Source organism: Choloepus didactylus, chromosome 15 (assembly GCF_015220235.1).
Source record: "Choloepus didactylus isolate mChoDid1 chromosome 15, mChoDid1.pri, whole genome shotgun sequence".
NCBI classification, from domain to species: domain Eukaryota; kingdom Metazoa; phylum Chordata; class Mammalia; order Pilosa; family Megalonychidae; genus Choloepus; species Choloepus didactylus.
The window spans coordinates 22,965,310-23,037,398 of NC_051321.1; the positions used below are offsets into that span (position 1 = coordinate 22,965,310).

The 72,089-nt window shown below is 36.9% G+C and overlaps 1 protein-coding gene across 1 annotated transcript; it reads right to left on the reverse strand.

Moving 5' to 3' along the window:
* Positions 1 to 5,393: 5,393 nt before the first annotated feature.
* On the reverse strand, positions 5,394 to 40,233 carry SMC3 (structural maintenance of chromosomes 3). Its single transcript, XM_037804921.1, has 29 exons — positions 40,096 to 40,233; positions 38,920 to 38,995; positions 33,937 to 33,975; positions 32,467 to 32,534; positions 30,986 to 31,057; positions 30,525 to 30,604; positions 30,156 to 30,234; positions 28,313 to 28,430; positions 27,279 to 27,454; positions 26,643 to 26,723; positions 26,246 to 26,410; positions 25,853 to 25,974; positions 24,832 to 25,045; positions 23,086 to 23,189; positions 22,803 to 22,902; positions 22,244 to 22,404; positions 21,749 to 21,890; positions 18,857 to 19,007; positions 16,580 to 16,732; positions 11,513 to 11,664; positions 10,633 to 10,791; positions 9,897 to 10,004; positions 9,288 to 9,396; positions 8,443 to 8,690; positions 8,125 to 8,337; positions 7,602 to 7,793; positions 7,262 to 7,439; positions 6,469 to 6,575; positions 5,394 to 5,805 (listed from the first exon to the last, which is right to left on the reverse strand). Exons 1-29 carry the CDS (start codon positions 40,108 to 40,110, stop codon positions 5,734 to 5,736), a joined length of 3,654 nt encoding a protein of 1,217 aa, XP_037660849.1. The 5' UTR covers positions 40,111 to 40,233; the 3' UTR covers positions 5,394 to 5,733.
* Positions 40,234 to 72,089: the final 31,856 nt, after the last annotated feature.

Below are 72,089 nucleotides of genomic sequence, written 5' to 3' on the forward strand. Positions count from 1 at the left end.
AAACAACTAATGCTAAATCAATTCAAAAAGTTTAGAGAAGATATTGCAAAAGAGACAGAGGCTATAAAGGAAACACTGGGCATATATAAGGCAGAAATCAAAAGTTCAAAAAAACAACTAGTAGAATCTATGGAAATGAAAGGCACAACACAAGAGATGAAAGACACAATGGGAACATAAAACAGCAGATCTCAAGAGGCAGAAGAAAACACTCAGGAACTGGAGAACAAAACACCTGAAAGCCTACACGCAAAGGAGATGGAGAAAAGAATGAAAAAATATGAGCAACGTCTCCGGGAACTCAAGGATGAAACAAAGTACAATAATATACGTATCATTGGTGTCCCAGAAGGAGAAGAGAAGGGAAAGGGGGCAGAAGCATTAATAGAGGAAATAATTAATGAAAATCTCCCATCTCTTATGAAAGACATAAAATTACAGATCCAAGAAGCGCAGCGTACTCCAAACAGAAGAGATATGAATAGGCCTATGCCAAGACACTTAACAATCAGATTATCAAATGTCAAAGACAAAGAGAGAATCCTGAAAGCAGCAAGAGAAAAGCAATCCATTACATATAAAGGAAGCTTAATAAGACTATGTGCGGATCTCTCAGCAGAAACCATGGAGGCAAGAAGGAAGAGGTGTGATATATTTAAGATACTAAAAGAGAAAAACCACCAACCAAGAATCCTATATCCAGCAAAGCTGTCCTTCAAATATGAGGGAGAGCCCAAAATATTTTCTGACAAACAGACAATGAGAGACTTTGTGAACAAGACACCTGCCCTACAGGAAATACTAAAGGGAGCACTACAGGGTGATAGAAGACAGGAGTGCGTGGTTTGGAACACAGTTTTGGGAGATGGTAGCACGACAATGTAAGTACACTGAACAAAGGTAACTATGAATACAGTTGAGAGATTATCAAATGTCAGATTATCAAATGTCAAAGACAAAGAGAGAATCCTGAAAGCAGCAAGAGAAAAGCAATCCATTACATACAAAGGAAGCTTAATAAGACTATGTGCAGATCTCTCAGCACATGGGGAGCATGTGAGACACCAAAAGAAAGGAGGAAAGATAAAGACTGGGACTGTGTAACTTGGTGAAATCTAGAGTATTCAACAATTGTGATAAAATGTACAAATACGTTCTTTTACAAGGGAGAACAAGCAAATGTCAACCTTGCAAGGTGTTAAAAATGGGGAGGCATTGGGGGAGGGATGCAATCAGCATAAACTAGAGACTGTAACTAATAGAATCATTGTATTATGCTTCTTTTAATGTAACAAAGGTGATATACCAAGGTAAATGCAGATAAGAGGCGGGGATAGGGGAGGCATGTTAGACATTTGACATTGGTGGTATTGTCTGATTCTTTATTCTACTTTGATTTAAGGTTATGTTTCCTTTTGCTGCTTCCTAGCTGTCATTTTTTTTTCCTCTTTCTTTTGCCTCTCTACCTTCTTTGACTCTCCCTCCTGCCTTGTGGAAGAAATGTAGGTGCCCTTATATAGATAGTGGTGAAGGTGGTGAACACATAAATGTATGACCATGCAGAGAACCATCGATTATTTACTTGAGATGGAATGTATGGTGAGCGAACAAAACCATATTAAAAAAAAAATGGGTTGATGACAAAACCTCGAGGGCAATATACTGAGTGAAATAAGCCAGACACATAAGGACAATTATTGCAGGGTCTCACTGATAGGAACTAATTATAATATGTAAACTCATAGACATGAAATATAAGGTACCAAGAAATAGGATGAGGCTTAAGAATGGGGAGTGGTTGCTTAGTATGAGCAGAATGTTCAATTAGGATGAACTTAAATGTTTGGAAATGAACAGGGGTGTTGGTAGCAAGATGTGAGAATAACTAACAGTGCCGAATGGTGTGTGAATGAGGTGGAAAGGGGAAGCTCAGAGTCATATATGTCACCAGAAGGAAAGTTGGAGGTCAAAAGATGGGAATGTATAAAACTGAATCCTATGGTGGGCAATGTCCATGATCAACTATACAAATACTAGAAATCACTTCATGAACCAGAACAAATGTATGACAATACAATTAGAAGTTCATAATGGAGGGGAATATAGGGAAGAACTATATACCTATTACAAACTATATACTACAGTGGTAGTATTTCAACATTTTTTCATAAACAGTAACAAATGTACTATATCAATACTAGGAGTCAACAATTGAGGGGGTTGGTTAGGGATAGGGGAGGTTTAGAGTTTCCTTTTCTTTTTTTCTTTTTTCATCTTTCACTTTATTTCTTGTCTGGAGTAATGAAAAGTTTCTAAAAATTGAACAAAAATTAAGTGTGATGGATGCACAGCTGTATGAGGGTACCCAGGGGCAAGTGATTGTACACTTTGGATCTTTGGATAATTGTATGGTATCTGAACAATCTCAATAAAAATGGAAAAAAAAAAATTAGCCTGGGACTAGCTGTCATTCTTGGGTAATTTCATATTTGAAAACTTTACATTCCAAGTTGTGTTGGCTTGTTTATTTTCACTACTAATTGATCAGGCAGTTGTAAAAAAGGATTCAAGCAAGTTTATATATTCTAGTCTAAGCACGTTACAAGGCTGGCGATGAGCTGAGTTTTGTACTGTGCTTGATATAGAATGCTACGTACATGGTTGGCCCCTGTTCTGAAAGTGCAGTGCTTCTGTGCATCACAGAGCTCTACAGAGGGTGGGTCATAAGCTAGTGGTTCAACTTAGTGCACAAAACTAAGCCTCTGGGGAGGAGTAAGGTGGATTATCTAAATTGTATGAATGGAGAACTGTAACATAATTCTCAGCTTGGAACTGCTCATGCTGTCTGTGAAGCCACGAGCTTTGCAGAATGTCTTCTGACTGGGCGAGCAGGGACTCTGTAATCAAAGCTCACTTTTGGCTCCTTAAAAACCACAAAAAGTAAATGAGGGCTCTAGGAGGCTACCAAAAAGCAACCTATAAAGAAACTTGTCATCAATATACAGCATTTACATTTTTCTCATCCTGAAGACACCAGTTCTCTGCTCTACTTATTATTTAATGTGCTTGTAAATTTCACTGAGCTTGCTGTCAGCAGTTCTTGCCTTATTATCAAGGACCAACCTTGATTTTATAGAGTAAGGAGAAGAGAGAACATCTAGGTTATTACCTCTTTCAGATTTACCAACACAGTCGTGATAAGAGAATATCCTCTCCCTTCCTCCCTCTCTTTTTAAGAACAGTGGTTTTATTCTTTTAGTTACTTATATAAAACAAAAGGATACATGCTCTTTAAGTGTTTTTAAGTAATAAACAAAAACTAAAAAATAAATGAATAAAAAAAGAAAGAATAAGAACGCAATGAATCACCCCAAATAATTACTAAGAATATTACTTTTTAACTTTGGTTAACATCATTCCAGACATCTTTGTATATATCTAAATAGAAAGATGGATAGAGGGATGATGGTTGGATGAATAAATTAATGGGGGGGGGAGTATTTGATAAGATAGGATCATAAAATTTTGAAGTTGAAGTATTAAATTTTTATTCTATTTGATTTAATGGAAGAAAAAAAAATAAGTAAAACTGCAGGAACTCCTGTTCTTGAAATATTTCTTTTCTACAAAGGATAGTAGTTACTAAACATCCTAAGAAAAGTGCTAAAAAATTAAGAAGTTGGAGGCCTGTTGTTTCTTTAGCTCTTCAGTCTCTTTTGCATTTCATTCTGTATTTTATCATCATGTGTTTGATTTCTTCTTAAATTCACACTGTGGCTTAAAAGCACCTATGGAGAATTTTTTCAGGTTTATTTTCAGAATAGATGCTTTGTCTGCTTGTTTGTCTCTCACATATTATGTTCTTTTCTCCTCCCACCCGCATCTGTTTCTTTGCAAATTAAAAGATATTTGTGAGAGTTCTAAGAAAACAAACAAAAATGAGCAAAAGATCAGAATAGGCATATTTCCAAAGATATACAAATAGATAAAGAGTATATGAGAAGATGATCATCATTAGTTGCCAGGAAAATGCAAATCAAAACCACAAGACACCATTTCACACCCACTAGGATACCTATAATTAAAAAAACAGGCAATAACAAATGTTGGTGAGGGTGTGGAGAACTGGAACCCTCGTATATTGCTGGTGGGAATGTAAAAGGTACAGTTTCTTTGGAAAACAGATTGGCAGTTCCTCAAAATGTCAAACCTACTGTTACCATAAGACCCAGCAATTCCATTCCTAGATACACACTTGAGAAATAGAAACATATGTCCATACAAAAACTTGTACACGTATGTTAAGAGCAGTATTATTAAGAACAGCCAAAAAGTAGAAAATCCCAAATGTCCATTTGCTGATGGATAATAAACAAACATGGTTTATCCATACAGTGGAATATTATTTGGCAATAAGAAAGAATGAAATGCTGCTACATGCTACAACATGGATGATCCTTGAAAACATTATGCTAAGTGAAGGAAGCCAGCCACAAAAGACAACATATTGTATGATTACACTTACATGAAATGTCCGGAGCAGGTAAAACTATAGAGACAGATTTGTGGTTGCCAGAGTAAAAGTGGAAGGGGAAATGTGGAGTGATAGCTAAAAGGTACAGGATTTCTTTTCAGGGTAATAAAAATGTTCTAAAATGAGACTGTGGAGATGTTTGCATAATTCTGGAAAAATACTAAAAACCATTGAATTGCACACTTGAAACCACTGAATTTTATGGTGTGTGAATCATATCCCAATAAAGCTGCTAAAAAAAATAAAAAAAAATAAAACAGGGAAATAAAACAAAGACCTCATCTGGGGGAAAAAAAAAAAAAACCTAAGATTTTGGTTAAAAAGTTTTCTAAAACTATTCATATATACAGAAGAACAAGGAAACTTCATGGTTCAATTTTCTGGCTCTAGGAATTTCAGTTACACTTCCTAAATACACAAATTCGATTAAATACATTGCTATCCTAACTTGAAAATAATTTTTGAAGGATTGTTATATTGAGTTAAATCACTAAATCAGTGAAATCAACTGTTAAATATTGAGTTAAATCACCCCCTCACTGATCATCAGAATCCAATGGGGAACTTCAGAAATACCAATGACTGGGTCCCCACACTTTAGAGATTTTGATTCAACTGATCTAGGAAAAGACCCCACAAATGTTACATTTTTTAAGCTCCCCAGGGGATTCAAATGTGCAGCCAGGATTGAGAACCCACTGATGTAATAAACAGAATATGAAACTATAATTTATTTTTCAATCTTCCTTACGTGAAGACAGACATTTGCTTAAGCAAAATGAGAGGTAGACATTAAGAAAAATTTGTTTCTAATCAGTACAACTATAAATGAAAAGCCACATAAAACACTATGTTAGTCATAAAACCAATTATTTAATTGAAGCTATAAAAAAAGAGGCAGTATAATTGATAAAATAATTAGGAAAGAATATTCAGCATGTTTCAAGATTTAAAATAGGAGGAGGACACTTTACAGAAAGTTGCGTGGGAAATAAAACTGTGAAACCATAAGTAGAAATGTAACATTACAGAGTATCTTATAAAATACTGAGACAGAAATATAAAAGGAGTATTTTTGCTCTATGTCTGAAAACTATTAATAATGACCAAATATTAAGGATTAAATTTACAGTTCCTGGGTATGAGACTCATATTACTATACACATCTTCCAAACCAGCAGGCAATATTTATTTTCCAATTAACCATGAGTGGTATCGTCTTCTACAAAGTCTTTGGCCATCTCTGCTGTGATCACATCAATATGACTAACCTGGAGGAACAATGAGTGTTAAAAAAAAAATCTGTTTAATCTTAAATTAAAGAAAGAAAAATATCAGTGTTTGCATTGTATAGGGTAATATGTAAAATATACACCCTATCTTCTATATCAAATCAAATCAAATCATTCTGAAGCACTGACTGACAAAATCTTTATTTACAATGTTTGTTCAATGCAACTGTAGGGAAATGCCTGGGTTTAAAAAGTATTCTGCATTTTAATGCTCGATGGCATTTAGTTAGATAAGTACTTATGTTCAAATATCAGAACCTCCTCTTTTGTTCAATTTTATATACTTCAAATCTGGCTCAAATTACTTTCATCAAAGAATCTTAAGCCTAAGAGATCAGGAGGGCTGTTTGGTGCAGCCAAACAGAAATTAATGTATTTAATTACTAAAGACTGCATTAAAGAAGAAAGGAGGTAGAATGAAAGGATGAAAATAAATAAAATCAATGCAATGAATGCCACAAAAAGATTGCTAAACGTCATAGGCATTTGAGGGAAAAAGTTTTTCTTTCCATAGATATTGTCATCAGACAAGCAATGACTTTCCAAGTTTTCTTTCAAGACTTAAATGACATAAAACCAGAATTCAACAAATATAATAGATTAAACACAATAAAGAACTAAATTTCATTAAAAAAAAATTACCTTATTTCTGAACTTTACACCATAGAATTTGTCAGCTGATTCAAGCAGTTCAGGCCTAAAAGTAGTTGTAATAAATTGAGCATGTACAGCAAGTTCCATAATCATATCTGTAAAAAGAAATAGTAATTTAATAAACCCCTTTTCTCAACAGACCTGAAAATATAAAAAGCAAGTTTCTTTACTCTTAACTAAAATTCAAAGCTGTCAAAACAGCCTGACTCATTTTACATGTGCAAAAATCAGCAAATTAATTTCTTAATTTAAAGATAAAATTTTTAACCCCAATATCTTAAAGTCACAGAATATAATGTTATAATTTAATATAAAGAAGCAACTTCTACCACAGCTTTAGAAATAATGCTAGAGCAAAATAAATTTTTCTCATACAAAAAACAAAACCAACCTTCCCTCTCTTCCTCATTCTCCCAAAGATCTTCTGAACTTTTTGAAGAATGGAATTAGACTCTTTCAACACAGAATCAACATTGTTTATGACAAGGGGTATTCATACAGTGAGAAAAACAAGTTTTAAAACAAAGGACTTGTATAAAGATTTAATTGGAGTAGGATTTTCAAGTGATTCAAACAATTATAGCTATTTCTCACACAACTAAACTTTGCAAAGTAGTTTAATACTGGATTTTTTAAAAACCTGTTAAAAGAGAAATGATTTTATTTACTGAATACATAACCCACCTAGTCCTCCAATATATAGCAACAAGAAGCCACTATACAAGAAGTAAATAAACTATCACCTTTAAGCAAGTTCTCACTTTCAACACCAAAACTATACCTGACACAGCCTTTCTATGCTGAGCATCCAGAGCCTGGTCAATCTCATCAAACAAATAGAAAGGAGCCGGGTCACATTTCTGAATTGCAAAAATCAGAGCAAGAGCTACCAAGGATTTCTGTCCACCTGAGAGCTGTTGCATTTCTCTCATTTCACCTTGTTTTCCTGTAAATGACACCTAAGAAAACATTTAATGAGTTAATATCCTAAAAGGGTAGAATCCCTTTCACTTCTTAAAATTAATCTTCATATAATGCTCAATGCAGATTTGCAAAATATTCTACAAATTCTACTCTTTAACAGTAATGCTCTGGGGAAATTGAATGTAAGGATATTTTACCCTAATTCCAACTCCAGTGAACTGGTCAACTGATGGGACACTGCTCTGTGACCCAGAACCCCTCTCACTTTCACCACTCCCTTCTCCTTCATCCTGAGACTGACTGCCCTCCACGTCTCCTTTCTTCATCACCAAAGTAGCTTTGCCACCAGGTACCAACTTCTGAAATACTTCACTGAAGTTCTTGGATACCTAAAATAGAAAAAAGACGGGTGTCAATTCAAACATAAATTTTGTTTAGGGTGAATTATACATATTACTGCTTAAGACACAGATGAATCTTTAAAAGAAATCAGAAGTAGTATTTAGTCTTAAATAAAGAATAAAGATAACAACAAATTAGATCCCTTTAATACCTGTGTAAAACATCCAAGATATTATATGTTGGCAAACTATATGCTGAATTTCTTCATTATTAGGTACACTTGTGAGTGGGAAGAATGCTTTAAAATCTGTACAAACTGAATAATAGCTGAAGCTTTCACCTGGTGTCTATGTGTTTTAATTACAGATAAGAACATACCTGTTTGAAAGTTAACTGAATAGCCTCATATTTTCGGAGTTCAAGTACATTCATCAGTTCCATGATTGATTTGTACCCCCTATCCAATTCTTCTTGTCGCTTTATTAACTTTTCTTTCTGCTCAGAGAAATTTACAAACTGATCTAAAGCTTTTTTGTTAACATGGCTGTACTTCTTCAATTCTGTGTTGCACTGCTCAAGTTTTCGAAACAACTAGAAAGAGAAAAAATTTTATCGATAAGCTCAATTCTAATGAAGTTTTGAGATAAAGAGGGAAATTTGCAACAAGTCTTCAAATTTAAAAACCAACAGATTTACCTGTTTGAGGCTCAGTGTCTGGTATTTTTCAAATGCTTCCTGAGGAAGTGATCCAAGTTCTCGAATTTTCTTCATACACTCTTCTTTCTTCTTCAGTAGCATGCCTTGTCGATTTGTCATCTTTTCCAGTTCTTTAGTATCATGATTTATAGCATCCATATGTTCTTTTTCCATATTTTTCCAGCGCTCCATACTCTTCTGAAGCTCCTTAATTCCAGCCTCTGTTTTATCTATGGAATTGTCCAGATCTAAGAAGGGAAAAAAAAAAAAAATTAGGCCACTATAGCTATCTTAAAGCCAGACTGCTATCTGAGCAAAGATTTAATTTTAGTAACAAAATCTATCAAAATAAATAAATATTTATTTTTTTTCAGTTTGTTAAAATTTTACTGTGAAAATTCATAAATCACTTTTATTAGGACAATATTAGGAGGGGTGTAGGTGAAAGAATATACTCAAGTATATAGTTTTATTTAATGTTTCTTATGTTTATTGAAAAAACTAAAAAAAAATATTTTCCTCTCAGCAACTAGGTGGTATGAGACTTGATTGATTCAGCTAATACACATTTTGGTCAAAATTTAGAGTAGACTAAATGAATAATTTATGCTCTCTAAGAAAATTGTCACAAACATTCCCATAGAACAAAGGTTACTATTTATAATCAACCCACCAAACTCCATTCATCACAAATTATTTATGATGCAAAACACAAAAAATCATTAGCACATGTATTACCTATTTGGATATTCCATTATGTAGTAAACAATTTTATTAAATGGATAACATAAATTTAACTAAATACCCCTACCCCCCCCCCAAATTTGTACTAAATAAAAATTCACCTTCTGATCGTGCCATAGTATCTTTTACTCTTTTATTGATGGCTTCAAGTTCTGATGTTGTGGCAGTAAGAACAGTACCCCCCTCTGTTTCTCTCAGCTCATTAAGTTCCTACAAGACAAAAAGAACTTAAAAGTATTAAATCACAAAACAGGAATTTCGTTAGTTTCAAAAGGTTAAGCTGCCAACCATTTCTAAAGATGTTAGGTTTGAATAGAGTAAAGAAAACCAAGAAATACACTTCATATAATTGCAAATACTTCAAGTATACATTAAAGAAAAAAAAAAGTAATGCATCTACTACTAAGAAAATATTAATAACAAATATTATTGTTTGTTAATCAATATTTAACACCTAAAATTTACCAGGATAGTAATCATACAAAACATATTACTATGCTTATTTTACACAGGAGAAAATGAGCTTAGAACTATTAAATAACCTGTTCAAGGTTGCACACTAGGTGGCAGTCCTAGAACTTCAACCAGGGACAGTGGTCAGTCTGCTAGTCTTTTTGTCACCAAAGGCTACATGCTCCATCAAAGCTTCTCATATAACCACTTTCAGTAGGTTATGGTAATCAAGAAATCCTCAAGAAAGAACAACATACCTGTTCTACTTGGTCCAAACGTTTTCTCAAGTTCTCATTGAGGTATGTCTCTACTCGAGTAATAATACCTTCTAATTTAATTCTTTCATTCAGCAACTGTCTGTTTTCCTAGAATTAAGAAGGAAATCAGTTGTCCACATAACCATGCATATCTTCTCACAGAAACTCTGTCCTATTACTGGCATTCAAATGAGTTGAAATGGGGTTTTATACTCTCCTAAAAAATTCTACATATTCTTCATTTTCTCTTATGTATTAACTCTCTTATCTATTCAAAACGCTTTCTGAGTTTTTATACCTGGTTGTTTTTATAAGGTATGCTACCAAAAGTATTTTTCTTTTCTTGCTTTTCATTTTTTGGACTCAATGTTGGATATTTACATCTTTGCATTAAAAATTAAAATGCCATTGAAATCTTTAACCAAGACAATATCATTAAATATGTAAAGGTGGTCAGATCAATAAATATGACAAAGCTAACAAGCTCAGGCTTACTATTGAAAAATGTGTATTAAATAAGATGGAAGAAAAAGATTTCTTGTATAATCCTAACATATCCAGAACGGTTTAGAAAAACTTATTAAAAACTTAATTACTCTTATGGACATTGGAAGTCCAAGTCGCATTTTAATATTTTCTCAATATTCTGTTCTTTCACATTCTTTTATTTAGCAAGAAAATCACTTTTCACAATAGCCAATATCAATGAAAGTTTTTTTCTGTCTATTTTACTTGCCTGCTGAAGTTGACGAATTTCATCATTCAGTGCATCTACTCTCTTCTGATCTTCCAGACTAAGCTGAGAAAGCAAGTCAGTTCCCAGTTCTGCTTTCAATGATTCTCTGGTGGATTCCATGGCATGCAAACTTGCCTCCAAACTTTGTAAGCTACGTTGCTATATGACAGATAATACATTAATTTAAAAAGTTATTGGTCACTGCATTATTTACAGTAGTGAAAAACTGGAAGCAATCTATATTTGAGATTAAAGTGGGCTAAATAATCATAACTCAGTTAAATATTATGTACTCCCTAAATGTGATAATTAGGACTATGCAAAAGAAAAATGTTTATGATGCAGCTCTATGGGGATGGGTTGTGGAACATATCATATGCTATGATTAAGGAATATAAAAACCTTCACACATATTCATAAGAACCAAAAGAAAAAGCTGCTGTACGTGTTAGGCTGGTAAAACTGTTGGCAATTCTTTTTTTTCTACTTTGTTGTTTTAGTACTATTTATGTATTTAATATCCATTATCACTTGTAGAAGAGGTAACAAGAGTTTGCTTTCTACCATTTTAATACAATCTGGACAAAATGCAATCAAATATTCAAATAACTTCATAAAATCACTGTCAGAAAATACTGTAGTATGCCATAGCTCAAGATGCCTATTTGGCCACTAATGTTTGTAAGTTTCAATGTGGCCTACGACAGAAGACTTTGAGAGCCCATCAAGTGTAAATGTGATTTAGATGTAGATAGACCCAAAAGTAAGGGTCTAAACAAAATTAAACATATGAAACTCAATGGTAACCCAAGTAACATATTATCTATCTCTAATTCTATACGATTAAAACAAATCTATAACAAAAGGCATACTTACGAACCTTAGGCATAAAGGTTTTCTCTGACTGCTGCCTCTTCTCTTTCAGCATTTTCATTTCTGATAATATGCTGTCTCGGGATGCTTTAAATTTCCTTTGCTGGGTCTCTATCTGTTGCATTTGGTTCATCAACTGGTCAATTTCATTATTAATCCATATACAAGGCTAAGGAAAATTCTGTCCCAGTTGTAAATACATCATATGCTATGAATTTTCTTCAGTTCTTGAAAGTACAACATTGATTAGCCCTTCCTATATACTTTTTTCACTTCAATATAAAGTTATTTCCCCAAATCGATGGACCATAACATGCTGAATTAAATAAACAGTAAACAAGTTCAATGATAAAAGCTTAAAACACTGCACCCCACCATTTTACTCCCAAAATAACATAAATACTATTTTACCATTAGCTGTATCAAAAAACAAAAACAAAAACAAAAAACAAAAAAAAAAAGAAAGAAAATTCTTGGGAAATCCTAAAAGCTAAATAAAATCTAACAATTATTATATATATTTCATATCTTTTCATTCAACAAATATTTATTGCATAATCTATTATGTTTAAGGCACCATCTCAGGGAGTTACTTATGAGAGGGCCTTGCCCAATGTGGAAAAATAATTCAATCCAGCTGGCTTATGGCAAGGCAATTGATATAGGAATGTCAATATCCTCCTTTTTCTTAATGTTTAGCCATATGTTTTTGGTGCTTACATTTTGCCAAATTTGAGCAGTTCTCAAAGTGTGCAGGTGAAAACTAAGATGCATATCTACCTTTTTTTCTGGCTGACGCTTGCATCGCTGGCACAGCTTCAAACTTATAGTAAATTTTAAAAAGGCAGTTTCACTTAAGAATATCCCTGATGAAGCAGTGAAACTTTATTTGAAAGAACGACTGAGAGACCAATGTGGTTGCTCAAACTTGGATGTTTGGGCAGCAATTTCCTTGAAAATAAACAAAGCAAGCCCATCACTTCAAGGAAAATTTAAAATAGTTATCAATGATAAATTCAAGCAAAAATTAGAAATGTAGAAAATACGTTATCCACAACCATGAACTTGACAGCTTCCCAATACTTCAAGTCTCTTCTCATAAGATTGGTTGTGGTATTAGTGGCTATGATTTTTTAATCTTATGTAATAAAGCTGGTAAACATTATCACTAATGTGAACACTGAAAAATATAAAATAAATGGTTAATAATGTAGAATGTAGGGGACCTAGTGATGGGTAGCAATTAGTGAAGGGGGAACGATAACCTAATAAGAACAGATAAGTTATCATGCGTAAATTTAACGTTCTGGGAATGCTCAGGAATGACTATGCTTTGTTAATTTCTGGTGGGTATGGTAGGAACAAGTTCACAGAAATGCAGTTATCTTAGGTTATCTGTTTTTCTTATTCCTTTGCTGGGCTGTTATATTTTTGGGGGGTAGAGTAGGAACATGTTGGAATTAATGTAGTTATTTTAGGTTATCTGTTTTTTTCTTACTCCTTTGTTTTGGTTTGTTTGAAATGCTTTTTTATTGTATTGTTTTTTTTAGGTTTTTTGATATAGTTAATAAAAAAAAAAATGAAAAAAATATGCAGGGCCCCCCTGAGGAGCTGGGGGAAAATGCAGAGGTGTTGGGCTTCCTCACCTGGAGGGATGCTGATGTTCTCACAAACACTGAGGACTGGCAGTTTGATGTGCTGAACCCTCTATCCTGGGATTTGCCCTTAAGAAGCCTGTTACTGCGAAGGAGAAGCTAGGCCTACTTATAATTGTGCCTGAGAGTCTCCCCCTGAATGCCTCTTTGTTGCTCAGATGTGGCCCTCTCCCTCTAGCTAAGGCAACTTGGCAGGTGAAATCACTGCCCTCCCCCCTAAGTGGGATCTGACACCCAGGGATGTAAATCTCCCTGGCTACATGGAATATGACTCCCGGGGAGGAATCCGGCATCGTGGGATGGAGAGCATCTTCTTGACCAAAAGGGGGATGTGAAATGAAATGAAATAAAGTTTCAGTGGCTGAGATTCCAAATGGAGCTGACAGGTCACTCTGGTGGACATTCTTACATACAATATAGATAACTCTTTTTAGGTTTTAATGAATTGCAATAGCTAGTAGTAAATACTTGCAACTATCAAACTACAACCCAGTAGCCTTGAATCTTGAAGATGATTGTATAACAATGTAGCTTACAAGGGGTGACAATGTGGTTGTGAAAGCCTTGTGGATCACACTCCCCTTTATCCAGTGTATGGATGGATGTATAGAAAAACAGGGTCAAAAAAAACTAAAGGAAAAATAGGGCGGGGGGGCGATTTGGGTGTTGTTACTCTTATTTTTTTATTCTTACGTTCACTTTTTCTGGTACAAGGAAAATGTTAAAAAAAAAATAGATCGGGGTGATGAATGAACAACTATATGATGGTAATGTGATCAACTGACTGTATATTTTGAATGATTCTATGGTATGTGAAAAAATCTTAATAAAAAAAAACAAAACAAAACTGGTAAACATTTGGAAAAGCTGCATAGCTCCATGAACCAATATTTTCCAAAGGACCAAAGCAAAATGGATTTTGTAACAGATCCATTCAAAGTGTAAGACAGAACAATGGATTTTAACAAAACAGGTATGAAAAGCTCATGGATATGATTTCAGAGTTTATATTAAAACCAACCTTTAAGAAACTATCATTCATTAAGTACTGGTGTAATATCAAAGAGGAAGATTCGCAATGATATGGAAAGGCTGTTTGTATGGGGCCAGCTTTCCTCCATATACTTCAACCAAAAATATGACAAAAGATAGAAATAGGTGAGAATTAGCTGTCTTCTCTTGAGTCAAACACTAGAAATTTGCAAAAACATAAAAAGCGGTTCTTCTTACCATGTTTTTTTGTTTTAGAAAATAATTGATTTTCATTAAGAAATGTTATGCCTGTCAACATGCAATGGCTTATTGCTATTATTTTTAATGAATTATTAAGTATTTTTAAATTTCTCAGTTTTAATATAGAATATGGTAAATATTAATAGCTATAATCCACTTAAAGAAAAGCTCTTTGTGTCCACAGTACAAAGTCAGAGACCAACGAGTTGAAAACCACTGGTCTAATTGTTACATAATCTAAATTTACATTCTATATACCTAACATTAAATCTGTGTCAAAGCTGTATCAAGCACTAATTGTGAGGAAAAGAGTGGGTTATCATATAGATCAGTCAGACAAGTTCATAATTGTTAAAACTAGATGAGAGATACATGGGGTTCATTATATTATTCTCTCTATATTTATGTTTGCACTTTCCATAATGAAAGTTTAAATAAAACTGCATTTAGAATACTAACTTTTAAAAAATATATAATGGAATTAGAGTATTAATTTTTCTTACTGTAATCTAAGACAAGTTTCCTCTTAGTTGGGAGGACAGATATTGAAGTCTACATTTATTTTGCAAAGGATATATAAAAATCAATTGCCATCTATCATCACAATATTTCACAAAAAGATGTTTTAATACCCCAAAAGAAGAAAGAGTATAATCCCCAACAAAGGATAGGCATTAAAGTAAGTATATCTACCTTTAAAAAAAAAAATACATTGTTCTTATTTTTCACATTTATCCATAGATTATTGGTTTCAGAGTGACATTCAAACATTTAAAGAGTTTTACATGTGATATCTGAATAGATGGTTCTGTTTTATCAAAATACCTTTTACTCTTAAAAAAGTCAAGCCCAAAAGAGTCACTCTCAGAAATTCCCTTTAAAATTGCCTCCTGCCTTTCTCAGGAATAGTCTTATGCGTTGTATCACAGCTTGCCTACAATTCAGACAGTTTGCTTCTACTTAAAATATTATACCTCATCTTCTAAGGACAAAATGCATTTACTTACGAGAACAGTTATTTTAACTGTTGTAATAATGAAACAAAGCATCACAGAGGGAAATTAACAAGCACCAAAGAAAGTGCTCTACACAAAATTTGGGAATAATTTTTAAAGTCTCCTCTGAGATGATCAAATATTACTACAGAGGATAAAACTACATTATGTTTCTGTCATTCTTCTCCAATCCCACCTTCTTCCCCTCCATTCACACTCAGATGACCTCACTTTCGTAAGGTTAGACAAGAGCTCCAACTTTCTTCCACCTAACATACTATCTTTCACATCCATATTTTCTTCCTTCTTGTTACAACAGAACCTCTTTTCCTGCCTTAAGCCTTACACTATTCCCCCAGGATTTTAGGCCTTCTTACCTTCTCAGGGAGCTTACGCTTTCTATTAACTCTCTTTCACCTCTCTCTGGTGGCAGGTTCCCATTAGTGTTTAAACATACTCAAGCCTCCCCAATTGTTGAAAGCAAAATAAAGCAAATAAACAAAAAACTTTGCCCTACCCCACAAAGCTCCCTCAACTACCACTATTCCATGTTCCTGCCACTGAAAAGCAAACTTCTTTAAAAAATGTTAAAAAAAAAAAAAAAAAAAAACCCACACAAAAATTTATCTGTATTCTCTACCCCCATTTTCTCATCTCTCCACTCATTTTTCTACCTCTGCAACCTAGTTACTATTCCTATTGCTCCATTAATACTAAATCTGTACCAAATGACCTCAAGATAGTGAAATTTAATTGACATTTAAAAATGTTTGTATGTCTGACTTCTACGCAGTATGTGGCATTACCGACCCCCCACCCCCCACCCCCCTTCTTCCTTGAAATACTATCCTGGTTTTCCTTCTACAAATTCTGACCAATCTTTCTTGGTTTCCTCTTTCATGGCCTGATAACCTTAAATTCTGGGTTCTCAGGTTCTTTTCTCTAAAAAGAAGACTCACAGGTATTAGTAATTTAATAGAACAGCAAAGGATCAATATTAAAAAAGTTTCCAGGTTTTCCCTTTGGTCTTCAGAAGTTAAATAAAAAGTATATCTTGTACTTAAAGTGACACACCTGAAAATTTTCCCTCACTAGATATGAGAAAACACACTTAACATGCAAAAGACTACATAAGCAAGTAAAATGCAGTTCTGCCCAGTATCTAACTTTAAGTACAAGAAAAAAAGATATTTTCAATATTTCTGCGCAGGTTTTCATTGAGCTTTGCTTCAAGCTCACCTAGTTCTTCCTCTGCTTTTCTAACATCTTTCTGTAATTCAAGTCTAGACTTCCTTGTGTCATAATAACCACCAGTTAGAGCACCCCGATGACTAACTTGGTCACCTATAAACAAAACATAAAAAAGGTACTTAATTCTGTATAACATCTTCTTTATTCATGACAAATTAACTTATCAAACATTTAACTAAATATAAGGCTATGACTAATGAAAATTAAAAAGAAAAGTTAAGAAGTTCAACAGAACAAATTTTGCTTTCCAATGTTAAAATTTGCAGCCTTCAAAAAATGTAGCCATCTAGGTGAGCCTGAAAATGTGCCAGAAAGCAAGCAAATGCTAAAGATTAATGGAGATATGTCAATAGGAAACAGGATCCAGCTTGGAGGAATTTCCACTGGTCTTACTAGGAAAACTCAAGCATCAAAAATAATAATGACAGACAAATCATTGAATAAAATAAAATCCCCCAGTCAGTGATACTTAAAAAAAAAAAAAAAAAAAGTGAAGGAGCCTCTTTTTTACAGAAGAGGGACAATTAATAAATGTAGAAGCAACGATAGAATTAAAAGAAAACTCACCATTTTGAAATTCCCAGGCATGAGTCAAGCAAAGGATGCTAAAACCACTGATAAGAAAGTACTTAGGGAACCTGATATTCACATGGTCATAAAGGATAATTCTATATATTACTTATTACTTACAGAGGGAAAAGGCATCATCACAACTGAGAGATCTATCTGCCAATGATCAAACTCAGCACCACTAATAAAATATCCGTGCCAAGAATGTCTAACCCAAATCTAATCACCTGGAAACAGCAGGACAAATCCAGAAAATGGGACACTTCACAAGAAACACATTATCATGGGGAGTAAAAAAGGAACAGGGGAACTGTGCTAAATTATAAGAATCTAAAGAGAACAATGCATGCATCCTTGATTGGATCCTGGATAGAAAATATTGGAGGACAACTGAGGAAATTTGAATACAGATACTTTTTAGATAATATTGTCAAGTTAATGTTAAACTTTGAGGCGTAACACAGTTATATAGGAGAATGTCTGTAGTTATATAGGAAAATGTCCTTATTTTTAGGACATGCATGCTTAAATTTTAGAGGCAGGGTCATGATGTTTGCAACTTATTCTCAGATGGTTCAACAAAAAATTGTATAATATATACATACATATATGTGTGTGTGTATATATATATATATATATATACACACAAAGCTGGTAGGGGCAGGATTTATCTCCTTTCTTCAACAAATTACTTACCAAAAAAAAGGAAAAAACAAAAAAACAAGGGCAGGGGAACCTATAAACCAGGGGGTTCTTATTCTTAACTTGGGTTCCACAGATAAAACTGAGGCAGTTCATGACATGGGTGGGGGAAAGAATTACATCTTTATTTTCACTAAGCTTTAACTGAAATTTAGTTTTTCCTTCCACAATAAATGAGACAAGAACCACAGTAATATTAACAGTACCTGTGACTTGATACCAGGAGAAATCACAGCTATTTTCATATCAGATTACACTGGTCACAGATCTCAAAATATTGTTTACATGCATCACTACTTCAGAATTATGGTAGTTACTACACCTACTGGCAAATCTTATTTTTGAATACATCAAAGAAGAAACATTTTCCTATATTATGTTTTGAAAAATATTGTGACAACCCTGTCAATATAATTGGTTTCCATTCTGATCCTAAATATTTTGTTTTTATGCACTTAAAAACATTATTTTGAGAAAAGGTCCATAGGCTTCACCGAACAGCCAAAGGAGTCTATGGTTCAAAAAAGGTTAAGAACTCCCTCTATAGATGAAAAGATTAGACTTAAACAACACATCAACTAAATACAAAGTGTGTTTCCTCTTTGGACTTGAATTGAACCAGCTATTTAAAAAACTGTAATGTAATTAGAAAAATGAAATACTGACTAGATATCTTATAAAGAATTACTGGTTAATATTTTTAGGCATAAAAAGAAAATCTCACCCTTTTGTTCAGGAGTTCAGAGATTTAAAAATCTGTTCTCGGTTTCTGATATGGCTTCTTAAAAGGACATGAATTTTCAGACTCTTAAAACTAATATGACTCTCAATTACTAAACGAGATACACTCTTCAGACATACAAAAATGCAATGCAGTATTCCAAAGCTTATTATATATGTTAGACGACTAGGATTTGTTCAAAGCTAAGAATTAGTATTACAAACCTTCCAAAGTAATGCAGTCCATAGTGAAAGCACGGGCCAGCTGGGTTGAAACTTCCATGCTACGACAAATAAGTGTTTTTCCAAACACATGCTTGAAAGCTTTGTCGAATCTGGGATTGTACCTCAGTTTACTGATCATAGGAATAGCATCCTAAAATGAATAAACAATAAACAATATTCAATATGTTTGTCAGAATGCAAACAAATCACAACACAGTTAAAGAATCACTGTACTGAAATATCCTGGAAATTGTGCTCATGTGATAGAGAGCTTAGCAGTTCGGGAGCCAGACTGCCCAAGTTCAAATCCTGGTTCCACCACCTGTCAGATGAGCGCTCTGGACAAGTTACTTAACTTCTCTAGGTATCAGTTACTTCAACTATAAAACTGGGATGACAGTACCTTCCTGTCGCATGCTCAATAAAGATAAACTAATAGCATTTCCTCAAAACGTTTTAATTTTACAAATTACATACATCTAAATTACATATTCAGAAAAATGTATTTTTCAGATAAAATTTATTTTCCTGTTTTCTCTTCTAAACTGTTAGAACAAGAGTTTTGGAACTTTAATTATGTAAAGTATCCTGTATACAGAAAAATGAAATAAATACCTGCTAAGCTTAATAATTATAAAGAGAACACCAATATATAATAATCATGTAGGACAAGAAACAGAAGACTGCAAATACCCCAGAAACCACAAGTGTGCCCCTTTCCTAATCATGTAGTGGTTACCTCCAATGGTAACTACTATTTTTGTGTTACTTGGCACCTCTTTCTAGTTCCACCATCTTTGTTTAGCTTTGTTTAGCTTTGTTTATGAAGTTAGTATAAATGGAATCAATCCTGTTATATGCCTTTTTTGTGTGTCTAAATTTCATTCAGGTTTGTGAAACTCATTTATTCCTCCCCCAAACTTCAAAGATAATTTGCAGATATGAATGTAGAAAAAGGCTGAATCCTTTAGTAGTTAATAAGATTCTCACTGTTCCACTTAAATTGTTGATCTAGGGGAACTAGTGATAGAGAGCAATTAATGAAGGGGGAACGATAACCCAACAAGAACAGATAAGCTATCGTGGGTAAATTTAATGTTCTGGAAATGCCCAGGAATGACTATGGTCTGTTAATTTCTGGTGGGTATGGTAGGAACAAGTTCACAGAAATGCTGCTATATCAGGTTATTTTCTGGGGTAGAGTAGGAGCATGTTGGAAGTAAAGTAATTTTAGGTTACTTGTCTTTTTCTTACTCCCTTGTTATGGTTTATTTGAAATGTTTTTTTACTGTATGTTTTTTTTTTTAATTTTTTGATATAGTTAATAGTTAATTAAAAAAAGTTAATTAAAAAAAAAACAATGAAAAAATATGCAGAGCCCCCTTGAAGAGCTGGTGGAGAATGCAGGGGTGTTGGGCTTCTCCACCTTGATGGTTGCAGCAACCATCGACATAGGGGACTGGTGGTTTGATGGGCTGAGCCCTCTACCACAGGACTTGCCCTTGGGAAGACTGTTGCTGCAAAGGAGAGGCTAGGCCTCCGTATAATTGTGCCTAAGAGTTTCCTCCTGAATGCCTCTTTGTTGCTTAGATGTGGCCCTCTCTCTAGCTAAGCCAACTTGGCAGGTGAAATCACTGCCCTCCCCGCTAAGTGGGATCTGACACCCAGGGGAGTAAATCTCTCTGGCAATGTGGAATATGGCTCCCAAGGAGGAATCTAGACCTGGCATCGTCAGATGGAGAACATTTTCTTGACCAAAAGGGGGCTGTGAAAGGAAATGAAATAAGCTTCAGTGGCAGAGATTCCAAAAGGAGCTGAGAGGTCACTCTGGTGGGCACTCTAACACACAATATAGACAACCTTTTTAGGTGCTAATGAATTGGAATAGCTAGCAGTAAATACCTGAAACTATCAAACTACAACCCAGAATCCTTGAATCTTGAAGATGATTGTATTAAAATGTAGCTTATGAGGGGTGACAATGTGATTGGGAAAGCCATATGAACCACACTCCCCTTTGTCCACTGTATGGATGGATGAGTAGAAAAATAGGGGCAAAAAAAACAAAAAAAAAACAAAAATCCCAGTGTTCTTTTTTACTTTAATTGTTCTTTTTCACTGTAATTTTTATTGTTACTGTTTTTGTGTGTGTGGTAATGAAAATGTTCAAAAATTAATTTTGGTGATGAACGCACAATTATATAATGGTACTGTGAACACCTGAATGTATGCTTTGTATGACTGCATGGTATATGAATATATCTCAATAAAATTGAACTAAAAAAAACTGTTGATCATTCTCATAGGGTTTCTTTGCTTTAACCTTAGAGATGGTAAAATAGTTACTACTATAACCAACATGCTGAAGCCAAACACCTCAAAGCAATCACAATTTTTTAAGAATTGAATCTGAAGAGTATTTTTAATCCACATAAAGTGTACCAGCTAATAACAAAAGCAGCATGCTTTCAGATTCATTACCTTGATAGATATTTTTAATATATTTTGTAAACCAAAAAATATATATGTATATTTTCAAGCATATCTAGAGAACTTAAAAATATTCACTTTACATGATAGTTCCTCCGGTAAATCTTCTCCAACTCCCTAGCTTTAATCCTGTCATCCTGGAATATGCTCTCAGAGCATCATGTACTCGTGCTTTTTAAAGTTTTTCACATTTGCAATAATTTGTTTCATGTCTTGGCTGTGACCTTTCTCCCCCTTCCCTAACCCCTCTTAGCACTGAATATGTTCCATAGGAAGAAGGGCATGTTCTTCCCACTGGCCACTGAATCCTAATGCAAGGTACCTGGCACCTGCAAGGGCTAACAGACTAAATGAAGAAAAAGTAACCGACAGAGAGAGAGATCTTAACACACACCGACTCACATTGGTTTCAGGATAGGCAGTATCCCTGACATCCAACTTGTTAAGAGGCAAAAAAGTTACTTCTCCAGGAAGATTCATTTTATTAAATTCCATTAAAATTTTTGTGCTGACTTCATCTGAATCAACAATATGATAAAATAACCTACATGTAAGCAGAACAAGAAACATCTTTATTGCTAGACTTTAAAATGTGATAAACATTTAAGCAACAAAACTTTTTTCTATGCAACCCAATTTATATTGGGACAAAAAAAAAAAAAAGCTATTTAGAAAATTCCAGTGGAGGAACGAAAAAGCCCAAGAGGGTATAAGGTCTAGCTTCTATAATTAGGAATAAGTAGCACCTACATCTTTAACTAGAAAGTTAAATAAGGAGCTGAGGATGCAAGAAGATAACGGCAGACATATTGTACTAAAACTACAAGAAGTTGTTTTAGGTTATTCTTATTCCCTCTTTCCTCCAAAAACCCTAAACATCAAGAAAAAAAAAATTACCTGTTTCCAGCAGTGACTTCCACACATGTGTAGAAAGCTGGCTCACATTCAAAGTTATTCATCACAATGCCATGATAGCCATTTTGAACATGTTGGTTTATTCCTTTTCGACGAAAGTGGTCTAGCACTTTGTTTATGCTATCTATGCCATTTAAGATGGCCTGTTAAATTGTAAGACACAAAAATATTAAAATAATATCACTAATGGCATTCCTGATGGTAAGAAATGAGCCCATTACTCTACACATTTAAAAATTTATTACAGATTAAACTGAACATTGACCCCTCCTCAAACATGTCACCCCCTCAAAATATACCAACTATACACAACACCTTGAGTTCTTTTCTATACTACCATTATAAAAAACAGAAGTGCTATCATTAATAGTATAAAGGTGGCAGTGACTGTTTAAACAATTGCTAACATTTCATATTTACAGGACAAGTGTTTGGCATGCTACTCTTACTTATTATCTGGAACTTATGACCCACAGCTTGAAAACTAAAGATTAACTCAATGACTTACTGTAAACTGAGTTCACAAAAAGAACCTGCCCACCTTTCCAGTTGCCGCTCTAAGAAGTTGCTGCTTCTTTTCAAGATCTTCTCTTTTAGCAGCAAGTGCTTGCTGTTCTGCATTTTCCTCTCTCCATAAGTAACTAAGCAGTAAAAATTAAGACTTCCTTTAATTTTAAGAGCATAAGAAGATGTATTAAAAGTAAACAGTAGAATAAAATACTGAAATAAAAACTGAACAATTGACTTATAACTTTAAAGACCATGTAGGAGCCAGTAACTAGCACTACTCAAAAAAATTAAGATACATTTTAGTTTATACTAACTTTCTTTCACTCTGTAATTCATCTTTCTTATTTTTTACTTCATAATATTTTCTGTCCAGTTCTTCTACTCGAGCTTTGACTTCATTAAGATCCTGATCCAGTTTCTATGGAAATAAAAATAATTCCAATTTAAAACAAAATTTCATGCAAAAGAATCCCTAGTAACAGAAAGTAGACCAGTTGTTGCCTGAAGATAGGGGAGGGGGTAAGGAAGGAAGAATTACAAAGGATCAGGAGAAAACTTTTGGGAGTAGTGAATATGCTCATTATTTTAATTGTGGTGATGGTTTCACAGGTGTACATATACACTGAAATTTGTCAAATTATATACTTTAAATATGTGTAATGTGTATGTCAATTATATCTCATAAAGCTGTTTAAAAATTCAATTTCAATTTTTTACTGTCTTAATGCAAAAAGCACACCATCGAAAAGCATAAACCAAAAAATGAGTTACCCCAGAAAATATGGTTAAAATGAAGTTAACTTGTTCATTAATGATTTAAACTCTTCTACTTCTATACTATGTAACACAAATTCTAGAATTTTAGAAAAGAAAATGAATTCATAAGTTCCCAAAACATTGAACTGCATACTTGCCATACTGACCTCTCTACATACATGCAACAGAACACAAAAGACATTTTGGACTATTATTACAATCAATAAAAACAATGGCCCAAGAAGTATTTCAGAAAGTAAGGCAATGTTTCCTTAGGAACAGTTAATGAACTACAGTCATTTATTTAATAAATAACATAGAATTGAAAAATTCAGTATCTTCTTTGTCTGACACACACTTATCTAGTAGTTACCAAAAATTACTATGTGCCAGGAACTGTTCTAAGAGATGAAGAATCATTGGGGATCAAAACAAACAAAAACTTTTACATTTCAGGGGAACAATGAGTAATACAAATCTGAGGACAATCATCCTTTGCAGGGGTAGCAGCGGTGGCAGCAGCAGATGGTACACAAGACAGGGACTTCACAAATTATGCTTTGTGAGATTACAACCATCTGTTCAGTAACCAATTATTACAAAGTAATTACAAATACTTCAACAGACTACAAAAAAGTATTAGTCATTAATTGTAAGATGATATATGCACAGAAACTACATAATACTCTTTTATCTCACTCTATATGTCAACTCACTGGGTAATGTTAGTGAAATATCTCATGTTTACCATCTTCTGTTCATTTAGGATCTCTGCCAAAAGATGGGTAGTAGAATAAGGAGGGAAAACAAACCAGGCAATTTAACTATTTATGGGGATAATTAAACTAAACCTTTTTTCTACAAATAAAGAATTTGAGACTCAGCGTTATTTGAAACTACAGAAGAATAAAATTTAATGTTTCAAGAGCAATGATTGAATTAGTTCCTAGAGTATTTGTTCATATGCTTGAAGAGTGTAGTCTGCTTGCTAAATGTTTCATATGGTTAGAATACAAATATGGAAAAAAATGTAATGTTAAAGGTATATTTAAGATTTGTATGCTATGTTGAAATTAAGGCTATATCAGGCACAAACTACCAATTCATAAAATATATTTTAAAACATACTCAACCTACATGAATATTTGTTGCACTACTATATGTCATATCATTAAATTCTTCCAGTCTTTTCTAAATAAGTTCTAAAACTTAAAGAAACAGATAAAACTATGCATTAAATTTAACAATTTAAGATGTTTATCTCAGATGAAAGTTTTAAACAAAGCAGCTATAAAAGTTCTTACATTATACTGCTCCAGATTTTTCTCTTTATTTGCCTCAGTGTCCTCCAAATCTTTATGTATAGCAGCAATCTGTCTTTTCTTATCATTTATAGCCTGATCTAAAGATTTGAGTTCCTTTTTAATCCACTTATCCCTTTCTTCTTTTGAGGTAAACTGGCTTCCTCGACCCTGCTTTGCATAAAGATCTGTTCTTTCCTGAGTAGCTTGGGCCAATCTGCATAAGAGAGGAAGAGAATGGGTTGAAAAAAAGAATACAAAATATAACCAAGTGAATGGCAATCAATAATTTCATCTGTACCTAGAAACAATAAAACATTTTTTAAAATAACCAAAAAAAAAAAAAAGGAATTAAGTATATAAAAAGAAGCTGCTGTATCATTGTGCCCCTTAAACTAGCTGTTTTATGTAATACTAATTAACATCTAAATTACAGAAGTCAGGTAGACAAGCCTACACCCTGAGGATTTCAGGTAGAGCCCATGTTCACCCCAGGTTTGAGTTAGTTGGCATATCCAGACTTTTAGTTCCAGTGCTCTGGAACTTTTAAAAATGGCCAACTATATTTGGCTACATAAACATTTTCAACTCCTTACAATAAAAGACAATATAGAGATTAAAAGGGAAAGAGAAAATATCTATAACATATAGAGCAAAGATTAATGCCCAAATTATATAAAGCATTCTAATAAAATAGTAAGAAAAAAAACAGAAAAAAAATGGGCAAAAGATATAAACAAGGCAGTTCACCAGAGCAAATACAGGTGGCTTATAAACATGACAATGTACTAAAGCACATGAAAATATCAAATTTTGTCAAGTTCAATCTATAGTTAGATACTAAAATATCTAGTTGTTAAAATATCAGAGTGAAAAAAGAAAGTTGCAGAATGAAACAGAGTAGCATACCATTCAAATAAAAGAACAAACATTACACAAATGTTTAATTACTGTGCCACTGCCTTATTACCCCATGACTATAGAGAACTATGAAGAAAGTTAGTATTGGTGAAAAACCCCAGACCTAGCAATTCCTCGTTCTTCTTTTTCTTTTACACTGTTGAATTTAGGTTCTGTTTCTGCCAGTTCTTTCTGCTTTTCTTCTATTTTTTCAAGAAGCTTCTGCCTCTCTTTTAATAAGCGTTTCTGTAAACAAAGCATAAGTAAAAATGAATCTGCTTAATTTATAAAACTAGCTCAAAATATTTTCCCATGAAAAAAATTCAGGAGAAAACTCACCTTGCAATTTAAGACTAACTTTTTTCTAAATAGAAGAAACAAAGAGATGGTACTGAGCTGCTACTGAGGTTATTTTAATGCGGAAAATCTTTTACAAAAAATTCAAGCATGCAATCCTCTTGCTGCAGTTCCTACCCATGTGACATTTATGTCTTGCATTTTGAGCATTTTAACTTACCCTTTGTTCACTATTGCCTGCCAATTCATCTTGCAAATCCTTGGCTTTAAGTTCCAACTTAGTCCTCTGCTTAATCTGTTCTTGTCTTTCAGCACTGAGCTGTTCCTTTTCTTCTTTCATAGCTGAAATTTTTGTTTTCAGTTCTCGAACTTGGCGCTCAATATCCTATTCAGAGTATGAAACAGAAACAATTCAGGCAATAACAAATTCAACAGAATTATGACACTATTAACTTTGTTCCTTCTTTTCCTTTCACTTATACTTTTGGTACTACTCTGTCTTGCTAATTCTCAATCCCTATTACTCCCCCTTGTGGTTAACGTTCCCTAATTATAGTTCAAAGGATTTATTGTGGTCAGATATTATAAACTAGGCTCAGGTTAATTTACAATCTTACCTCCATTTTATCTCTGGCATCCTGCTGGGCATCTCTTAATTGTCTGGATTTTTCTCCACTGGTCTCTCGCTTGGCAGAAAGCTGGAAAAGAAACAAGCTACTATTTCTAACTCATTTTGTATCTGTTCAATATTTCATAACATCTAGCCAAAAAAAAAGATATTTTATTAAAATTAATCATTTACTTAAAAAAATTTACAAAAATATTATTAAAATGGCTTTCTTAAATAGACAACTCCTTTTGTTTTAAGTCCTACCTAAAACACAATTTTTTGTACATGTCAGCAATACTAATTACATAACACATTCCTAAAAGTCAAGAAAAAATTCCATGAAGCTCTATAGGTGGCTTTCCTCTTATCATGGTCTATGTGACACCACCATCCAGTTATACTTCGGATATGACAAGGAAATAAAGGACGTAACCTCTCAAAGCATTTGGGACCACAAGTCCAGGCATTTTCCTTAAGTAAACTAAAAGAAAAAATTTGCTGACTAATGAATTCATTAAAAGGTTTTTTTTTTTTTTTTAAGTTTCTATTTAAAATCATTAAAAAGCAGAAACACAGAATTAGCTTAACGTATTTATAAAAATAAAATCAACCTGATTTTAAGTGGCAAAGGTAAATATTTTACCTCATCAAGTTTAGCACGGGTCTCGTTAAGTTCCTGATTGTAAATGGTATATTCCAGGGCTCGTCTCATTTTATCCCACTTCTGATATTGAGCTAGTTCTTCCTTTTCTTCCTCTAAGGTATGTAATCTTTCTTCAATGTATTTTAATAACTCATTGATTTTTTCCCGTTTGCCCTCTTAAAAAAAATGGGGGTGGGATGGAGGAATCAAATATAATTTTTATGTAATAGTATAACTTCTCAAATATACCACTCATTAAACTTAATCTTAAGAACTTTTGCAATATTTCTTTGATATTATGTGGTAACCAAATGTATGATATTAACATGGCAATTAAGATGCCTTATTATGAAAAGTTTCAGAGAACACATATGGTGACACTGAGTCTTTGATTCTCTATCTTTATTAATAATAGCATTATCTAGTGCTGCTATATATTGAAAACTTACTGTATCCAGTCACAGTGCTTACCCTACTCCACTACTCACCACTATAAATTATGAGATAGGATTTTACAGATGGGAAAACTTTGGACTAGAGAGATCAAAAAAGACATAGTGTCAGTTAATTATTACTCAGGTTTTGAACCCAGGACCGTATGACTCTAAGATATAACAACACAGCACTTGAAAATCAAAGTAGATTTCCAAAATAAGTGAAGACTCCAAGTTCAAAATTTTACATTTACTTGGTTCTAAGCAACTTAAAATTGAATGCCAACTGATACTCCAGTATTTTTTTTTTTTTTTAGTAATACATCCAGATTTGTTGTCCTAATAATAATGAAGAAGTTAGAAGCAAAAAGTAGCTGAGATGAATAATCTGCAAAGGGACTCTTATCTAACAGCAGTAATTCTTTATTCAAAAAAATTAAAATGTTTCAAGCTAATTCTTTCTCCACTGAGTATACAGGCAAATTATCATGCAAATACACTCTGAGAATAGATAGACCTAACTCCTTTGAACTATTATAACACAATGATAAAGTAATTCTCAACAACAAAAACAATAAAGTAGAATCACATTTATTTTACCTGTTTCTTTCATTAAGGAGATACTTTCTTCTTTCCGTTCATCATATACTCTAGTACCAGCTACTTCTCTTAATAGCTTTAGTCTCTGAGAATCTGGTGCTGTTGCCATTTGGTTGATCTAAAAATTTTAGAGAAATCATTACATACCTAGAGATGGTTAAGAACAAGAGCTCAACCATGAAAGGGCTTTTAATACATATATTCACATGCTAAGTTCCTTATGTTTTAAGTAGATTATGAGTTGGCTAGCGCATAAACACCTACACAGCTATACGTCCTTTTCTTAAATGGAATTTGCCAAACAAACAAGCATCACTGAAGGTCAAAAATACCAACATTAAATTAAAAAACTGAAGTGACAGTTACTCTAACACTTTTACATAAAAGGAGAACCAACTATGGGCTAATAAAGTATAATTTATCTAACTATATATATCAAAAAAGTATCATCCTTCAGATCCTCATCATTGAGCACCCAAATTAAACATGTTCATTCAATTTACTCACTCTAATATTATTTACTGAATGCCTACAATCTATGTGCCATTCTGCTGGATAGCAGGAAAAAAACAAAAGTTCCTGCTATCATGAAGCATACATTCTAGAGCAAAAAGACAAAATAAGCTTACTGATGTAGCATAATATAAGCACTATGAAGAAAAATAAAACAGAGTAAGAAAATAAAAGCATACAGGGTTGGGAGGAAGGCAGTGCTCACTTAGATAAGGTAGATAAGGTAGTCATAGATGACTTATATGAAATGACATGTGAAGTGAAGGAGCCTATACTGTATGTGTGTGTGGAGGAAAGACTTGGATAATTTGCTCTTTCCAATCAGCTTCCTTTTTTAAAGATTTCTCTCCAGACATAAAAGGACAAATATTTTATGATTCCACTTATACAAACTATCTAGAATAAGCAAATCCTTAGAGACAGAAAATAGCTTAGAGGTTATAGGGGCTGGAGGGAGAACGGGGAGTTATTTTTTAATGGGCACAGAGTTTCTGCTTGGGGTGAAGAAAAAGCTTTGGTAATGGATGGGATGGTGGTGATGGTAACACACTGTTAACGCAATTAATATCACTGCCTTGCATGCTTAAAAATGGCTAAAAATGACAAGTTTTATGTTCTACATGTTACGACAATAAGATTATTTTTTAGAGCCTCCATTAGGAAATAATTAGACATTCTTCAATAATTATTCTCTAGTCAAAAACAATAAAAAAACCCACTACTGAAAACTATTAGGGCATTGCAGGGTAAATGCTGAACAAAATAAGCAATCTTAGATATAGTTTAAAGTGTAAGAGGGGAGGGAAAACGATCAAAGTTGATAGTTTAGCTACTAAAACCCATAAAGAATATAATCACTATCAGGGAAAATAATATGTATACTATGGTAGATTCCTGGTAATGTAAGCTTCTCAGTACTATAATTCTGTAATAAACTTAGTAACAAAGGACATTAACTTTAGAAAGTAATTTTTTTCAAATGTGATTTTTATACAATTTCTACGATATTCTTAATTGATTATTCTTAACTCCCACAGGCCAAAAATATTTTCCAGTACAATGCACGTCAGTGAATAATACAAATCACTAAAAAACAAGATTCACTTAAACAACTGCTGAACTTCTATCCCATTATGCAACAGATCCTTATTTGGTACTTTATAGCCAAATAAAAAGATGATACTGACTTCAACAGAAAATAAGTCAATTAAAGCAAGAAAATAAGAGGTCATTTCACTTCAACCTAACTCAATAAACCAAATTCATTGTTCAAGTGAAGAATGCACTCAAAAAACAAATTTTATAAAACAAGGACATACAATTTTTTTACCTTTCCTTGTTTAACAATATAATAAGGGTTACTTCGAGAAAAACCAGCACTCTCAAGGAGGTTCATCACATCATTTTTCCTGTTAATAAAAACATTGAATTTTTGTTTTTAGATAAGCAATTTTAAAGCATCTAACAATAAGCAAAAAATGAATAGACTAGTTCCTGAGTAAAGCGGCATAAGTTAGTCTGTACTGTTAGTACAGAATAGTCATTAAACTATCTCCTGTGTCAGCCTCAGCAAAGTCACACTGAAAATGCTGATTTGTTGAAGATGAGGTAAATATACTCATAGATGAGGCAAATGAAAGAATACTTTTACTCTCTTGTAAACGAACTGTAAACGTAAAAAAAAAAGAAAAATACTTACGTGACCATTTTCTTGTCTAAGAAATACTGATCCTTTTTAGCACCAATAACTCTTCGAAGTGAAACTTCCTCTTTATCAATCTAAGAAAAAAAATTAAAAAACACAGTTAATTTAATAGAAAAGTAAGAAACTTTTTAGTTAATAAGGTCATTTTAAAGTTCTCTGACCATAACTATTTCTTATTTTAATAGCTGAATTATCTCACTAAGGATATGCTGTGCACACTCAATTCTCATGACAAAAACATTTTTCACAAAAGCTTCCATGTTCTCATTTATTTTTTTCCAGAATGTTCATAATTTTAAGACAAAATAAGCACATAAACTGTACAATTATTTTAGCCTAAGCTAAATTATAAAAGCTTAAGTACAACTCTTAAAAAAAGTTCCAAAGTATGAAAAAAACCAACTGCATCAATAAAATTCTCAACATTATTATTGAAAAGAAAAATAATAACTCACAGGTAACCGGTTGTCCGAATTGTCAAAAATAATCTCCACAAAAGCAGAAATAACACGAGGACCAGTACCCTCCTAAAAGAAGAGAAAAACAGCAAATTTTCTGGTTAATGGTGTGTCATATTCTTTAAACATTTTTAAAATTTAGTGCACGGTAACAACCTCATTCCATAGAGATAAAATTCCGTTAGACTAGACATATTCCTCTTGCCAAAACAGCAGAGACACTGGATTAGGATTAATAATATAACCGTTTGCAACCAGTAGCTTTGGATTCTGAATAAACAATGAGAATTATGCAGTTGTCCAAGTTAGATGTTCTAAGGTCTTTCTCTGCAGACCACTTTATCAGAAAGACCCCAAGGCACCTAATTCTACCTACTTACTATTATCTAAACTACCTTAGACTTTTCTCTTATGGACTCATGGTAATGCTGGAAAGGAACCCTAAGAAATCATTTAGTAATTATTGAAACTTGGGTTTTTGAGACATGAAATCTGAGATATTCTATGTAGTTTTAAATCTGCTATGGAAACACACATTTAACATGTGTCACATTTAGAACAATCTATGACGCAATCACTACATACCAAGTCCAGATAATTTCTAGATTCTAGAAACTGTTATTACTATGTGATAGTCCAATAAAATGGAGAATTATACTTTAAAGAGTTACTAATCCTTTTAATACCAATCTGAGAAACCTAAAAAAGAAATTTTTCTGTAGGGAATCAGTGCTGATTACTAGGCTATGAATTCAAACCAAAGAAGAAAAAAAAAATGACAGTTAAACAAAAATAATGTCCTATGTGAGACACACTGTTGCTAAATATATTAAGAAATCTCCTTTTCTGGTTTTAAAATTAATTTGAGCCATTTTCAAGCCAGAAAGAAGATAATTATGTCATTTTAGTATAGCCTTTTATAATTTTTTATCCAAAAATTACTTTAGCTCATTATTCATAATTATCTAACAAAAACATCAATTTTCATTACTATAAATAAACATTCTTTCATATTGAAAAATGATATTACTATTTAAGGACAAATATGGCTAAAAATAACAGCCTTGTATGTTGTTTAGTTTGCAATGTTTGCTTCTCTATGGCCCTTATGGTTCTATGTCTCAAAGCTCCTAATCCACAATCCTAAACTCCTTTCTCTTCAGCAAACCTGCTTCTAGAACTTCACCTGACAACACATCTTTAATAAAGAAAATTATCTCATTTACATTAATAGGGAAGACATATCCATCCATAGGCAAATAATAAAATCTCCCTATAGCCATTACATAAAAATTAGGTTTTATCCTGAATTACTATAATAAGCTAAATTTCAAAAAATAATTTACTTAAGAGATAGGCTTGTTACATGTTCACAAAAGGTCTGAACTTGAACAACTTATTTTGTCCACCATGTCTAACCATGGAATTTCTGAAATATATAAATAATATCAATAATGTCTTAAAGCAGCCTTACTCACATGCAATAAAGCCAATCGCTGTTCCGGACGAAGATGACTAAACTCATCACTGAGAACAAACTGAATTGCTAGAAATACATAAGCATAACTATTAGCACAGTCTAAAAAATGGATTTATGACTTACTCAAAATTTCCTATACCTTATTAGAATGTCATGTAATGGACAACGCAGATAACATGTTTTACCTATTTCATGTAGAAAAAAGAATGAAGAAAGGTTGCTTGTATGTCAGACTAATTAGTTAGGAAATGATGATATAAGGAAAATATTAAGAAGTTGTTCACTGAAACACTTAAGGTAGGAAAGTAAAGAGAAAATATTAAGGTACAGAAAAACAAAAGCTGAACTATGGTCTACTTCTTGATCAAAGCATACAATGACTAGTTAGTGAGGTTAACTTTATTTGCTTCAATTTTCACTAGACATAATATAAATAATCTTTTATTAACAAAAAAGGATGTATTCTGACAATATGTTTGGTTGGATACTTTACTAAAACAAATTAAAATTAAATAAGAAATACAGGGAAATGTTTCAGATTCCCACCTTCTACTGCACTGCTTCAACTGCCCTTACGTTCTACAAGAAGTAGCCTTATACTCCTATTTCCAGATAGGGTACCTAACTGAACAACCCTGCCCTAGAAGTGGAACTCATTACTTGGCTATCCTGGTCCCAGTCCACCCAAAACAGATCCCTGACATTCTAAAAGAGAGAGATGTATGTGTAGTGAATGTGTGAAACCTGGGGAGACAGATTCAAACTGCCCTTATCTGCCCTGAAGATTCTGAAACATTCTATTCCAATCCCACTCTCTTCCCATCATCATATTTTAACTATTGATGGGGTATACAGACCCTTCAGACGCGTGAGGACAAAAAGAAGAGAATCTCTACTCTTACTACTCAAGTAGTCTAACAACCCATTTCCCCTTTGCTTCAAGCAGTACCCAACTAAGAAAGGGGCCCTACTCCTTTGGGTTGAAACTTCTTCAAAGGTATATTTACTATTTTCGAAATGACAATAGTGTTTTTGTTTAGTCTAACTTTTTTATACCCTTCCATGCTTTATAAAAATAATCAATAATTGTCCAGAAAACATTTTTTAAGTGAAACAGGAGGATGAAACATTTTCTAAAAAAGTACAAATTACAATTCAACTGCATTTATATATCTTTATATACACAATCCATCCAAGCTAGAGAGGGCAAACATCTCCATTTTTATAGTGAAAAAATAATGAAAGGTTAAATGTTTTGCTCAGTTTCACATACCTAATAATAAATCACTAGGTCTAGAACAGAATTCAGATCCTTAGACTCTAAACCCTCTACACTAAACTGCATCACAGTGTGAAGAAGTATTTCTTGGGTTTCAGGCAAACATAACCTCAGAAAGCCAATGACTTAAGGAAACTATCTTAAGATACCTAAGGCTTAATGTATTTAGAATTTAAAAACAATACCTACCATAAAAAAAGTTACTTTTTCCGGATCCATTTCTGCCCACTATAAATTTTCAAAAAGTACACATTATTTTTTATGAAAATAACAGATAAAACTTTAAATGTTTACTAAAAGTATTCAAAATTTATAAATCCAAATTTCTAACACATTTTAATATCTGAAATATAAAAGAACAGTGAAGAAAAGAAACCAATAAACAAAACCATTTTACGCACTAAATGAGTGCAAGTTTTCTATAGACTTCAGATAGTTTTTGAAAGAAATGTTTTACTGATTTCTTTTGCTCCTTCCCAACTTAAAATTAATAGGAATAACTAAATATACTACTTGGCTTTCATAATACATAATGACAATGGATACAAAATTCTATTTTAATTGTATATAAAGAAATATTTTAAACAATTTAAAGATTCACATATTGCTACCTTCTAAAATACTTAAATGATACTTTTTACACGATAAACTGTTTATGACCAACTCTATATAACATTTCTAGTCTCAAAGAACCATAAAAGTATAGACAATACTAGTTTATGGATGGATGAGTAGAAAAATAGGGGAAGGAAACAAACAGACAAAGGTACCCAGTGTTCGTTTTTACTTCAATTGCTCTTTTTCACTCTATTATTCTTGTTATTTTTGTGTGTGTGCTAATGAAGGTGTCAGGGATTGATTTAGGTGATGAATGTACAACTATGTAATGGTACTGTAAACAATCGAAAGTACGATTTGTTTTGTATGACTGCGTGGTATGTGAATATATCTCAATAAAATGATGATTAAAAAAAAAGTATAGACAATAAAGCAAATTCAGATTTACCATCTGAATTCAGAAATAAGCAATTCCACACATAGAAATATATCAAATGTTTCTGATTTAGTGAATTTATTTGAAGTTTTTTCTTTGGCAAGATTTTCAGTGTGAAGAGTTATGAATAACTGTGCCAACTCTCTCAATCTTGACCAAAATGTCCTGAACAAATCAATTCCAAAGTTATTATCTTTAATGCAAAGTAAACCTTAAAAGATCATTTATGTTATACCAGAAAGGAAGTGCTAAAAACAAAAACAAATGGTGGGCCATATAACAAAGACACAGAAGCTAGCCTGAAGGGGGTTACCACTGGACAAATCTGGAACAACTGGAGAACCAAAAGAGCAAAGTACAGTAACACTGGTGGGTGTGGGAGGGCAGGGGAGTTATCCATGAGTCTATATCAATAATAAAAGGATAAATAAATATTAGAATAAAGGAAAGACTCATCAATGGATGATAAATCTAAAAGGAAATTTTGATGAGGAGCATAATATTTCTAAGATTCTAAAGTGTTTTCCCATATTGCTTATTAGTTCAAGGGCAAAAAATAGTAACCATATAGTGTAAACATCAACATCTTGACTGGGTAATCAAAAGTTAACATCAGCAAAAAGGGGTACAATGGACATCAGGTGCCTACAGATGTGATACCATGAGAAGTACACAACATCACTTATGTAACATTTTTCAAAAATAACAGTTATAAAAGATAAAGAAAGGCTGTGAAAATAATCTGGATTATAGGGGACTACAGAGACATGACAGCTAAATGTAATACCCGATCTTAAATTAGATATTATACTGGAAGGAAAAAAAATTCTATAAAGGACACTGCTAGGTCAATCAACATAACTGGAGTAAGGAAAGTAGATTATTACATTAATCTTAAATTTACTGAAGTTGATAATTATGCTATTTATGCAAGAGAATACTCCTATTCTTAGAAAATACACATTGAAATCTTTAGAGGTAAAGAGCTATGATGTACATAATTTACTCTAAGAAGAAAAAAATAGTGCATGTGTGGTATGTGTGTAGAGTATGAGAACAAGTAGGAAAATATTAACAAATAGGTGAATCTGGTAAAGGGTATATGAGTATTCTCTGTACTGTTCTTATTTGTGCAACCTCTCCATAAATTTGGAATTATTTCCAAATAAAAAGGTAAAAGATAATTTCAATAAGTGAATATACATATATAGTTCAAACAATAATCCACTCAAAATTAAGTAACTGAGACTTTTAAAATTCCCCTTTAAGAGTTACTGCTACCTATAGAGTAGCACACTGCATAGCAATTTTAAAGAATGTTGAATATTTAATGATAAAGATATTCAAGATTTATTCTTAAAGAGAAAAAATAGCAGATTACCAATAAATTACACTATGAACTTATTTTTAATACTGCCTACTTATAGATACACAAGACTGGACAGGTACTAAGGTACACCCCTCAGATTCCTTAGCCCCAACTCAGATCTTGGCCTGAGGCCAGTGGAGAGCCTCAAGTCTCTTAACACCTCTATAGTGCTACCTGGGGGTACATTCAGGTCAGATCTATAAAGACTCAAAAGAGGCTATGGCTCCCCAACTATTTCCAGAGGTTATTCTTTTGCTCTTTCCCAATTACGTAACAATAGGAATAACTAAATACACTTCCTGGGTTTCATAATAACTTAATCTTGAGGTGTGAGAGAATTAATGCCCAAGGTGGTAAACTTTGACCAATGAGAGAAGAGCCAGCAGACAAAACCCCCTTCCTTCCTCTCCCATCTGACCTTTCCAAGGCGCAGTAGGTCCACAGTCTGTCTGGAAGTTATCCAATGTGACCACAAACCAGCTGTGTCTTCATTGTGACCAGCTTTTCCCCTCACTCTTGCCCTTAGACAGTACCTCCCATTAAAGCTTTGGCGGCTAAGCCCGCTTCCGGCTCTGTTTTCTAGGAAACCAGAACTGACACAAGTAGAGATTGTTAATATTAAAAATGGTTGGAAAAGTTTTGGTAATGGATGGTGCTGATGGTAGCACAACATAATTAATAGTCTGAATTATATATTTGAATGTAGTTAAATGGGGAAATTTTAGGTTGAATGTTATTAGAATAAAAAAAAATCCATGGAACTGCACAAGATAACCTATGAACCCTAAGTTAAACTATATAGTACAATTATAAAAATGTGCTTTCAATTGTAACAAAGGTACCACACCAATGCAAGGTGTTAATAGGGTGGAATATGGGAACCCTGAATTTGATGTATGATTTATACAATTTTTAGGGGGGGGAAAAAAAGAATGGCTATTTCTGGGTAGAAGGACTAGTTTATTTTAACTTTCATCCTTTAACTTTTCTACTCTTCCTTAATGTTCTATACCTAACATGTATTCTTTTGGTAAAAGTCTAGGAAAAATAAAGAGAAAAAAAGAAAAAATATATATTTGGCACATGTACAACAAACATCAATCAGCACAAGAGAGATCTGCCTTCATTATCTTGTTTTGTTTTGCTTTCTGAGGGTCAGAAATCATTTAACAACGAAAGTGGTATACTTCACCAGATATTTTAGGGTTAATCTCAGTACACCCTACTTTTGGTCTTTCTTATAGTATTAAAATACCTGAATGTGCTGTTACATGCTTAAAGCAGTTTAATCCATAAAGTCATTATTAGGTTTGTTTAAAACAAACAAAAGAAAAACACTTAGACAATTTTCCTTTGTAACAGTGATTACTCACAATGCTAATATTGCAACCAAACTAGTAAAACAGCTGTCTGATAAGAGCTAAAACAAAAATACATGACAGACCCTAAAGAAGTAATTTTCTCATTCTAGGCAAACAGATTGCATTTTACGGGTTATACATAAAATTATACAATTGAAATATTAAGACATTTACCTATTTTTAACTTAATGGTAAATAAAAAATTTAAATCTAGTAATTGCTCACTTTCCCCTATTTCTCAAGATTTTCTGATTGATGAAAATCAGAAAGCATCTGTAATCAAAATGTAAACTAAACTTCAGTAGCTGGAGTAGGAAAAAAGGTTATGTTCTCTTTATTTCCTACTACAAGGTTACAACTGATGTACTGAGGGCAGGAAAAACCATTCCACAGATTAATGAAAGTGTGATTCTCCAGAGGTCTTCAGGGAACATTACCATTCAGGGTTCACTCTTTACTGATTTTCTATATGAATCTAGCCCTGTTATGAGGAAACTCTATGACAGAACTCTTGCTGTGTTCTAAAAAGCACAGTCCGCTTTTCTGTTATCTAGAAGCATTTGATTTATCTATGCTTTAAAAATTCAGAATGTCAGAAAACACCTGTATTGGTTGTATCAATAAGATGGACTTTAAAATCTGAAGAATCTATAAGAACTAAATATTGGAAAATGGCAATCTCCAATTGCTTAGCCCTTTACCCTCCAACTTACATATGCTTTCTCATTAAATCTGAAAGTGCTGAGATGTTATTTTTATCTCCACTTTACAAATGAGAACACTTTTTAAAGAATAAAGTTTGAAAAGGAAAACTTGCCAGAACTGAGAGGTGAACCCCATTCTGTTATGCTCCTTCCACCAAGCTACAACGTCCTTAGACATTATGACAGAAGAAAAATCTGAGAACCTCATTTGTGAATAAAAAAATGATCACCTTTTTTAAAATTTTATTTTGAAATGAATTCAAAGTTACAGGAACAGTTGCAAAAACAATACAAACCCCATACACAGCATACCCTGACCCCCTCCCCCAATACCCCGATCCACCAATTTTAACATGCTGTCACACCGCCAAAAAATGATCTCCTTTTAAATAAGGTAATAGCATTTTAACCAGGTTAGTGCATATCAAGAACAGAGTAGCTCAAAAACTCAGTGTCACTCACTAAATTTAAAGTATAGATCTTCAAGCTTTTAAAATACACTTCCGTGCATACAAGGCTACCCAAATAAAAACATGTAACTTATGACTGTCTTATCTCAGCATTTTAAGTGTACAAAATAAGCAATTCATCACTGCAGATAAGGACTAGAAGTTACTTCATACAGAAAAAATATAAATTTATACAAAATTCAGAGACAATCCTTGTCTCTTTAAACCCATACATAGATGGACAGATATAGGTTGTATAGATATAAACCTGCAATAGTAAACCAGGAACACTTACCAATTACATTATGTTTTGAACTGAAGGGATCTACAATTGTTTGATCTCTGTAACTTCGAAAACCCTGGATAATAACCTGTTAAACAAGAGATACTTTTTAGAACACACAAAAAGAAGAAAATTCTAAATTAACATCTTTCTTTTTTTGGCATTTCTTTCCTTTCTGGTTTCTCATTTAACTCAAAAGAGACAATTTTCCATTTCTTATAAGAAAAACTCATTTTGGAAAATGGTGATTAAAAATCTCTTTAAAAATCATTTTGTCAGTTAAGCATTGCCAGAATTGTTTTTTTAGGAATCGGAATTAGTAACTGTTATGGAAGGCTCCAAAGATCAAGTACGCTGTACAAGCTTAATTGGAAGGTTAAACATACAGTGCTACGGTAAAAGTACGTCATGTAGGCAGACTGGTCCCAATTTTCCTGACTCCAGGCCCAGTGAATGCTCCCTTCATAGTCAGACATACCTATGGCCACCCAAAAACAGTAACCGTTCCAAAGAAGGAGGCCTCAGAGTTCAACATACCCAATAAGAAAACTTTTCCAAAACAGTATGAATGGGCTTATTTTTGTGGTGGACTCTTGGCGCGGGAAGACCATTTTGACAGGAGTAAACAACTGAATGAGGAAGCGCTACACATTCTGCCAGAAGGAGGGTCCCTCGTCCAACTCCGGTAAACCGAGGAGGAGAAAGACTCCCGAGTTACAGCTGACACCCCTGCCTGCGCCCCCCGGCCGGGCTATACTCTCCAAACAAAACACTCAACAGGCCGTGCGGGACTATCCCTGCAGAATAACACAACCCTTCCCGCCCCCGGCCGGCCGCAGCCAGGGCCCGGCACCCTCTCCGGCCGCTCCCGGCTCGGCCTCCAGTCTGCTCGGAAAAGCCCGCTCTCTCCAAGCGGCCCGCCCGCCAGCCCCTCCACACCTCTCAGGAATACCGACTCCCTCAGTCAAGCGCCCCGCGCGGGGAGGCCCGGGCTGCAAAAGAGCGCCCTATTTCTCCTCGGGCCTCCTCGAGGGACGGAGCCTCTCTCCCCCGCCCACAGGCCATTATCCAGCCCTGGGTCCTCCCCACCCGGGAAGGTGAGAAGCCGAGGGTCGCACCGCGACATCCCCACCTCAAGGAGCGGTCCTCACGGGCCCTTAAGGGGTGGGAGGGACGCACAGGCCTTACCTGCTTTATGTACATGGTTTCGCGCCCCTAACCTGGGAGGAGGCCTCCCCGCCAAGCAGCACGAGCGCGACCGCGGGGTCAGGTGAGGCGCCAACGAGACCCCTCCCCCAAAGCGCCGCTCACTCCCCTCCAGCCAAACAAAATGGCGGCGCCCGTGAGGGCGGAGTCCGCGCCTCGGGCGAAACCACACTCGCGGCTTCCGGAGAGCGTAGGTAGACACGGGTTCGGGCGTGCTCTTTTTTTTTGGAGAAACTAGGCTCATGCAGCGTTATTAGGTGGATTTCATTTGGATTTATAATATTGTACTTGAACGTTTCCTGGTATTTGGTGGGACGCTTCATTCGGGGAAGCTATTACTGTGAAGTTGGTCCGTGCCCCCTCCGAGCGCGGAGCTGGTGGTCGCGTCCACAAGGGGCGAAAGGTTCGGCGCCAAAGCCGAGCGTGAGCGTGGCAGGGCCACTTGCGGAGCTGGCCAGCTGCCACGTGGTTCCAGTCTGTTTAAAAATGCGGACTCGCGCGGCCGGCGCCAGTCCTCGAACCCGCGGAACCCTGGTGGGAGCTGGAATTCTGGTGAGCCGAATCCCCGTCGCTCCATTATTCTCCCTGACTGAAGCAATTCTGACAAACTTAGAAAGGCCTCGTTTGGCCCTGAGACTCCCACTCTCAGGACAGCCCCGAAGGAACTTGCCGACACTTGAGAATTTGTTTTAATAATGTGATAATGAGTACCCTGGGAGCTGTTAGTCTTTTGCCATTTGTTATAAATCTAGGCAGACCTGGACAATTACAGCAAAAAGGGATTTAAAAACGACTTATTTTTTTACAGCCTGAAACATGTAGCAGCCTTAGGTATATCTGTTCTATATCGTTCTTGGGGAGAAAACATTATTTGTTTTGAAATTGGATCTCTGGGCGACTCTGAAATTACCTGCTGGGAAGAGAACCAAATAGCTATTCAAGTCCATCTGGGTTGAACTATTTTAAATAGCCTTCCAACTCCCTCCGGTTAATTTATCCCCCTTGGTGCTGGTAATGTCCTTTATCCGAAGTCCCGATCCAATCCCATCAGACGTTAGCTTTAAAAAAAAACAAAAAACACGAATCTCTTTAAACACTGAGCTTTTTACCCTGTCAATGTCTAACCGGGATTTTAGCCATTATTAAGATTTAAAGTTTTAAGCTTCAGTTCCCTAGTCTTTAAAATGAGGATAAATTAAACTGCCTCGTGTCTACAATTGAAAACAGGATGTATAATGTAATCCTATTTAACTAAAATTATATAAATATAGATAAAAGGAAAGTCACCAAAACATTTGTGATGGTTTTCACAGTGATGGGATTTTTACTTTCTTCCTTAGACTTTTCCATAAACATTAAGTGAATCTTATAAATTACCTTATATAGTTTATATAGTCAGAAAAAATAAAGATAAGAGAAAACCAAAAATGTCAAAAGGTGATTTTGAGAATTTAACAGGATTTATATTTATATGTTTCTTACCTCTTTCACTAGAATATAAAATTCAAGAGAGAAGGGACTTTGCTTTGTTCTTGCTGTTTCCTTAGTAACTCATTCATTGAAAGTACTCCATAAATGTGAATGCAACATGCATGAAGCAAAGCACTTCCCATGGTACCAGGCCCAGAAGTGGCAGCTACAGGTATTTAAAGCTCCCCATTGCTCCACCCATCCTCCATAGCATCATCCTCTCCTTCTGGGAAGCTTGTAACCCATGATCCTCTTTAACCCCAGATGAATAGTTCATCAAAGCCATGCACTATCTGGGGTCAAAGGGTCATTCCCAAATTAAATAACCACCAGAAAACAGACCAATGAAACAGTGCTTCATTGCTCATAGCCAAGCAAATTAAAACTGCTACAGGCTTTTTACATCAAAACATCCCATTAACAGCACATGGCATCATCTCCTTCCATATTTTTGCTTCTCTCCCTCATTCCCATCCCCTCAGATTGATTCAATATAATTCTCAAACTGGAGTGCGGAAAAAAAGAGACAACTAATCATAAAGTATCTTTAACAGTGAGTATCTTTAATATCCAAAACATATACCCTCCAAAAATCATCATAATTCCTTATACTCTTGTAGGTCTTTACCAGCTTCCTAGTGCTATCATATATGTGGTCTCCTTCACATTTTTCTCACCACAATGCTGTCAGAAACGAGGGCTCTTAAAAGTCCACATTGGATTGGAAATCCAGGGGTCTTAAAGAGCTGACTCCATTTTAAAAATTCCATGAAAATGGGACAGGCCATTTTACCCCATAACCTTAGTTTTCTGTAATTAAAATGGGAACACTCTTTGCCCTTCCAGGCCACGGAAACACACACAGAGGTCTGCTCTGGCAAGGAGTCAGTTGGTGAGTAGTCCAGAGAAATGACCACATGGTGGGTTTGTGAATGCATTGAAACCATAGGGAAACAAACTTGGGCCAGGATTTTGTTTCTCACCTGGCCTCTGTACACCTCCATTCTATCAGGAGAGCCCTAAATGTGTTTTAGCTCTCCTGGCGTTAGGGTCAGCCCTCAAAAGATCTGGGTGTTCTCCTTTCCCCAGGGTTCAGTTACTCTAGTAACTTAAGTTAAGAGCAGAGGAATTGGTATTGAATATACTTGAGGAAGGAATACAGCTTCCTTAGGAGCCAGCCTCTCCCTTCAGTCCATGGACCAGGATGTGAGATCTGGCTCAGGTTTGGAAACTTGGCGAAGGGTTGTGATTTTCCATTGTGGCTGAACTCAGCCTCAGCTCACCCAAGCTTAGCTTGATTTGGTATATAAGCAAAGCAACACCATCATTGGCTGCCTATCTTTCTTGCTCCTAGGAACAACATGGTCCATTAGCCTTAGCCATAGGCCCCTGTGGGTTCAGGCCTGCTGGTTACCATTCTTACTTTGCTTCCTTTTATGGCTATTAGGTAATACCTTGCCTATGACAGTTGAGTTTTGCTACCTGGCCTCTGCTATTCAACAGTCATTCCCATTGACACTAGGGAGTGCAGTTCCATAGCAGCCATTCCCTCCACTGGAGGACAGTCACCAGCTTCTTTTTCAGTGATGCTAGAATTCTCATTCACATTTTTGTTGTTTTAGTGAAAGGAATGTCCTTGGTGACCTTCCAGAGAGCATAGTTAGTGGGTGGGTTCTCTGGTCTTGTATGATAAGCTCATTCCAGCATGCCCACCTGTTCTAGTTTGCTAATGCTGTCGTTATGCAAAATACCAGAAATGGATTGGCTTTTATAAAGGGGGTTTATTTAGTTATAAAGTTACAGTCTTAAGGCCATAAAAGTATCCAAGCTAAGGCGTGAACAGTAGGGTACGTTCACTGAAGGAGGTGTCCAGAAAACCTCTGTTAGCTCAGAAGGCACGTGGCTGGTGTACACTTGCTCCCAAGTTGCTTTTCAAAATGGCATTCTCCAAAATGTCAGCTTTCAATGGCTGTCTTCAAAATGTGTCTTTCAAACTGCAGTTCCTCTCCAAAATGTCACTCTCAGTTGCTCTGAGTTCCTTCTGTTTGTCAGCTCTTTTATATAGCTCCAATGATTTAATTCAGACCCACCCTGAATGGGTGGGGTAACACCTCCATGGAAATTAACCAATCAAAAGTCTTGCCCACAGTTGATTGAGTCATATATCCATAGAAACAATCAATAGGTTCCAACCTAATCAACACTGATATGTCTGCCTGCACAAGAGTGCATCAAAGATAATGGCGTTTTGGGAGCCATAATACATCCAAATCATCACAAACACGTAAATCCAAATTATCCTCCCAATTAGTATTTTCTTGGCTTTAATTTTATGCAGGGCTATCAAGGATATACCTACTGCCTTAGAATTCTATATGACTAGCAAAAAAGAACACATAAAAAGAAGAGATCCTGAGTTTTTGCTTGAAATTTGCTTTTAACTCAGGCAAAATTGAAAATTTGCTTCATATATTAAAATTTGCTTCATATATGTCATCAGTATCCTCATTTTAGATATATAGGCCAATGGAATAGAATTAAGAGTACAGAAATAAAACTATACATCTATGACCAACTGATATTTGACAAGGGTGCTGTGGTAGTTTGCAGCTATGTACCCCAGAAAAACATTTCTTAAGCTTAATCCATTCCTGGGGGTGTGAACCCATTGTAAGTAGGTCCTTTTGAGGATATTTCTTCAGTTAAGGTGTGCCCTACCTCACTCTGGGTGGGTCTTAATCATATTATTGTAGTCTTTTATAAGCAGAATGAAATTCAGATAGATGGGGAGAAAGCCCTAGGAAGCAAGAAATTGAGATTCCTTGGAACCCAGAAGAGAACTGAGAGGCAGGAGAAGCTGCCACATGCATTGCCATGTGACAGAGGAGCTGAGGAACAAGGCCTGCCAGAAGCCAACCCCAGAATGCCACAGTCTGGCGAAAGCATTGCCTTGATGATGCCTTGATTTGGACCTTTTCTGGTTTCAAAACCATGAGCCATTAAATTCTCATGGTATTTGCTTGAGCAGCCCAGGAAACTAAAACAGGTGCCAAGTACATTAATTGGGGAAAGAATGGTCTCAGCAACAAATGCTATTGGGAAAACTGGATATCCACATGCAAAACAATGACATTGGACCCCTCCCTCACACCATATTAAAAAAAAGAACTCTGAATGGATCAAGGACCTAAACATAAGAGCTAAAACCATAAATCTCTTAGAAGAAAACATAGGGAAAACAACTTTCATGTATTAGTTAAGGTTCTCTAGGGAAACAACCAACAGGAGATATCTGTAAATACGAGATTTTATGAAGCATCTCAGGCAATTGTAGGATGCATGAATCCAAATTCTGTAGGGCAAGCAGAGAGCTGGCAACTCCAATCAAGGTCTTCAATGAACTTCCTAGGAGAGGCTGTCTGGTTGAAGAAGAAATGAAAGTTCTTTCTTCTCCCTTAAACGTCTTCAACTGATTGAATTAAATCCAGCTGATTGAAGTCTCTCATTGCAGAAGGCATGCCCTTCATTGATATAATCAGCCTCAGATGCAATCAATTGACTGATGATTTAATAAACCAGCCTTTTGTTTATTAACCAGCCACAAATGTCCTTGCAGTAATGCCTAGGCCAGTGCTTGCTTGGCCTGGGCACTATCACCTGGCCGTGTTGACAAATGAACCTAACCATCACATTTCATAACCTTGGATTTGACAGTGATTTCTTAGATACGACACCAAAAGCACAAGCAACAAAAGAAAAAAATTAAGAGTACAGAAATAAAACTATACATCTATATAAAACTTCAATAAAATTAAAAACTTATTTACATCAAAGGACATTATTAAGAAAGTGAAAAAACAACCTATAGAATGGGAGAAAATGATTGCTAACCAAATATCTAATAAGAGTTTAATATCCAGAATATATAAAGTACTGCTACAATTCAACAAGACTAATAACCCAAATTAAAAATGGACGAAGGACTTCAATAGACATTCTCCTAAAGAAGATATACAGGAGGCGGGGCAAGATGGCGGATTGGTGAGCTGTATGTTTTAGTTACTCCTCCAGGGAAGTAGGTAGAAAGCCAGGAACTGCGTGGACTGGACACCACAGAGCAATCTGACTTTGGGCATACTTCATACAACACTCATGAACACGTCGAACTGCTGAGATCAGCGAAATCTGTAAGTTTTTGCGGCCAGGGGACCCGCGCCCCTCCCTGCCAGGCTCAGTCCCGTGGGAGGAGGGGCTGTCAGCTCCGGGAAGGAGAAGGGAGAACTGCAGTGGCAGCCCTTATCAGAAACTCATTCTACTGATCCAAACTCCAACCATAGATAGACTGAGACCAGACACCAGAGAATCTGAGAGCAGCCAGCCCAGCAGAGAGGAGACAGGCATAGAAAAAAAAAACAACACGAAAAACTCCAAAATAAAAGCGGAGGATTTTTGGAGTTCTGGTGAACATAGAAAGGGGAAGGGCAGAGCTCAGGCCCTGAGGCGCATATGCAAATCCCAAGAAAAGCTGATCTCTCTGCCCTGTGGACCTTTCCTTAATGGCCCTGGTTGCTTTGTCTCTTAGCATTTCAATAACCCATTAGATCTCTGAGGAGGGCCCTTTTTTTTTTTTTTTTTTTTTTAATCCTTTTTTCTTTTTCTAAAACAATTACTCTAAGAAGCCCAATACAGAAAGCTTCAAAGACTTGCAATTTGGGCAGGTCAAGTCAAGAGCAGAACTAAGAGAGCTCTGAGACAAAAGGCAATAATCCAGTGGCTGAGAAATTTCACTAAACACCACAACTTCCCAAGAAAAGGGGGGTGTCCGCTCACAACCATCATCCTGGTGGACAGGAAACACTCCGGCCCATCGCCAGCCCCATAGCCCAGAGCTGCCCCAGACAACCCAGTGTGACAGAAGTGCTTCAAATAACAGGCACACACCACAAAACTGGGCGTGGACATTAGCCTTCCCTGCAACCTCAGCTGATTGTCCCAGAGTTGGGAAGGTGGAGCAGTGTGAATTAACAAAGCCCCATTCAGCCATCATTTCAGCAGACTGGGAGCCTCCCTACACAGCCCAGCAGCCCAGAACCTCCCTGGGGGGACGGCACTCACCTGTGACATAGCACAGTCATCCCTCAACAGAGGACCCGGGGTGCACAGCCTGGAAGAGGGGCCCACTTGCAAGTCTCAGGAGCCATACGCCAATACCAAGGACTTGTGGGTCAGTGGCAGAGACAAACTGTGGCAGGACTGAACTGAAGGATTAGACTATTGCAGCAGCTTTAAAACTCTAGGATCACCAGGGAGATTTGATTGTTAAGGCCACCCCCCCTCCCTGACTGCCCAGAAACACGCTCCATATACAGGGCAGGCAACACCAACTACACACGCAAGCTTGGCACATCAATTGGACCCCACAAGACTCACTCCCCCACTCACCAAAAAGGCTAAGCAGGGGAGAACTGGCTTGTGGAGAACAGGTGGCTCGTGGACGCCACCTGCTGGTTAGTTAGAGAAAGTGTACCACACGAAGCTGTAGATCTGATAAATTAGAGATAAGGACTTCAATTGGTTTACACATCCTAAAAGAACCCTATCAAGTTCAGCAAATGCCACGAGGCCAGAAACAACAGAAAATTATAAAGCATATGAAAAAACCAGACGATATGGATAACCCAAGCCCAAGCACCCAAACCAAAAGATCAGAAGAGACACAGCACCTAGAGCAGCTACTCAAAGATCTAAAGATGAACAATGAGACCATAGTACAGGATACAAAGGAAATCAAGAAGACCCTAGAAGAGCATAAAGAAGACATTGCAAGACTAAATAAAAAAATGGATGATCTTATGGAGATTAAAGAAACTGTTGACCAAATTAAAAAGATTCTGGACACTCATAGTACAAGACTAGAGGAAGTTGAACAACGAATCAGTGACCTGGAAGATGACAGAATGGAAAATGAAAGCATAAAAGAAAGAATGGGGAAAAAAATTGAAAAAATCGAAATGGACCTCAGGGATATGATAGATAATATGAAACGTCCGAATATAAGACTCATTGGTGTCCCAGAAGGGGAAGAAAAGGGTAAAGGTCTAGGAAGAGTATTCAAAGAAATTGTTGGGGAAAACTTCCCAAATCCTCTAAACAACATAAATGCACAAATCATAAATGCTCAGCGAACTCCAAATAGAATAAATCCAAATAAACCCACTCCGAGACATATACTGATCACACTGTCAAACACAGAAGGGAAGGAGCAAGTTCTGAAAGCAGCAAGAGAAAAGCAATTCACCACATACAAAGGAAACAGCATAAGACTAAGTAGTGACTACTCAGCAGCCACCATGGAGGCGAGAAGGCAGTGGCACGATATATTTAAAATTCTGAGTGAGAAAAATTTCCAGCCAAGAATACTTTATCCAGCAAAGCTCTCCTTCAAATTTGAGGGAGAGCTTAAATTCTTCACAGACAAACAAATGCTGAGAGAATTTGCTAACAAGAGACCTGCCCTACTGGAGATACTAAAGGGAGCCCTACAGACAGAGAAACAAAGAAAGGACAGAGAGACTTGGAGAAAGGTTCAGTACTAAAGAGATTCGGTATGGGTACAATAAAGGATATTAATGGAGATGGGAAAAATATGACAAACATAAACCAAAGGATAAGATGGCTGATTCAAGAAATGCCTTCACAGTTATAACGTTGAATGTAAATGGATTAAATTCCCCAATTAAAAGATACAGATTCGCAGAATGGATCAAAAAAAATGAACCATCAATATGTTGCATACAAGAGACTCATCTTAGACACAGGGACACAAAGAAACTGAAAGTGAAAGGATGGAAAAAAATATTTCATGCAAGCTACAGCCAAAAGAAAGCAGGTGTAGCAATATTATTCTCAGATAAAATAGACTTCAAATGCAGGGATGTTTTGAGAGACAAAGAAGGCCACTACATACTAATAAAAGGGGCAATTCAGCAAGAAGAAATAACAATCGTAAATGTCTATGCACCCAATCAAGGTGCCACAAAATACATGAGAGAAACACTGGCAAAACTAAAGGAAGCAATTGATGTTTCCACGATAATTGTGGGAGACTTCAACACATCACTCTCTCCTATAGATAGATAAACCAGACAGAAGACCAATAAGGAAATTGAAAACCTAAACAATCTGATAAATGAATTAGATTTAACAGACATATACAGGACATTACATCCCAAATCACCAGGATACACATACTTTTCTAGTGCTCACGGAACTTTCTCCAGAATAGATCATATGCTGGGACATAAAACAAGCCTCAATAAATTTAAAAAGATTGAAATTATTCAAAGCACATTCTCTGACCACAATGGAATACAATTAGAAGTCAATAACCATCAGAGACTTAGAAAATTCACAAATACCTGGAGGTTAAACAACACACTCCTAAACAATCAGTGGGTTAAAGAAGAAATAGCAAGAGAAATTGCTAAATATATAGAGACGAATGAAAATGAGAACACAACATACCAAAACCTATGGGATGCAGCAAAAGCAGTGCTAAGGGGGAAATTTATAGCACTAAACGCATATATTAAAAAGGAAGAAAGAGCCAAAATCAAAGAACTAATGGATCAACTGAAGAAGCTAGAAAATGAACAGCAAACCAATCCTAAACCAAGTAGAAGAAAAGAAATAACAAGGATTAAAGCAGAAATAAATGACATAGAGAACAAAAAAACAATAGAGAGGATAAATATCACCAAAAGTTGGTTCTTTGAGAAGATCAACAAGATTGACAAGCCCCTAGCTAGACTGACAAAATCAAAAAGAGAGAAGACCCATATAAACAAAATAATGAATGAAAAAGGTGACATAACTGCAGATCCTGAAGAAATTAAAAAAATTATAAGAGGATATTATGAACAACTGTATGGCAACAAACTGGACAATGTAGAAGAAATGGACAATTTCCTGGAAACATATGAACAACCTAGACTGACCAGAGAAGAAATAGAAGACCTCAACCAACCCATCACAAGCAAAGAGATCCAATCAGTCATCAAAAATCTTCCCACAAATAAATGCCCAGGGCCAGATGGCTTCACAGGGGAATTCTACCAAACTTTCCAGAAAGAACTGACACCAATCTTACTCAAACTCTTTCAAAACATTGAAGAAAATGGAACACTACCTAACTCATTTTATGAAGCTAACATCAATCTAATACCAAAACCAGGCAAAGATGCTACAAAAAAGGAAAACTACCGGCCAATCTCCCTAATGAATATAGATGCAAAAATCCTCAACAAAATACTTGCAAATCGAATCCAAAGACACATTAAAAAAATCATACACCATGACCAAGTGGGGTTCATTCCAGGCATGCAAGGATGGTTCAACATAAGAAAATCAATCAATGTATTACAACACATTAACAAGTCAAAAGGGAAAAATCAATTGATCATCTCAATAGATGCTGAAAAAGCATTTGAGAAAATCCAACATCCCTTTTTGATAAAAACACTTCAAAAGGTAGGAATTGAAGGAAACTTCCTCAACATGATAAAGAGCATATATGAAAAACCCACAGCCAGCATAGTACTCAATGGTGAGAGACTGAAAGCCTTCCCTCTAAGATCAGGAACAAGACAAGGATGCCCGCTGTCACCACTGTTATTCAACATTGTGCTGGAAGTGCTAGCCAGGGCAATCCGGCAAGACAAAGAAATAAAAGGCATCCAAATTGGTAAAGAAGAAGTAAAACTGTCATTGTTTGCAGATGATATGATCTTATATCTAGAAAACCCTGAGAAATCGACGATACAGCTACTAGAGCTAATAAATTTAGCAAAGTAGCGGGATACAAGATTAATGCACATAAGTCAGTAATGTTTCTGTATGCTAGAAATGAACAAACTGAAGAGACACTCAAGAAAAAGATACCATTTTCAATAGCAACTAAAAAAATCAAGTACCTAGGAATAAACTTAACCAAAGATGTAAAAGACCTATACAAAGAAAACTACATAACTCTACTAAAAGAAATAGAAGGAGACCTTAAAAGATGGAAAAATATTCCATGTTCATGGATAGGAAGGCTAAATGTCATTAAGATGTCAATTCTACCCAAACTCATCTACAGATTCAATGCAATCCCAATCAAAATTTCAACAACCTACTTTGCAGACTTGGAAAAGCTAGTTATCAAATTTATTTGGAAAGGGAAGATGCCTCGAATTGCTAAAGACACTCTAAAAAAGAAAAACGAAGTGGGAGGACTTACACTCCCTGACTTTAAAGCTTATTATAAAGCCACAGTTGCCAAAACAGCATGGTACTGGCACAAAGATAGACATATAGATCAATGGAATCGAATTGAGAATTCAGAGATAGACCCTCAGATCTATGGCCGACTGATCTTTGATAAGGCCCCCAAAGTCACTGAACTGAGCCATAATGGTCTTTTCAACAAATGGGGCTGGGAGAGTTGGATATCCATATCCAAAAGAATGAAAGAGGACCCCTACCTCACCCCCTACACAAAAATTAACTCAAGATGGACCAAAGATCTCAATATAAAAGAAAGTACCATAAAACTCCTAGAAGATAATGTAGGAAAACATCTTCAAGACCTTATATTAGGCGGCCACTCCCTAGACTTTATACCCAAAGCACAAGCAACAAAAGAGAAAATAGATAAATGGAACTCCTCAAGCTTAGAAGTTTCTGCACCTCAAAGGAATTTCTCAAAAAGGTAAAGAGGCAGCCAACTCAATGGGAAAAAATTTTTGGAAACCATGTATCTGACAAAAGACTGATATCTTGCATATATAAAGAAATCGTACAACTGAATGACAATAGTACAGACAGCCCAATTATAAAATGGGCAAAAGATATGAAAAGACAGTTCTCTGAAGAGGAAATACAAATGGCCAAGAAACACATGAAAAAATGTTCAGCTTCACTAGCTATTAGAGAGATGCAAATTAAGACCACAATGAGATACCATCTAACACCGGTTAGAATGGCTGCCATTAAACAAACAGGAAACTACAAATGCTGGAGGGGATGTGGAGAAATTGGAACTCTTATTCATTGTTGGTGGGACTGTATAATGGTTCAGCCACTCTGGAAGTCAGTCTGGCAGTTCCTTAGAAAACTAGATATAAAGTTACCATTCGATCCGGCGATTGCACTTCTCGGTATATACCCGGAAGATCAGAAAGCAGTGACACGAACAGATATCTGCACGCCAATGTTCATGGCAGCATTATTCACAATTGCCAAGAGATGGAAACAACCCAAATGTCCTTCAACAGATGAGTGGATAAATAAAATGTGGTATATACACACGATGGAATACTACATGGCAGTAAGAAGGAACGATCTCGTGAAACATATGACAACATGGATGAACCTTGAAGACATAATGCTGAGCGAAATAAGCCAGGCACAAAAAGAGAAATATTATATGCTACCACTAATGTGAACTTTGAAAAATGTAAAACAAATGGTTTATAATGTAGAATGTAGGGGAACTAGCAGTAGAGAGCAATTAAGGAAGGGGGAACAATAATCCAAGAAGAACAGATAAGCTATTTAACGTTCTGGGGATGCCCAGGAATGACTATGGTCTGTTAATTTGTGATGGATATAGTAGGAGCAAGTTCACAGAAATGTTGCTATATTATGTAACTTTCTTGGGGTAAAGTAGGAACATGTTGGAAGTTAAACAGTTATCTTAGGTTAGTTGTCTTTTTCTTACTCCCTTGTTATGGTCTCTTTGAAATGTTCTTTTATTGTATGTTTGTTTTCTTTTTAACTTTTTTTTCATACAGTTGATTTAAAAAAGAAGGGAAAGTTAAAAAAAAAAAAGAAAAACAAGGAAAAAAAAGATGTACTGCCCCCTTGAGGAGCCTGTGGAGAATGCAGGGGTATTAGCCTACCCCACCTCGATGGTTGCTAACATGACCACAGACAGAGAGGACTGGTGGTTGGATGGGTTGAGCCCTCTACCATAAGTTTTACCCTTGGGAAGACGGTTGCTGCAAAGGAGAGGCTAGGCCTCCCTATGGTTGTGCCTAAGAGCCTCCTCCCGAATGCCTCTTTGTTGCTCAGATGTGGCCCTCTCTCTCTGGCTAAGCCAACTTGAAAGGTGAAATCACTGCCCTCCCCCCTACGTGGGATCAGACACCCAGGGGAGTGAATCTCCCTGGCAATGTGGAATATGACTCCCGTGGAGGAATGTAGACCCGGCATCGTGGGACGGAGAACATCATCTTGACCAAAAGGGGGATGTGAAAGGAAATGAAATAAGCTTCAGTGGCAGAGAGATTCCAAAAGGAGCCGAGAGGTCACTCTGGTGGGCACTCTTACGCACACTTTAGACAACCCTTTTTAGGTTCTAAAGAATTGGGGTAGCTGGTGGTGGATACCTGAAACTATCAAACTACAACCCAGAACCCATGAATCTTGAAGACTGTTGTATAAAAATGTAGCTTATGAGGGGTGACAATGGGATTGGGAAAGCCATAAGGACCACACTCCACTTTGTCTAGTTTATGGATGGATGAGCAGAAAAATAGGGGAAGGAAACAAACAGACAAAGGTACCCAGTGTTCTTTTTTACTTCAATTGCTCTTTTTCACTCTAATTATTATTCTTGTTATTTTTGTGTGTGTGCTAATGAAGGTGTCAGGGATTGATTTAGGTGATGAATGTACAACTATGTAATGGTACTGTAAACAATCGAAAGTACGATTTGTTTTGTATGACTGCATGGTATGTGAATATATCTCAATAAAATGAAGATATAAAAAATAATAAACTACATCATAGTTTAGAGTTGTGAATGCTCTGGAGAGAAATAAAGCAGGGATGAATGAGCAGAAAAAAAAAAAAGATATACAAATGGCCAATATACACATGAAAAGATGGAAAAAGATGCTCAACATCATTGGTCATCAGGGAAATGCAAATCAAAACCACAATGAGATACCACTTTATACCCTCTAGGATGGCTATTATTAACAAAAATAAAATAGAAAATAACAAGAATACAGAGAAATTGGAACCCTTATACATTGTTGGTGGATTGTAGAATGTTGCAGCCCCTGTGGAAATCAGTTGGACGATTCTTCAGAAAGTTGTACATAGAATTAGCATATGACCTGGCTTTGGTATACTGCCTGATTATATTATATTATCTAAACTGGTTTTATAATCACCACAATAACTTCCCTGAGAGGAAAGCTGGTAGGTCTATCATCCAGGAGGAAAGACTCTGTGCCCAGTGCTTAGGCTAATGACATGCATATTAACTCACAAAACAAATATAGTTCACAAAATATTTTTATTGCAATTTGTTGAATGGATACATATTGACAACATGACTATTTATTTGGTATATTTGCATCTTGAACATTGTGGAGAGATGACACATTATTTTATTCAGCTTCATTGATAACAAACACAACTAGCTCTAAACTGTATAAAGCTATGAAGGATTCTACTGTCAACAAATGTGGCTTGAGTTTAAGTTTGGTATAGGAATATGTTCCAGTTGTGCAGCTGCACTGACAGAAAGAAAATCGGAAGTTGTTACTGGATTAATGAGCTTGCAGGAGAATGTAAATCAATGCACTGCTTCCTTCATCAAGAATGTCTTGCAATGAAAAAAATGTTGCTTTAACGGTGTGCCTAGTGGCATAGTAAAAAATTGCAAATTAAGTGAAGGCTATGCATAAAATTTAAGATTATTCTTTTTATAGTGTGGTAATATGGAAGCTGATCATAAGCAACTGTTGTTGCATGCTGAGATAGGATGTTTACTTAAGGGAAAAGTTCTATCAGGAATGTTTCAATATGGAATAAGCTCTTAGTGTTTCTGGAAAGTAAAAAATCCACTTTTAAAAGGTTCCAGTTGTATAAAAATGTGAATTAGACGGTCATGTTTGTGTGATACCTTTGGTATTATTAATGATCTTACTACTTCTAAGCAAGGAAAAAATGCAACATGATTCTGAATAGCAGATAAGATTGAAGAGAAAAAAAAATGAAAGAAGCTTGGAAGAACGGTTTTCACGGTAGTACAACATGTTCCATAATTTAACACAATCATCAATGAAGCTAGTGATGATTTTGGTATTATACATCTGTGAAATGTTATGACCAAATGCCTCATGGCTTTGTTAGAACATTATAAATTTATTTCAACCAAAAGAAGATCCATGCATGGGAAATTCACAGACCCCTAATCCATTGCTTTCATTGAAAGATAATTTGACTTAATTATAACTTTAAAGGATAAATTGTTGGAACTTACAATTGATGGAGAATTAAATATGAATTTAAAAAATATAGAATCACTTGCCTCATTTTGGTTAAAAGATGAAAGATGAAAACCCTGAGCTCCCTAAAATTGCTCTATAATTCTCTCATTCCATTCCCACCAACAAACCTCTATGAGACTGGTTTCTCCACTAGAGGTCTCACTGAAACAAAACATAGAAATAGTTCATTTCACATTATTCCTTGGGAGTAGCACTGCAGACCACCCCACCTGGATTTGATAGGTTAGCAAGTAATAAGCATGAGCATTTGTTACATTAAAAGCCATAAATTAGTAATATCGATGTTTATTCAAAAAGCAGTGGGAAAACTGTTTTACACATCATTTTTTGTTTTGTTATGAATGCAGAACAATAAAAAGTAATGAGAGTAATACCAGTTTTCTCTATTAATATAGCCTCTGTATGCACATTCAATGAGCAACATGTACAAATTTTGCAATTATTTTATTTTTCCTTATGTTCTGATTGTATTTATTGAAATGTGATTTTATGTTTGTTGAATCAGATAATAAAAAATAGGTTTGAATTTGTTTTTTATGTAATTTATCTGGATATTCCTTTTTATTGAATTATACAAATGCATCAATTTGTGACATTAGAGTTTTTTTAAAATCCTTCACAATAGTTAATTTGAGAAGTACTGCTCTAGAACATCTTCTTGACCAAAAGGGGGATGTGAAATGAAATAAGTTTCAGTGGCTGAGAGAATCCAAAAGGAGCCGAGAGGTCATTCTGGTGGGCACTCTTACACACAATGTAGACAACCCTTTTTAGGTTCTAATGAATTGGAATAGCTAGCAGTAAATACCTGAAACTATCAAACTACAATCCAGAACACTTGAATCTTGAAGACCATTGTATAACAATGTAGCTTATGAGGGGTGACAGTGTGATTGGGAAAGCCATGTGGATCACACTCCCCTTTGTCCAGTGTATGGATGGATGAGTAGAAAAGCAGGAAAAAAAAAAAAATAAAAGAAGAATGGGGTGTTCTGTTTTTACTCTTTTTTTTTATTCTTGCTTTCACTTTTTCTGGTACAAGGAAAATTTTAAAAAAATTGATCGGGGTAATGAATGAACAACTATATGATGGTAAAGTGATCAATGGATTATATACTTTGGATGATTGTATAGTATGTGAAGAAATCTTAATAAAAAATTTAAAAAAAATCCTTCACAATAATTTGAGAAGTACTGCTCTAGGCATCGATTTAATCTGTAAAGTAGGGATAAATTCCCCATGATGAAATGTAAAAATTGCCAAATTTGGCTTGATCACAACTTTGGATTGTTTAAAGCCCAATGAGTTAACAGGAAAAAAAAAAAGGCCACTTCGCACATTCCTGCTGTGAAATGGGACTGGCAGGTCTGAGAGTCACTTCTTCGTCATTACCACTAGAGGGCAGTCGAGAAGTACCTGTAATCCTAGGGGCGCGTTATAAATCCAAAATTGCTCTTACATCAAGAGATGGAAGCATGCAGGAAAAAATAAACCTTAGACCCAGATCACTCCTTGGAGGACATATATTAAGCACCTGGACTGTGCTGTACCACACTACAATTCAACAGAGTTCAAAACCTAGTCCCTATGTATTTGTAGCTAAATTCTGAGATAGTAGGTGAAAATGGGACAAAAACAAGGCTGAAGAGACAGTAACATTCTCCAGGTCAGCAGCCTGGGGTGGGCAGGAACTGTCTGCATTGACTGCTGCAGCTCCCCATGGTGCGGAAGGGAGAGGCGTATCACAGGGCTTGTCAAGCTTTTGTTCTGGGGCACCCACGCTTACACGCATAGGTACTTTTATTCTGGGTTGCCAGTACAAACCTTAGCCCATTGCTCCACCCCAGTTTTCTGGCTGATTACTTTAAGGAGCTGACTTCCAGAGACAAGCTGCCTCTTTCCAAAATTGGTCAGTTTATTCATTCATTCAATATTTACTGAGTGCCTCCTCTGTCCCAGGCATCTTGCAAGACACTGGGGTTACAGCTGTGATTTAGAAAGACAGCTTCTGCCATCAAGGTGTTTAGAAACTATATCCCTTTCAGGTAGAAACTTCAAAAGTCCGGGGAACTGTTTTTATTTTGAATCAGCATCTCTTTCAGTCATGGACAAATGGGCCACTCAGGGTGGCGATCTTTAAAGTGTTCTCTTGCAACCGCAGGAGGACAAGGAAGTAAGAGGCAGTATAACCAGGGAACTGTGGAGGGATAGGGGGTTGTCTTGACAACAAATCAGAAAAAATGGCCAAGCCCTTGAGGTGCCAGGGCTGGACTCTGGCCTTGGCCAACTCTCCAGGGAAGGATGTTACCTTCTGACTCTAACAGAACTTCGCTGAGTGAGTCTTTGAAATTCAAAGGAAGAGGGGCCCACGCACTGAGGAACTCATCCCATGGTGACTCCATCCTTGTTCCGATTCTGCAGGAACACAGGATGTCCCACTCCAAAGGCTGTCAGAGAGTGCTGGAGGTGGTGTAGGGGACTGGTTAAGGGCTTGGCTTACAAATCAAACAGGCCTCAGTTAAAACAGTCTGGGCTGCATGGTAGCTATGTAACTTTGGAGAATATATGCATTATGTGTGAACTTCAGTTTCCCTATTTGTAAAGTGAAAATAATAATAATGGTAATAGCACCTCAAAAGGTTGTTGTGAGGATGAAATTATATATGTGAAGTTCTTAGCAGAGTACATGGCATGTAATAAGCATACAATAAGTCTGGTTTAAAAAAAAAAAAGCTGAGCGGGACCCCAGAGACCATCTCACCCAATCTTTTCATTCTATACATGAGAGAACTGAGGCCCAGCAACTTGGTAGTGGTGGAAAGATAATGGATAGTAGAGTTAGACAGACCTGGTTTTAAATCCTACTTCAACTAACGGACATTGGGAAGCTCACTTAATCTGTCTAAACCTCAGTTTCCTCATCTGTAAAATGAGACGATGAGGTTGTTCTGAGGACTACGTGAGATACACTATGTAAAGCACCTGGCACCGGGACCTGGCCTATAGTAGTTGCTCAATAAAAAGTTCCTTTGCTTTCTTCCTTCTCTTTGGTTGTCCAGAATTATACTTGGTCCTAACTTTAAAACATCTAGGCGCCACAGAGTTCATGCTGACCTTCATGATGACAGCTTGGAAGTCCAGTAGACCTGAACTCAAATCCCAGGTCCTGCTCTTGTATAGTTTTGTAGCCTCTCTCTGTCTCAGTTTATTCATCTGTAAAATGAGGATAATAATAGTACCTTCCTCCTGGGATTGGTGTGAGGATCATGGTCTTTTAAAGTGTCCCATGAATGTTTATTATGTCTTTCTGCAACTACTGCTCCGATCTACAAGAGATGTTCAAGTAGATCAAGTAGTTAGGCCCATATTCATCCATTCATTCATTCATTTCTTTGTTCATTCATTTGTGTGCTGGGCTGTTAACAGAGCTGGGGATTCACAGAGAAAACAGCCCCCAAAGATGCCTCTCTTGCTCTCAAGTTGCTCACAGCCCAGAAGAGGAGACTTAAACGATGGACACATGACTCTGGGTCAGGGGCTTTGATGAGAGGCTGGGTAGCCAGCAGTTAAGAGCACAGACTCTGGAGCCAGATGATCAGGGTTTGCATCTCAGCCCTGCCACACTGTGATCTTGTACAAGTTACTTAACCTCTCTGTGCCTCTATAAAATAGGGATTACCACAGAACCTTGTTTCATGGGGTGGTTATGGGTGCAATGGATTCATACCTGCAAAATGCTTAGCACAGTGCCTGGCACATGGTAAGAGCTCTAGGCAGGCTTGTTCGGGTCATAAAAGCATAAGAACAAATGCCGTTAGTAGCATCTAGAGGAGAGGGTGGAGTCCTAAAGTAGGAAATAGAGAAACCTATGAGAAATTCAGTGCCATTTCTATACTTCAGCCACCCTGGATTTTACATTTCAAAATGTTCCCACCAGCCAAACCTTAAAGCACCTTGAAGAGCTTCCTGTCAAAAACTTACAGTTTGCAAATGAGAAAACTCAGGCCAGAAAGAAAAAGTGGCTTTTTAATCTGAAATTAGTATTGCCTGCCCTGCTTTCTTTTGGCTAGCTTGCATGAAGTATTTTTTCCAACATTTCACTTTCAATCTCTTTGTGTTGCTAGGTCTAAGATGAGTCAGTTGTAAACAGCTTGTTTACATGTGTGGTAGGGAGAAAACAGCCCCCAAAGATGCCCATGTCCTGTTCCCCAGAACCTTTGAAAATGTGACCTTACCTGGCAAAAGGACTTTGCCGATGGGACTAAATTAAGGACCTTGAGATGGGAGATTATCCTAGATTATCCCAGGAGGCCCAGTGTAACCACTAGAGTTCTAATAAGGGAAAGGAGATGGGAGAGTCAGAGGTTACATCTCCTATGTGATGACAGGAAGAGCGGAATGATGTGGGGCCATGAGCCTCCAGAAACTGGAAAAAGAAAGGAAATGGATTCTCCTCTAGAGCCTCTGGAAGGAATGCTGTCCTGATGACCCATGTTAGATTTCTGACCTTCAGAGCTGTAAGATAGCGAATTTTGTGGTGTTAAGCCACTAAGTTTGTGGAAATTTGTTACAGTAGTGCTGAGGAATGAATGCACCAGGGTCAGAGAGCAGGTTAGTGGTTGAGCTGGAACTAGAACCCCAAATCCCAAGCCTTTGCTAGTTCCAGGCTGCCTCTGTAGTTAGAGCATAAGGACACATAGACCTGGAATAGAATACAGAGCCACAAACTGTCAGGCAAAGGAACACTGAAGGGGGCAGAGGGCTACACATGTCTCCAGGTGCCAGTCTACGATGGCCTGCAAAGATACTACTCTTGGCATGTTCTGGTGAGGGGTAGCAGCTTGTAGAGAGAGGACAAAAACAATACTTTGAGCTTCAGACACCCTTTGTTCTTGTTCCACCTCTCCAGGCAGGATTTTGTCCAGGACACCAAAATTTTCAAAATGTACAAATTGTAAATTCTGATTTTAGAAGACTGAACGAATTTTAACTCCTTTCCCTACCTTTAACAGACACCCCCTCTTCAGCCTTATTTTGTCCTGGCCCCTGCTGACCACTCCGCCCACCCCCACCCTGTGAATATGGAAAGAAAAGGGAGCTCCAAGGTCAAGGTCACCACCCTGGAACCTTTTGTGTGTGACCAGGGGCCTCCACTTTCCCCACATCCCCTTCCCCTGTGGGTGCCCTTTCTTTGATCTGAGCACTCATTTCCTGCTATTTGTCCCAGGAACCAAATTTGGCTTTGATAAAATGCCCTCTCCCCCAAACCCCGCCCTTGCTTCTCGGGACAAGGTCAGAAGCCTCACCCTGGGAAACGGAAACCAGGAGTGTAAACAGAAAATGAGTGATATTAGTTATCTGTGAAAATCTTCTCAGGAAAGAATTGTCGTCCACAAGAGTTGTGAATGAAGCTGATGAGATTTGGGAAATGTAGCTAGCAGAAGGTAAGCAGTGATCTAATTAATTGTCACAGGTCCTCTGTGAGACAAGACTTGGTGGCTGAGATGGAAAATTGGCAGGTGAGACTAGTCAGAGCTTGTGTCTCCAAAACTAGACAGGGCAGGAGAGGCCTTGTGAGGTGGGGAGACCCAATTCACAAATCTGGGCAGAACTGTCTCTAGAGTGAAGAAGAGAAAGTGATCAGGCTACCGCTGCTGGAGAGAAAAGAATGACGAAAACCCAGGTTAGGTGTGTGTTTAAGACAATGTACGTGTGCGACAGGGCAGGAGCATAGACTGGTAGGAAGTTTTTAGAAGACAGATTGTCAGTAGGGATCCACAATTCTTTGGGAGATTTATCATAGGAGAGTAATAAAAGATCAGTTACAAAGATGTTCATTTCAGCATTGTTTATAATGGTGAAAATGCTCAACAATGTGGCATTGGTTAAATAAACGGCAATATGACCAGATGGTGAGGCACCGTGCCAAACATTAAAAACGGCTGTAGGAGAACATCTAAAGCCATGAGATTATGTTAATACAATCTCGTAAGTGAAAAGAGCAGATTGTAAAACAGGATAGGAGTAGGATCCCATTTTGTTTTAAAAATAACAATATATAAACTGCCCAGAAGGACAAATTCTAAATGGCTACTGACAATTACCTCTGACTGATGGAATTATGGGAGGTTTAAATTTGTTCAAATGTCACTTATTAAATTTTCGACATATTTGGTAATGAACATGTATTACCTTTGCAAATGAAAGTTATTTATAAAAATTAATTAAAGGAAAGTGACCACTTGGTAACATCTACTTTGTGTCTGGATCTTCCCTTAGGTTACCTAATTTACACTTCAAAACAGCCGTGAGTTAGGCATTATTGTGCCTATTTTACTTACCAGGAAACTGATGTGACAAGTTAAGCAACTTGCCCAAGGTCACACAGTAAATAAGTGCTAAAGCCATGATTTCAAGCCAATTCCATTTGACTGTAAGGTCGCTCTGTTTTTTGTTTTTTTTTAATATTCATTTTTTTTAATCTTCATTTTATTGAGATATATTCACATACCACACAGTCATACAAAACAAATCGTACATTCGATTGTTCACAGTACCATTACACAGTTGTACATTCATCACCAAAATCAATCCCTGACACCCTCATTACCACACACACAAAAATAACCAGAATAATAATTAAAGTGAAAAAGAGCAACTAAAGTAAAAAAGAACACTGGGCGCCCTTGTCTGTTTGTTTGTTTCCTTCCCCCACCTTTCTACTCATCCATCCACAAACTAGACAAAGGGGAGTATGATCCCCATGGCCCCCCCAATTCCACTGTCCCCCCTCATAAGCCACATTTTTATACAATTGTCTTCAAGATTCATGGGTTCTGGGTTGTAATTTGATAGTTTCAGGTATCTCCCACCAGCTACCCCAATTCATTAGAACCTAAAAAGGGTTGTCTATATCGTGCATAAGAGTGCCCACCAGAGTGACCTCTCGGCTCCTTTTGGAATCTCTCTGCCACTGAAGCTTATTTCATTTCCTTTCACATCACCCTTTTGGTCAAGAAGATGTTCTCTGTCCCACGATGCCGGGTCTACATTCCTCCCCGGGAGTCATATTCCATGTTGCCAGGGAGATTCACTCCCCTGGGTGTCTGATCCCATGTAGCGGGGAGGGCAGTGATTTCACCTTTCAAGTTGGCTTAGCTAGAGAGAGAGGCCACATCTGAGGTCGCTCTGTTTTTACTACATCACTTGCCTCCCTTGAAAGAACTCGCAAGTCCCTTTGTGCTCTTTCATTATTTTGAGCAACCTTAGGTTTTTCTTGTAGCCTCCAGTTGCCTTATCCATCAGGAGAGAGAATAATCCTGCCCATGCTGGACTCAGGGAGTTGCCTTATAGTCAAATGCATACATTTCCTGTTTCGTTATTCCCACTCAGGTTGATTAATTAGAATAAATTGCCCCCTCAGGACCTGATTAGGGTTGGCAGAGCTGGTGGGTCAAGGCCCTGAAGCCGCCAACACAGGACCAGACCCCAAGGTCCGTGCTCCTGGACTTGGGCTCCCCTAGCTCCCTGTGGGTCATTTGAATTAAGCCAGTGGCTTCTGCAAATGCCAGCAGTCAGGTAATCCACTGTCATCTGTTAACCCGGGACACTGGGAAAACATTCAGTTTCCAGTGCTCCAGCTGACCAAGGGGAGGAACGTGTCTATCTGGACTTGGTATTCACACCACTCTCTCTGCCACTGCCTGTGGGGAAACCCAAAGGAAATTGCTTCTGCTATGCCCAGAGCTGCCTTTTTGTTTACTTGTATATATTTGTCAGACTTTTTTGAATACAATGTTGTATTAAGCTCTACATGGGGTAAATCAGAAAACCATGAAAACAAAGGAAATACATGTCATAATAACCAGCCTCTGCACTTCGGATTTAGATTCCTGGCTCCAGCACTTATTAGCTGAGTGATTTAGAGAAGTTGCTTAAACTCCCTGGGCCTCAGTTTCTTAATCTGTGTAACAGGAAGAGGTACAACACTGTTTGCTGTGTTATTGTAAGATCAAATTAAAGTGTGGTACCACTTGTATTTATTTACTAGTAGTTCCTGGGGGCAAATATTGCCCAAGTGCTAAGAGAATGAGCAAGCAGTTCACATTTTCTAAAGATCTGCACCATGTCCTCTTTTCTGAAATGACTAAAAGGAAGGCAACGAAAACCAGCAACTATTTAGTGCCAGCCTCTAATAGTCATTCATTCACTCACTCATTCATTCATTCATTAATTCATTCAATATACAGCTTGTTGAATGTCTGCTGTGAGCTGGACCTTGTACTGGATACTAGAGAGAATACACAGATAAACAAGGATGCTGCATAAAGAGCATCTCACTTAATTCTCACATGATCCTTCAGTGGAGGGTTTTTTTTTTTTAATTTTATTTATGTTTAGAATTGCCATACAGTAAGGTTGACTTTTTTTTTATTTTTTAGTGTACAGTTTTACGCATTTTAACACAATTTATTGATTCATGTAACTACTGCCACAATCAGGACACAGAACAACCTGTAGGAATTCTAGTTTCCAATTGACTGATGGGGACACTGAGGTCCAGGGAGTTTGAGCAATGCCCCTGGCAGGTGACCCCCTTGTGAACGTAGACAACTGAAGGAAATGTGGGTTTGCCACAGAATTGGTCAGGGGAACTAAGGAAAAGCAGGGATGCATGGCATTGATCCTCGAAGCAGAAATCCCCTCTTCCCAGCTCTTTTCTCATTGTGATTGCAAATTCCTGATGTCAGTGAGGTCCCCTCTGTAGACTTTGAGAAAGCCCTCCAGGAAATCTAGAATATAGCTGGGGCCAGCAGTTTACTCTCCTGCTTAACTGTCAGTCTCAAGGTGTATGTATTGTCTGGACTTGCTGGTTTTGTCTAGGAAGTATTTTAACTCTCTTTAAAAGCACATGAACACAATATAATGTAATCTTTTGCTGATAACTCTTGGTCATCTTTGTGACTCAATTGTACTAAAAATGAAACAAAATCCTTTTTCTGACTCCTCTTGGGTTAAGTGAGCTTGCCTGCCCTTGTCACAGGCCTGCTTTTAATCTGATGCGTTAATGAGCTCTATACCAGAAAATAAACATTTCAGTGTTTTTAAAATTGTTTTTAAGTTGAGAGTCAATAGATATTGAGTAAAAGATGAAGAGCTTCTTCAGCCTTTGGAGTGTCACATCCCTGCTACATTCACTGAAAACACCCCTGTGGTGACTGAAGGTACTTTGGAAACTTTTTAACACAGTGTTTTTATTTTAGTTTATATAACTAATGCATACACATGATAAAAAGGACATAAAGTGACAGATAGTCTCTTTCTCACCTCCAAATCCTAGTTCCCTGGTCCCTTTCTCCACAGGTGGCCACCATGCCTGGTTTCTTGTGAATCCTTTTGGAAAGCCTCTAAACAGCTGAGAGGTGTTTTAGTTATTGTCTCTGGGATGTGCATGTATATGCCACCTAAAAGAAATGTGTCACCCCATTTGCCCTGACTCCATTCAATTAATTCACCTGAGGGCTGGCACCAGGGACACAAGGACCAATAAGACAGACCTGACTTTCAAGGAGCCCATAGTAGAGCAGAGGGGCACACACTTGTAAACTGGGCTGAACAAGAGTGCTCTGGTTGGTGCCCCAAATGCCCCTTGATCCCACCCCATCCATCACTGGTGCCTCTTGTGGCAGTGTGGCTGTTTTCCCAGAGGGAGCTGCAGGGCTGGTCCGAGGCCTCTAAGGCAGGGCTAAGCTAGCCTGTGCCATGGAAAGAGAAACTCTTCTCAAAGTTCCCAATAGGACCCCCAGAGGCCCATTCCCACAGCTGGTGACCCTCATCCTGGACCAGACCTGATGGATGCTTTCCCTCCAAAGCACTTGGGATTCCCACCCTTGTACCACCGGAATGTGGCCCACTCCCTTTCCAGACTCCTCCTCCCGCACATCCCATCTCCATCACAGGGACTTCCAGCCTCGGTGGGTACACACCAGTAACTGGGCACTCCTTCTCCAGGGCAGCCCACCCAGTGGCCATGCAACACAAATGGTTAGAAAGCACTTCCCTATGTTAACCATTGTGCATGGCCCAGGAACACCCACTCACTGCTCCCAGTGCAGACTTACCCAACTGGCATGCCAAACGGGATTATGGCACCAGCAAACTGGATTCAACTGGAAAAACAAATTCAAAGCACATTGTTAATTAATTGTACCCAAAAAGCACTGAAGTGGTCATTATGAGAAAAATCAAAACTTGAATGGACTTCCTATACTTACTTTTAGGGTTTAGATGGTTTTATTTTGTATTACCTCTGGAGGTGGGGCTGGGGCAACAGATGCCATAATCTTTAGAGGTTTAGGACTTCTAAAGATCTTCCTCCAGCTCTGATGGTTCTGGATTCTGCTCTCTGCATTTACCCAGAGGAAGTCTCCTCCTCCAGATAATGCCTCCAATATCTGATGGCTCTCAGACTCAACATTCATTTCAGTTTGCCTCCAGGAAGCCCTTTCTGAGCAAATGGGAGAGAAGTGGGGTTTCCCCCAGAGGCATGCAATCACACTCTGTATTTATCTTTCCACTTGGTGTTCTGACCCATGTGCTTGAAGTCAACAACTTCCACTGAGTAGGTGCCTACGACATGTTTTCAGGGTTAGTGACTACCTCCTTTACTTCATGGCTGAAGTCTGAGCACCCACCCACCTGTCCCTGTCAGCCTTACATCACCAGTCTAGAGGGCTGGGGATCCGTCCTTTTGCCTCATTATGCAGGGTCTCCCACCAGGGCTCTCCATAGCAGGGTTGTAGATGGGGCTTGGGTGAGGCCTGGAGTTGAGAGTTGGTGGCCCTCAGCCTAGTAGGATGAGGATGTAGGAAGCGGTGACTAAGCATCCCTAGCAGACCAGGGGACACGAATATTGTGGCTCATTACTAAACAGGGCATCACGGCAGAGGGCAAGCTCTGGAGAGTAGGGGACCCTGAATGGAACAGGAAGTGGTCACTGTGATTCAACCACAAAGCTTTTCCCCGAGTGTCATCTGTCAAGAGTGACACAGCCTTTGGGGAAAGTCAGTATGCTGGGGTGGAGAGGTGTGGGTGGGCAGGGGGATGTTCAAGTTGTAGGTTGGTGCTCCCACAGAAACCGGGCGATCAAACTAGGAAGGAGAGCACTCTCCCATGACACTGGTTTCTCTGGGGAGCTGGGACCAGCATCAATCTCAGCCAGCTGAGAAAATGCCTCTCTGTAGTCAGGGACAGCCCCCAAGAGCAGCACCCTCTGCCTTGCTGAAGTCAGAGCTCCTACGTACTAGATCTACCGTTTGGGCAGTTTACTTTCTTTCTCTGAGCCTCTATTTCCTCGTCTATATGATGGAAATAATAATGGAGTCCTCTCATGGGGTTATTAGGAAAATTAAATGAGATGCTACATGTAAATCACTTAGAAGAGAGCCTGAGAAAAGTAAGTGTGCAATAAACAATGGCTGTTATTATTCTATGTTTATAATAATCAGAGACTATCAGAAGTGGAAACCTTAGCCTAAACCACCCATTAAAATTTTGGCTTTTTTTTATTGTGGTAATACATATACATGATGTGCTGGTTTGAAGCTGTTACGTACTGCAGAAAATGTCATGTTCTTTTAATCCATTCCTGTGGGTGCAAATCTACTGTGGGTGGGACTTTTTGATTAGGTTGTTTCAATTGAGATATGACCCACCCAGTTCAAGGTGAGTCTTAATCCTTTACTGGAGTCCTTTGTGAGAGGATAAAAGACAGAAAAGGTCCAGAGAGCTCAGAGAGAAACACCCAGAGAGAGCTGAGAGAGGAGGCCACTGAAGCCAGAAGCTGAAAGCAACAGAACCTGGAGAGAAGGACCAAGCAGATACTGGCCATGTGCCTTGCTATCTGACAGAGGAATACCGGATGCCAGCAGCCTTTCTTCAGAGAAGGAATCTTTCTGTTGATGGCTTCTGGAACATTTTCATGGCCTTAGATCTGTAAATTTGTAAACTAATAAATCCTCATTATAAGAGCCAACCCATTCTGGTAGATTGCATTTCAGCAGCTTTAGCAAACTGAAACACATGACATTTCCCATTTTAGCCATTCTCAAGCTCACAATTCAATGATGTTAATCACATTCACAATGTGTGCTGCCTTCATCAAAATCCATTACCAAAACTTTTCCATCACTCCAAACAGAAACTCTGTACCCATTAAGCATTAATTCCCCATTCCTTGCCCCTATGCCACCTCTGGCATGCTGTAATGTACTTTCTATCTCAATTAATTTGTGTATTCTAGTTATTTCATATGTGAGATCATACAATATTTGTCCTTTTATGTCTGGCTTATTTCACTCAACATGATGTCTTCAAGGTTTATCCATGTTGTAGCATTTTCAGAACTTTATTCCTTTTTACAGTCCCATTGTATGGACATGCTACATTTGTTTATCCATTCATCAGTTAATGGCACTCGGCTTACTTCCATCTTTTGGGCATTGTGAATAGTGCTGCCGTGAGTATTGGTATATAAATATCTGTTTGAGACCTTGATTTCAATTCTTTTAAGTATACACCTAGTAGTGGGATTTCTGGGTCATACAGTAGTTCTGTTTAACTTTTTGAGGAACTGCCAAACTTTTTTCACAACAGCTGCACCATTTTATATTCCCACCAAAAATGTCCTAAGGTTACTATTTCTCTGCACCCTTGCCAGTACTTGTTCTTTTCTGTTTTTAAAATAACAGCCATTCTAGTGGGTGTAAAGTGATATCTCGTTGTGGTTTTGATTTGCATTTCCCTAATGGCTAATGATGTAGAACATATATATATATATAATGTAAATATTACGAGTTTTTTAATAGGAACTGGCTCATTTGACTGTGAGCATGGGCAAGTCCAAATTCCATAGGGCAGATAGCAAGCTGGAAACTCTGATGAAGGTTTTGTTTTATTTTTAATTTAATTTAATTTAATTTAATTTTTTATTATCACATTTTTAAAATTGTGATTGTTCACATACCATACAATTATCCAAAGATCCAAAGTGTACAATGATTTGCCCCCAGTACCATCATACAGCCGTGCATGCATCACCATATTTAATTTTTTTTCAATTTTTAGAACATTTTCATTACTCCAGAAAAGAAATAAAGACAAAATAATAATAATAATAATGAAACTCCAATCTTCCCATACCCCTAACCACCCTCCCTCCATTGTTGATTCATAGTATTGTTATAGTACATTTCTTACTCTTTATGAAAGAACATTGAACTACTACTACTACTAACTGTAGTATGTAGTTTGCAATAGGTATGTATTTTTTTCCCTATATGCCCCGCTATTATTATCTTCTAGTTGTAGTGTCATACATTTGTTCTGGTTCATGAAAAAGATTTCTAATGTTTGTACAGTTAATCACAGACGTTGCCCACCACAAGGTTCACTGCTTTATACATTTCCATCTTTTAACCTCCAACTTTCTTTCTGGTGACATGGCTTTGAGCTTCCCCTTTCCACCACATTCACGCACCACTCAGCACTGTTAGTTATTCTCACAATGTGCTACTGTCACCTCTGTTCATTTCCAAACATTTAAGTTCAACCTAGTTGAACATTCTGTTCATAATAAGCAACTGCTCCCCATTCTTTAGTCTCATTCTATATCCTGGTAACTTATATTTCATGTCTATGAGTTTACATATTATAATTAGTTCCTATCAGTGAGACCCTGCAATATTTGTCCGTATGTGTCTGGCTTATTTCACTCAGTATATTGCCCTCAAGGTTTCTTCATCAACCCATTTTTTTTTTAAAAATGGTTTTGTTCACATCCCATACATTCCATCTGATGAAGGTTTTTAATGAATTCCTCAGGAGACATTGTCTGACTAAAGTAGAGATGGAGATTCTCTCTTTTCTTTGGGTTCCCTTGATCTTCAGCTTCTGGCTGCTCCCTTTGTGGTTTTCTCTCTCTTTGTCTGAATTTCTTTCTGATTATAAAGGACTCCAGTAATAGGATTAAGACCCATCCTGATGAGGAGGGGCCACTCCTTAACTGAAGTAACCTCATCAAAAGTCCAATTTACAATGGGCTCACACCCACACAAAAGGATTAGGTTTAGAAACATGTTTTTCTGGGGTACATATGGCTCCAAACCACTACATATATCTTCTTTAGAGAAATGTCTATTCAAGTCCTTTGCCCATTTTTAAATTGGGTTGTTTGGCTTTTTGTCGTTGAGTTGTAAGAGTTTTTGATATATTCTGTATGTTAAACCCTTATCAGATACATGGTTTCTAAATATTTTCTCCCATTCTAAAAGTTGTCTTTTAATTTTCTTAATAATGTCCTTTGATGCACAAAAAAATTTTTAATTTTGGTCTGGTGCTATTTATCTGTTTTCTCTTTTGTTCTTGGTGCTTTTAGTGTAAAGTCTAAGAATCCATTGCCTGCTACAAGGTCTTGATGATATTTCCCTATGTTTTCTTCTAGGAATTTTACAGTTTTAGTTCTTATATTTACGTCTTTGGTCCATTTTGAGTTAATTTGTGTATATGATATCAAGTAGGTGTTCACTTCCATTCTTTTACATGTGGATATTCAGCTGTTCCAGTACCATTTGTTAAGAGACTATTCTTTCCCCACTGAGTGGACTTGGCACCCTTGTGAAAAATCAATTGACCATAGCCATGAGGGTTTATTTCTGAACTTTCAATTTGTTTCCATTGGCCTATAAGTCTGTCCTCGTGCCAATACCAGACTGTTTTGATTACTGTGACTTTATAATAAGTTTTGACATCAGGAAGTATGAGTCCATCAACTTCATTCTTCTTTTTCAAGATGGTTTTGACTGTTTGTGACCCCATACCCTTCCATATAAATTTGATGATTGGCTCTTCATTTCTGCCAAGAAGGTTGTGAGAATTTTTATTGGGATTGTGTTGAGTCTGTAAATCATTTTAGATAGTATGACATCTTAACAATATTTAGTCTTCCAATCCATGAGCATGGACTATCTTTCCATTTATTTAGGTCTTCTTTAATTTCTTTCAGCAATATTTTGTAGTTTTCTGTGTGCAAGTCCTTCACCTCTTTGGTTAAATTTACTCCTAGATATTTGATTCTTTTAGTTGCTATCGTAAATGGAATTGTTTTCTTGGTTTCTTTTTTGGATTGTTCATTGCTGGTGTATAGAAACACCAGTGATTTCTGTGTGTTGACCCCACCACCTTGCTGAACTCATTTATTAGCTCTAGTAACTTGCTTGTAGATTCTTTAGGATTTTCTATATTTGGATCATATCATTTCCACATAGGGAAAGTTTTACTTCTCCCTTTCCAATTTGCATGTTTTTTAAATTTCTTTTTCTTGCCTAGTCACTGTGTTGAATTTCAGTAGTGACAGTGGGCATTCTTGTCTTGTTCCTGATCTTAGGGGCAAAACTTTCAGTCTTTCACCAATGAATATGATGTTAACCTTGGGTTTTTCATATATCCCCTTTATCAGGTTGAGGAAGTTTCCTTCTTCTGCTAGTTTTCTGAGTGTTTTTAAACTATCCATTAAAAAAAAGAAATCTGAGGTGTCAAGAGGGGCGGTGCTGTCCCTAAGGTCTCCCATAACTAATCAGAGGTACCGCTGTGCCTAGAGTAGGGACTCCTTCTCAGGCCCCATCGCTCTTTCTCGTCCCCTTCCCCTACACCTTCATCCCTGACCACTCACTGGGCCCTTCCTTGTTAATGCCAACTATTTTATATACATCATCTCGTTAATTCTCACACAAGGCAGATAAAATTGCTCCATCTTTCAGTTGTCATGTCATTCAGAAGCAATATCTATCCTTTATCTCTTGGGCCCCCAAACTCCCCCTCACCAGGAAGTCTTCCTGGAGTCAACCTCCCTCAGGATTCAAATCTTTCCCAAACAACACGTCTTCTCAGCAATTAACTTCCAGCCTGGGCTAGCAGAGACTTCCACACCCATCAGCAATCAACACACACACATGGGGGAAGCAGACAATGTCCTTCCAACCTATGGCAAAGGGTATCATAACTTATAAAAAAAATTATAAAGTACTTTTATAATAAACATAAAGTAATAATAGTTATCATTTTTGAGTGTTTATTTTATGCCAGCCTCTGTTCCAAGTGATTTACATGGAGTATCTATAAATATGCATCCTATAATATTCTCAGTATGTGAGGCAAACTCCTCAGCAGCTTCAGTGCTCCCCAGATTTCCCCTGGCTTCCAGCCACTCAACCAAGGCAGCAGCTTCTACCCTTAGGAGGGATTGAGTCACAGATGAGGCCTCCAGACCACCAGGGTGGGGGGACAAGGACTGGAGGTGGGCACATGCCCCGGGTACACCTGGGGACCAACCAACCAAATGCATTCATTGTGGTTTTAAATGTATTTCTCAGGGAGGACCTGTCCCCACTGGTTTGTGTCTGGTACCCTTGTTAGCATGCCTGTGGTGTAAAGTCCAAATCCTTAGCTGACATCCTCAGCCTGGTGGGCTCTGTACCACCCCCACCTGCCCACCACCTCTGCAGCCTGGTCACTCACCACTCCTTCCCTATGCTCCCAGCCCTCTTTCTCCAACATCACCCAATTTCGCTGCAATTTCTCCCAACAAACCCGGCTGTGTCATACAGCTGGGCTTTTGCAGTCACCCTTCCTGCCTTGACTGCCTTCCCCCCACTCCCTGCCTGAGGACATTCATGGAGAATGAAATAAATGCTCCCTTTGGGTCTGTCTCTCCCGACTAAGTGGTGAGCTCCTGAAGAACAGAGACTGGGATTTATCTAAATAAAACTTTACAAAAATAGGCCGCAGGCCTATTATCACCATAGTTTATCACCATAGTTTGCTGATTTGATTTTTTTTTAACATTGCATTAAAATATTATTTATCCCAATTCCTGAGTTTTTTGGTACCCCCTTAGATTTTGTGCCCAAGTCAAGGGCCTCACTCTCCTCACCCTAGTCCCTGCCCTGCTTATTTGCATTTCCAGAGCCCACCATAATAGCTAGTAGTGTGTTAGCTCAGTTGGTGTAGTTGGATAAAGGGATGGATGGATAGATGGATGGATGGATGGATGGATGGATGGAAGAAAAGGACACCATGCTGGGAATCAGGAGCCCAGGGGT

Bases quoted from the DNA above. Each gene is read 5' to 3' on its own strand.
- SMC3 (XM_037804921.1), bottom strand. The intron at 28,431-30,155 runs GTAAAAAAATTG...TAAAATTTTTAG, and splicing joins ATATTGTTAAACAAGGAAAG to ATCAACCAAATGGCAACAGC. The intron at 16,733-18,856 runs GTTTGTAATACT...TTTTGTTTATAG, and splicing joins GGACTGCATTACTTTGGAAG to GTGACCAAGTTAGTCATCGG.